This window comes from Nycticebus coucang, chromosome 3, assembly GCF_027406575.1.
Source record: "Nycticebus coucang isolate mNycCou1 chromosome 3, mNycCou1.pri, whole genome shotgun sequence".
NCBI classification, from domain to species: domain Eukaryota; kingdom Metazoa; phylum Chordata; class Mammalia; order Primates; family Lorisidae; genus Nycticebus; species Nycticebus coucang.
In genome coordinates this window covers 67907959-67965190 of record NC_069782.1, presented here as the reverse complement: position 1 = coordinate 67965190, position 57232 = coordinate 67907959, and the positions used below count along the sequence as shown (strand labels likewise).

At 42.2% G+C, this 57232-nt stretch overlaps 1 protein-coding gene across 8 annotated transcripts; it reads right to left on the bottom strand.

The window, feature by feature from the left end:
* Positions 1 to 10867: 10867 nt before the first annotated feature.
* On the bottom strand, positions 10868 to 56405 carry ZNF333 (zinc finger protein 333). Of its 8 annotated transcripts, none has more exons than XM_053584950.1 (11): positions 56338 to 56393; positions 54159 to 54201; positions 52967 to 53090; positions 50432 to 50514; positions 46141 to 46257; positions 44643 to 44730; positions 14463 to 14554; positions 13744 to 13870; positions 13220 to 13318; positions 12579 to 12655; positions 10868 to 11990 (listed from the first exon to the last, which is right to left on the bottom strand). In XM_053584950.1, exons 2-11 carry the CDS (start codon positions 54159 to 54161, stop codon positions 10974 to 10976), a joined length of 1827 nt encoding a protein of 608 aa, XP_053440925.1. In that variant the 5' UTR covers positions 54162 to 54201; positions 56338 to 56393; the 3' UTR covers positions 10868 to 10973. The 8 variants fall into 8 exon arrangements, with proteins under 8 accessions (XP_053440925.1, XP_053440926.1, XP_053440927.1 ...); XM_053584951.1 differs by lacking the exon at positions 56338 to 56393 and adding an exon at positions 56235 to 56255; XM_053584952.1 differs by lacking the exon at positions 56338 to 56393 and adding an exon at positions 56120 to 56166.
* Between the last annotated feature and the right edge of the window lie 827 nt (positions 56406 to 57232).

Sequence of the window (57232 nt, the reverse complement as noted above, 5' to 3'; positions counted from 1 at the left end):
GTTTAGACTTCTAATGATCTTTTAGCTGTATTTTCTCACATCTTCTTCCATCTTCCCTGGACTCTATGTATGATTACACTCCCCTTTGACAAATGAGGAAAGTAAGACTACTTGGGTTTCTGGGACATATACCAAGATGCTTTACCCAGCTTTTTGCTTTTTCTCCTCCTCCTCCTCCTCCTCCTCCTCCTCTCCCTCCTTCTCCTCCTCTTCTTTTTCTTTTTGAGATACGGTCTTTCTCTATCACGCAGATTAGAGTACCATGGCATGATCACAGCTTACTGCAGCATCCAACTCCTGGGCTCAAGCGATCCTCCCACCTCAACCTCCTGAGTAGTTGGAACAACAGGTGTCAGGCCCCACATCTGTCTATTTTTTCTATTTTTGGTACAAATGAGATTTCAGTGTGTTGCCCAGGCTGGTTGAACTCCTTGGCTCAAGTTATCCATCCACCTTGGCCTCCAAAAATGCCTAGATTATAGGCATAAGCCTCTGTGCTGGGCTAAATTTTTTTTATAATAATTATATTGTGTACATTTAAGGTTTATAACATGATGTCATGGGATATATATAGATAATAAAATGGCTATGTGTGTGTGTGTGAAGCAAATTATCATATCTATCCTTTCACATAATTATCTTTGTGGCACAGGCATCTAAATTCTACTTATTTAACAAATTTTTAATTTCTTTTTAAAATATAACTTGCAGGTTATCTTTCCACAGTCTTATATCATTTCTAAAAAATTATTGTTTCAGGTTAATTAGAAAGATCTTCTCAACTATATATCATCCTATTCTCATAGAAAATTTGAACTTCCATGAGGCATAAGTGGGGGGAAAAGACTGTTGTGTATGGCTCCAGAAATTCATCATGTCAGCAATGTGAAGGACATCGTGGAGGCCATGCGTGATATTTGATTCCTGCAGAAAATTGAATTTTTCTCTCCCCTACAGTGTTCTCTGCAAACTCTAGCAAATTCCCCACTGTGGCCCAACTTCTCAGTTACTTCCCAGCTAACCCAGTTACTTTGGGTTTAGCCCTTTCCTGTGTCCACTCCTTTCTATGAAACTTCCAGATCCTAAAATTCTATAAGCCTAAAAGGACTTTCAGGCCAACAAAATACAAAAAACCTGGAATGTTCACATGATGATCTGCATTTCTTTATTTCCTTGTTCTCTATTTCCATGAATTTAATTACTCACTCATTCAAAAATGTTGCTTATTCCCCATGTCCAAGGCATAGATCAAGACCAACACACAGGTCCTGCCTTCACAGAGCTTCTGGGGAGGTGGGGGAGACGAAGTGATCCCTGCAGCTAGAGTTGACTTAGAGACTGAAAGATTCCTATAAATCAAATCTCTACCATTAGGCAACTGAAATATAAACCATTTAATTAACATAAGCATCACCTTCTTTCATCTTCACATCAAGATGCAGATAGTTTCTAATCTCAGGCCAAGAATATACAAAAAAGTTGATATCAAAGAAAATGACCTGCAGAACTCCTAAATGGTCCACCCAAATTCCCTTCCCACTGTGTCTACACAGCTAATATACAGTGGGAGAAATTCTACACAACTACAAAACCTTAATGATGCACAAATAAAGGTGGATGAACTGTCAGCCTTAAAATAAAAATAAAATTATTAAGATAATAAACAGAAATATATGTGATGCCAGGAAATGCCTCCAACAAATGAAACCTCATATTAACCCATAATTTAAAAAAAGAACCAAAAAGCAAAAGCGATAAAATTTAAAAATGACATACTTTGCTTCAGAAAAATCTTTAAAGCCTCTAAGTGTCACACAACACCACAAACCAAAGTTTGAAGTCAATTAATTAAAATATTTACATTACCTTGCAAAGGTTTAAAACTAAGAGCATAAACTTAGAAGTTAAAAAGAACTCCAGCCAGGCATATTAGCTCATGTTTGAAATCCTTTGGGAGGCCAAAGCAGGAGGCCAGGAGTTCAAGAGCAGCCTGAGCAAGAGTGAGACTCCCCTTTCTACAAAAAAACAGAAAAAGTATCTGGGTGTGGTGATGCTCTCTTGTAGACCCAGCTACTCACTATGCTGAGGCAGGATTCCTTCAGTCCAGGAGTTCAAGGCTGATGTGAGCTATGATGACACTACTGCACACTAGCCTGGGTGATAGAGCAAGACCCTATCTCCAAAAAAAGAAAAAATAAATTTAAAAAAAAAGAAGTTAGAAAGAACTCCTAAAAATCACTAATTAAAAAAGCAAAAAACTAGAAAAAATATTCAAATGGGTGAATAAATAAATCCTAGGAAAAGAAAGACAAAAGACCAAAGGCCAATAAATACAGACGATGGCTATCCTTACCAGTAATCAAGCAAAGTAATAATACAAGAACAAAATTCCATCTAATTGTCAAAACCTAGGGTATATAGTTTTATAATATTAATATAGCCACTTACCAAAGCAATTTGGAAGCATAGCTGATTCTCTTTATACATAATAGATAGAAACCCTATAAAGAACTCTATATGTTTTTTTTTTTGAGATAGGGTCTCACTCTGTCACCCGGGCTGGAGTACAATGGCATGATCATAGCTTACTACAACCTCAAACTCTTGGGCTCAAGCAATCCTCCTGCCTCAGCATCCGAAGTAGTTGGGACTACAGGCATTACAGACATTTACCACCATGCCTGGCTAATTTTTCATTCTTTTTTTTTTTTTTTTTGAGACAGAGTCTCACTGTGTTGCCCTTGGTAGAGTGCCGTGGAATCACAGCTCACAGCAACCTCCAACTCCAGGGCTTAGACAATTCTCTTGCCTCAGCCTCCCAAGTAGCTGGGACAATAGGCGCCCACCACAACACCTGGCTAATTTTTCTATTTTTTTGTAGAGACGGGGTCTCGCCATTGTTCAGGCTGGTCTCAAACTGCTGGACTCAAGCAATCCTCCTACCTCGGACTCCCAGAGTGCTCGGATTACAGGCATGAGCCACAGCACCAAGCCAGAACTCTATTTTTTCAGTGGCTGGGAAGGGTAATGGGGAGGGGGAATAAAATAGGAATGATTAATGGATACAAAAATCTAGTTCAATAGAATGAACAGGATCTAATAATCAATAGCACAACAGGGCAATTACAGTCATTATGTTCTCACACAGTTTGAAATAACTAAAGGAGTTAGGAATGTTCCTAAACAAAAAAATGATAAATACTTGAGGTGATGAATACCCTAATTACCCTGATTTATTACACATTGTATGCCTGTTCAAAATACCACATGTACTCCACAACTATTATATGCCCATAATACTTTAAAAAATTTAAAAACTCTATTTTTTTTATTTTTATAAAATGTATGGGTACAAGTATAAGTTTCCATGCATAGATTCCATGGTGACAACGTCAGCCAAATAATATACATTGCACCTATTAAGTAATTTCTTATCATCCACCCCCCCAACCTCCAACCAAATCTCTATTGTCTGTCATTCTTCACTCTACATTCACGTGTACATTGTTTAGCTCCCACTTACAAGTGAGAACATATGATATTTTGTCTCTCTGACTTGTTTCACTTAAGATAATGGCCTCCAGTTCCATCAGTGTTGCTGCTGAAGACATAATTTCTTTTCCTTATATGGCTGAATAGTACTCCATGCATATAAACTATATATTCTTTCTCTAATCATCCACTGATGGACGCTTTGGGTAATTCCTTACCTTTGCTATTGAGAACAGTGCTGTGCTAAACACAAGAGTGCTGATGTCCTTTTGCTATAATGATTTCTCTTCTTTAGGTAGCTGCACATGAGAGGAATTGCTAGATCTGTAAAGTCACTGCAAATACTGAGTTAGCAAATCCTTAACCATTGCTCAAATGGGAAATATGTATATACATACATATCTCACATAGATTATCATTTTATGTCCTAAACACAACTCATTCTGGCAGATTTTCATTACAAGTGAGAAAATAAGGTTCTGAAGTGTTAAGTGACTTGCCTGAGGCCACCTTAGCCCACTGCACATAGTCTGCTGACTTGTGCATTCCGAAGCCAGAGTTGGGATTCAATCCTCCCTCCCCCAGGTTGCTTCCAGAGGCGCGCTTTCTGCACTACTCTACATGCTCCCTCCCATCTCCATCCTCTGGGCAGCTCTGCATGAGAACTGAAGCAGCACAGAGCAGGGCTATGTTGAGCTCAACTGAGAATATCTGCCAGTGCAATGCATATTTTTCACCACTCTGCATTGATTTGGGGGCTTCAGTGAACATTGGTTACTACCTCAAGTAACCATTGTTGACATCTTGGTATTTCCACTTTCAGCCCACTCCCCCTTCTCTATAGATAGCACACATGGGGTACCTTTGGCCTGAAGCTGCATCAGTAAGTCAGTACACTCAGGTCACTCCCGAGTCTCAACTCTAATGCCTGAGGCAGGTCCAAGAGACCACAAAACATCTTCCTTTTATTAAGTACATAATGGCTGCTTAGGACTGTGTGCACTCTCTGATCGTGACTGAGCCTGCTGAGGTGAAAACAGGGGATAATAGAGTCTCCGGCTTCAAGAAACAGACAGCATTCCTTAGAGACTTGGGACATCTGGGTCTCTGTAGATTCAAACCCCTTATCCCCATTGAGTCTTCCTAGGGCAAGGGTCAGCAAATGTTTTCTTAAAGAGCCTAACAATGTATCTTTTAGGCTTTGTGGGCCAGATATTTATAGCACCAACTCAATTCTATCATTGTGGCATGCAAACAGCTATAGACAATAATGAATAAATGAGCACAGCTGTTTTAATAAAACTTTACTTATTGATGCTGAATTTGAATTTTAAATATTACTGATGTGACACAAAATGTCATTTCTCTTTTGATATGTTTTTACACATTTAAAAATGTAAAAACTTAAGGGGAGGAGGTAAGATGTGAGAGACAATAGTCAGAATGAACAAAATAAAGCCGAAGGTCGGGAACCGAGCTGAGAGAGATTGATAAGTGCACGTCATCCCTGGGGAGGCAAGCTGTGACCCCAAGCAAGCAAATTTCAGGTACAAAACCCATCCCAAAGAGGATGAGAGTCTATCCCTTCCCCCCAAGAGAGTGGCTCACTGTGTGTTGCTTACAAACAAGCAGTGAACAGAAAACCTCCTGTTTCACCCCATAAGAGAGAGCCACTGAAGGCTGGGACTCCTTTTCCAGAGATCCTGCTATGAGCCTGGGCATTCTCTTGCCCAGCATAAAAGTTGAACAAATATTTTCCCTGCCATTCTGAACTCCCAGTCCAGCCTTCCCACCTCACCTGGTGGTCTGGAAGACTACCCCTGGCAAAGCCCAGATGTCTGGCAATTCCTTGCTGGAGCTGGACATCACATGGGCCATGGTGTAGCTGTGCTGAAACTGGACTCTAGTAGAAGTAGGGAGAAGCAGAGGGAGAGAGACTGGCTCAGCACCATGGAAGTGCATAGCAGTGGCGGGACAGTGGCAGCAGCATGGGTAGAGGCATGACAGTAGCAGCAGCACGGGGATCCAGAGGTGGCAGCAGTAGTAGTGCACTACCAACATAAGGGTCAAACTTTGGAGAGACACCTCCCCAATTCTGTGGACTGCTGGAGGGAGCCAGACCTCTCCCTGCAGAGAAGGAGTGCAGCTGGCACAGAGACGCGGACTCTGAGAGAGAGAAGCACACACTGCAGTGGTAACCTCTGGCTCAGAAAAGACTCAGGTGGAATACTCCCCAGTTCCCAATGAGCCCCAGGAGTCAGGCTTGAGTTCCTCCTGCCTAATGGTGGCAGAGTATGGTGGCCCGGCCTAGGAGGCATTGACTCCCCTTTGACTCTGGCAAGCACAAATCCCTGGTGCATTTGCTCATTGGAGAGAACTGGGCCACAGCCTAGCGGGGTTACCAGTGACTGGGTGTGGCTGAGATGTAAAGTGGGGAAGAAGGTGCCAACCCTCCTGGACTAACTAGACGGGCCTTTCTGACTCCACTGAGCACCAGAGGAGTCACAGTTGAGCTGCCAGTGGACCCCTGCTGTCTGGTTGCTAGAGTCCTTTTGAAATTCCCACTTGAACAGCAATTGTACTGCCTGAGACAGTTGGTTTGGAACTCTTGACCGGGGGTGGCCACCTAGGAACTCTACAATGTTGAGCTCTGGTTGTGTCATAGTGGGAGGAATTGATTCTCCTCTTCCAATTGTTACCCCTGGTGGGCAGGGTGTCTTACTTGCTTGTATCTCTCCCCAGCTGAGATTTCAGCTCAAAGCTGCCAATTCACTAGGATTGGATAGAGGCTGGCTGAATACAAAACAGAGTCGCCTAGCCCCATCACACCAATCAGGTCCTCAGAGTCTCTGGCTGCAGGACTGTAAGTAATCTTTGTAAAGCTGTAGGGAAAAAGCCACAGTCACCAGTCTCAGCTCTTTGGTAAAAGGCTGGTTAACTACAACTCGTGGAGCCCTCAGTCTAATTTCACCCTACCAGCTTCACTAGCCAAACTATGAAAAATAATCATGGGGTGGAACCAATGGAAAAACTCTGGCCACATGAATAATCAGAGTAGATCAACTCCCCCAAGGTACCTCAAAGGAGATATAACAGAAGATGCCATTCATAAACAAATGGCTGAAATGTCAGAAATAGAATTCAGAATATGGATGGCAAATAAGATTATTAGAATGGAAGTAAAGTTGGAATTAGAAATTCAAGGAGTAGTTCAAAAGTTGTCTCAAGAAATCAATGAATTCAAAGACAAAATCTCCAAGGATTTGGACATAATAAGAAAAAAAATAGCAGACCTCAAAGAAATAAGAAAGTTATTTCAGGAGCTTCATAATACAGTAGAATCCCTCAGTAATAGAGTGGAGCAGGCAGAAGAAAGGATCTCTGACATTGAAGACAAAGCTTTTGAACTTTCCCAAATGCTCAAAGAAGCAAAGAAATGGAGAGCAAAAATGGATCACTCCCTGAGAGAGTAGTGAGACCACTCCAAAAGAGCGAACATTCACCTTTATAGGAATTCCTGAAGGAAAAGAGGATGGTCCTAAAGGCACAGATGCTCTACCCCAAGAGATAATGGAGGAGAATTTCCCAAGCATGGCAAGAGATACAGAAATTCAGACAGTAGACAGTTTCAGAACCCCAGCTCAACTAATCCAAATAAAGCATCTCCTAGACACATTGTAATTAACTTCACCAAAATTAAGACAAAGGATAAAATTCTACAAGCAGCCAGACATAAGAAAAGTACAACCTACAAGGGGAAGAATATTAGAATGACTGCAGATCTCTCAGCTGAAACTTTTTTCAAGCCAGAAAAGGATGGTCATCGACCTTCAATCTCCTAAAATAAAACAACTTTCAGCCCAGGATCCTGTATCCAGCTAAATTGAGTTTTATTTGTGATGGAGAAATCAAATACTTTACCAATTTACACATGTTGAAGAAATTTGCCATAACTAAACTAACTCTCCAGGATATTCTCAGACCCATCCTCCACAATGATAAGCACAATGCTCTACCACCAAACTAAACTCACCCAGAAAGCCTTGAACAAAACCTAATATCCGCAATGGTAAAAGGAATAAAAATAACCACTGGACACTTGAAAAATATGACAACCAAAACACTACCATACTTATCAATACTCTCAATTAATATGAATGGCTTAAATTGTCCTCTAAAGAGGCACAGGTTGGCTAACTGGATATAAAAACTCAGGCCAGGGTGGCGCCCGTGGCTCAGTAAGTAGGGTGCTGGCCCCATATACCGAGGGTGGTGGGTTCAAACCCTGCCCCAGTCAAAATGCAACCAAAAAATAGCCAGGCATTGTGGCGGGCACCTGTAGTCCCAGCTGCTCGGGAGGCTGAGGCAAGAGAATCACATAAGCCCAAGAGCTAGAGGTTGCTGTGAATCCTATGACGTCATGGCACTCTACCAAGGGCAGTAAAGTGAGACTCTGTCTCTACAAAAAAAAAAAAAAAAAAACTCAGGCCAAGTATGTTTCATACAAGAATCTCATCTTACCTTAAAGGATAAAAATAGACTAAGGGTGAAGGGATGGACATCTATAATTCAGGCAAATGGAAATCAGAAAAAAGCAGGGGTTGCAATTTTATTTTCAGATACAATAGGCTTTAACCCAACAAAGGTAAGATAAGGATGCTCACTTTATATTTGTCAAGGGAAACCCTAAACATGAAGAGAATTCAATTATTAACATTTATGTGCCCTAACAGAATGCTCCTCAATTTATAAAATAAACCCTAACAGACATGAACAATTTGATATCTTCCTGCACTACAACAGTCAGAGATTTCAACACCCCTTTGGCAGTGTTGGATAGATCCTCTAAGAAAATTAAAAATGTAAAAATTGGCTAGGTGCAGTGGCTCACACCTGAATCCTAGCACCTTGGAAGGCCAAGGCAGGAGGATCACTCAAGCCAGGAATTTGCGAACAACCAGTCTGAATAAGAGCAAGACTCCTTCTCCATAAAACATAGAAAAAATAGCCAGGCATGGTGGTGGGTGGCTGTAGTCCCACCTACTCAGGAGGTTGAGGCAGGAGAATTACTTGAGCCCAGGAGTTTGAGGCTACAGTGAGCTATGACAATGCCACTGTACTCTAGCCCAGGCAACAGAGTGAGACTCTGTCTCAATCAATCAATCGATAAAGTAAGTAAAAACTATTTTTACCTTGTAGGCTGTACAAAAGCAGGTTATTCCCCATTTCCTATAGTCTGCTGACTCCTATATTCAGGAAAGCTCTTTACACCAGTTTATTCATCCACTCATCAAAGATTTGATAAACACAGACAGACATACTTCAGAGATATTATGCATTCAGTTCCAGACCACCACAATAAAGCAAATGTCACAGTAAAATGAGTCACACAAAATTTTTGATTTCTCTGTGTAGATAAAAGTTATCCTTATACTATACTACAGTCAAAACTGAAGGACACCTCCAACCAACAGCCAGCAAGAAACTGAAGCTTGCCAATAGCCTTTGTGAGTGTGCTTGAGGGTGAATCGTTCCCTTCTCAAGACTTAAGATGAGATCCTAGCCCCAGTAGATAACTTGATTGCAGCCTTGTGAGCAATAAAAAGCAGAGGCCCTAACTATGCCACCCCAGATTCCTGACATAGACAAAGTCATATAATAAATACGTGTTTTTTGGATAAATGAATAAAGGAAATGTGGCATATATAGTGGAATATTATTTATCCTTTAAAAAGAAGGAAATTTTGACTCAGTGCCTGTAGCTCAGTGGCTAGGGCACCAGCCACATATACCAGAGCTGGCGGGTTCAAACCCAACCTGGGCCTACCAAACAACAATGACAACTACAACCAAAAAATACCTGGGCATTGTGGCAGGCACCTGTAGTCACTATCTGTTAACAGTAAGCTCTACATAGGTATTTGAATCATTATCATGAATAGTTGAATGTTCATCATTAGGGAACAATATGGTCATTTTATAAGAAGAAAAGTAACAACTGACTGGAAATTTATCAAATGTCAAAATCTCATTTGACAATCCATATTCATGATGGGAAAGTTTAACAATAGGGGGAAGTGGGAAAGGGGGGGGTGGGTAGAGGGAGGGGAATCGGTGGGATCACACCTGTGGTGCATATTATAGGGGTATTTGCGAAACTTGGTAAATGTGGAATGTAAATGTTTTGGCACAGTAACTGAGATAACGCCGGAAAGGCTATGTTAACCACTGTGATAAAAATGTGTCAAATGGTTTATGAAGTGAGTGTATGATGCCCCATAATCATATCATTGTATACAGTTATGATTTAATAAAAAAATTAAAAAAAAAAGGATAGATAAGAGATCTATCATTATAAATGTGTAGATAGTTTCTAAACACAAACAATATGCTTGACCTGGTAGACATAGGTAGAATGCCATACACTTATTTCAACTACCCACAGGGCATTTATTAAAAATTGGTATGTGCTAAATACATCAGGGATTACACTCAACTGAAATAAACCCACCCCTCTGGAAAAAATAAAACAAAAAACAATGTCTAGTAAAAGTAAGAAAGAGTACTTTTTTCCATGTAATGGGATATCCAGAAATAAATAGTCTAGGGCTGATGTAGACACACAAAGACACCAACTCTGGAGATATTCTGTCTTTTACATTAGGGAAAGAGGATGGTTGTGATTTCCAGCCACACTCTTCTTAGCCTGTGGCTTTTACCCTAATAGTCACAGAATGGCTCCTCTGGCTCTGGACATCATGTCTGCTTGTCTAAAAGGCAAGAAAAGATCAGGCTAAATGAAACCATTTCTTTGCAAAATCTTTCCCTGGAGGCATATCCAGTGACTTCCCATATTAATGCTTGCCAGCAGGACAGGAAGACATGGCCTCCTGCCATTGCTTACTAGATGGGCTAGGAGATAGAGATTTTTTTAACAGTCCATACACCAACCTGAAGAAAAAACCCAGGTTCATTTCTAAGGGAGAAGGAGCAATGTGGATCTCCAACTAGCAGGATAATTAACACCAGACCTAACAGTAAATCTCAACAAATACCTAAGATATTATAACACAAAGGCATATACCCAACTCACCATATAGAAACCAAAAACAGAAATGCAACTAAAAAACAGCCATATAACAATACAGGACCCTTCCAGAATGACAGAAACATTCTACCTCTGGAATGAGGTGTCCATTGCATATAAGAATACATCTGTCAAACTCATCCAATGGTATACTTAAAATGTATGCCTTTCACTATAAGTCATTATACATCTCTGAAAATATATCCACATACTGTATTGAAAAATTTAATTCCAAATAATGCATGGGTCAATGAATAAATGATAATGGAAGTTAAGACAATACTTAGGATTAAACCAAAATGAAAACGTTATACATCAAAACATGGGGTGCTGCTAAAGGAGTATTATGAGGAACAGTAATAGCCCCAACTGTTTATACTTTACAAACTGTAGGTTAGTTATCAAGTGGCCCACCATAGGAATGAGATATGGATAAAGGCAATCTGCCATTCCTAATGTTCTCTCTCCCTATGTGGGTCCTTTTATGCACAGTGAGTGAAGAGCTGTGTCTGAAGGCTTTTTCACACTGATTACATTGATAAGGTCTCCCCACAGTGTGTGTTCTCACATGCACAAGGAGGTGTGAAGACTGACCAAATGCTCGCCCACATTCCTGGCATGTGTAGGGCTTCTGGCCACTGTGAGTCCTTGCATGCTTCCTCAGGGAGGAGGGCTCACTGAAGGCTCGCCCACATTCCTGGCACACATATGGCTTCTCCCCAGTGTGAGTTCGCATGTGAATCTTTAGGGTCGAGAGACGACTCAAGACCTGACCACAAGTCCCACACTCGTACAATTTCTCCCCTGTATGTATCCTCTTGTGTACATTCAGGTGAGTGCTTGTCCGGAAAGGCTTGCCGCACTGGCTGCATTCATATGGTTTCTCTCTGGTGTGGGTACGCAGATGGGTCTTCAGCGATGAGTGTTCTCTGAAGGCTTTCCCACAATGGCCACATTCAAAGGGCTTCTCTCCTGTGTGAGTTCTCACATGGCTCCTAAGGGATGATGGCTGATTAAATGCCTTCCCACAATCTTTACATTCATAGGGCCTCTCTCCTGTGTGGTTTCTCTGGTGCAAAATCAAGTTAAAGTTCCTTGTGAAGGTTTTCCCACACTGGCTGCATTCAAAGGGCTTCTCTCCAGTATGAGTTCTCAAGTGTCGCCGCAGATTTGAGGAATACTTGAAGGCTTGTCCACATTCCTGACATTCAAAACACTTCTCTGTAGTATGAGTCTTCTCATGCCTGATGAGGTCAGAGCTGTATCTGAATGACTTTTCACATTTGTTACATGCATAGATTTTATCCCCACTATGGATTTTCTCTGGCACAATTTGGTGAGCTCTCTGGAGGAAGGAATTTCCACTCTCTTGATATTCGTAGGGTGACTCTCCAACATGAAGGCTCTGGTACTGGAAAAGTGGTTCAATTCTGTTAAAACATTTCTCAAGTTCATTATATTTATACAGTTTTATCTAGGCTGAGGTTGCACCCATCAACCTCATTAAGGAAAATGTGAAGACCAAAGACTTTATTGCATTCAGAAATATTCTTCCCCATGTGAAATGAATATTAGAGACATTCATTACTAGATCTACCACTTTTATCATTTTAGTGAGTTTGTACCATTCTACCATAGTTTCCTCAAACAGATCAGGGTGGATGCTCTGATTTGACAGTTAGAGCCATCTTTTCATAGGACTTTTTAGAAGCAGAGTTTTTCTAAATTGCTTAAGGCTAAATTAAGTTTTAAATACTCTGTATCTGTGTCACTTTTGTGAAAATGGTTACTTGTGAGCACTCTATGAAAACACAAGACTTGATCTACATTTAGTTTTCTGCCAATGACATTCACAGACTCTCTCCCAAGAAATTGCTTTCTCCTGGGTGGGAAACACTTGTCTCAAATCTCTCTCAGCCATTATGCTACTTTTCTAACCTACAGCAACCCCATATGGTTTCTACCATAGAAGACCAGAATAATCCCTGGTGAATCTTACCATTTTCATGCCAAAAGATGGAATTTCCACAAAAATATCTTCACTAGGAATTGACTCTCTGAGTTGAAGTTGTGGGTCTGGAATGAATTAGGAGGAAAAACTTAAGGACACAGAGAAAGAAACTGTAAGATCAAGGTGAACAAAAATGTACACAAGCACATGTGGACTATTTCTTTTCAAATGCTGATCCTAAATATGGGAAGAAATTTCAAAGGGCAGGAATTATCAAAAAATGAAGGAAATTTTAAGGCATGTGGCTATGTGAAGAGTTATGTAATTACAGGAACAAAGGATGAAAATAGCAGGAAATTTATTCAAAAAGGATTCTATGAAGATTGTGACTAACTTTGAAGAAAAATATTTGCAAGAATGTACAGTGGAAAGGAAGTGGATAAAATACACATACAGAAATATTCAGGATAATGAGGAGGCAGGAAAAATATTTCTATGAAATCAGAGTAAAATATAAGAAATTAAAAGGAAAGGGAAAGAGGAAAGAAGATGGAATTGACTAAGGGAACTCTAGCAAAAAGCCCTCTGAGTCAAGGGCACTGAAAATGTTCCCCTAATTGATAATTTCCCAATCTAACTTTCCTCCCATTGGCCAAAGCTGGTGTTCTCCTGAGCCATCAGGCACTTACCTAGACAGGTGTCTGAGACAACTCCTCTCTGCTTGGTCCACAGCTCTTCTCTTTGCTCCAAATGGGACAACATACAGGGTTTGTAGAGTTGATCACCTGCTTGTGGGAATAGACACAGTGTGGGTGGGCTACATCCACCATGACACTGGGCAGATATTCTAAAGTCTTTAGGGTCTCTCAAGATAGGAGTAGCAAAATGAGAGTACCTAAGTTCTGAAAGACACAGCAAAGCTCTTTCACTGAGGAACTAAATACCAGTTTCCTCACTGGGTCCCAGAGGGTGTTAGGGCTTTCTTGTCTCAAAAACCCAGGGCCAGGGTTTTTGAGTAGCCTGGATGCTTTTACCATGGAGAGACAGCAGCAGACAAATCTTCACATCCATGCAAAGGCCACCAGAATACTGCCGGTATCATGAGGTCAGGACTTATCTGTCTTTTTACCTCTTGACTTCACAAACCCACACAGTTCCTGGGACCTATGGCTGCTGCATGAGTGTGTGGATGAAGCACTGACACCAGCCTTACCCACAGAGGACAAGTTCCTGTAGTTCTCCAGCATCACATCTCTGTACAGGCTTCTCTGAGTGGAGTCCAAAAATGCCCATTCTTCTGGGGTGAACACCACAGCCACATCTGCAAAGGTGACTGGTTCCTAAAACACATACCCATCCATACTCAAGAAGACAGGGGAGGCTGGAAAGCCTAGGGGAGGGAGGATTTTCAGACAAGCTTCCAAGCTCCTCCAGAATCTTCCCCTTCATGCAGGCCCCAGAAAGAAAATTCTTCTCTCTCTACTCTGCACCCGCTAAGTAATAGGTGCGAAAGGCTACAACTAATGTTGAAAAACCTTATCTAGTGATAACTAGCCAGAAAGTCCTTGCAGCTCCTTACCCCTTCTAGCTCCAGGGTCCAGAAGACCTGAGCACTTGGAGGGCAGGAGAGAACTATCTCATAAATGATTTAACTCTTTTCCTGGGGAGACCATGAAGACTACTAAACAAGGACAGCTCACACCCTTGCTTTGTTTTCCCTCCCAGGGTCAGCAGCCAGGAGAGAGGTCTGAATCAGAGAGTAGAGTTGTTGCCAAGGTTTTTCCCACCCACTGCATGAGGCCCAGCTCCTAGAAGCCTGAAGATCAGCCCTGTGTGGCTAAGAGAGTCCAGGTAGGTCATGGGAAGGTAGCAAGTGCAGCTGGGCTTCAAGCACAGCGGAAGCATTTTAGAGTAAGAGGATTTCTTACTTACCTGTGAACAAGTAGTTGGCAATCCAGGAGCCACCATGCCTTCTTCCTCTGTGCTGTCCTCCTGGAGCCAAACAGGGTCTACTGCAGGCAGAGCTAGTGGAGAAGAGAATTGGCAGGATAATCAGTGCCCAGCCCAATGAGCCACTTGCAAGCCCGGAGACTGCCCACCCTGTAAGTGACATGAGCGTGCACATATACAGTCACGGTGACATGCAGACTTTTGCACACACTAGCTCACAGGGACACATACACACACACACAGACCAGTGCCCATACAAACTCACATAAACAGACATGCACACAGACACGCACATGTCCCTCTGTATCCATATCCCAAGAGACTCCAGAGCTCCTGTGGTGTCCACCACTCCACCATGACTCAGCCTTGGGACAGCTCTTCCTCTCCAGCTGCCTGGCTCCTTCCTCTGTCTCCACTCTGCATGGCTAGCATGACCCAGGGACTCACCACAAGCAGGAGACAGATAAGCCAATTCCACCCCCATGAATCTACCTAAAAAGAAAATGTCCTTCCCACCTGCCTTCACATGGATGCCACCCCCACTCAGTAGCAGGTATCTGCCCTCTGGCCTAGGATAGACAAACATAGAACTCCCTAGTCATCCCTCATCCCCCTGCACCCTCACTTCTCCCTCCCATCTGGACCTTTCCTCTCAGTATTTAAGTCTGACCACGTCCAATCCCTCACCCTACATTGTGAGTTTCCTGGAGCTGCCATAACAAAGTACCACAAACTCTGTGGCTTCAAATCACAGAAACATACTCTCTCACAGCTCTAGAGACCAGGAGTCCAAACTCAAGGTGTAAGCAAGGAAACAGCTCCTGAGACTCTAGGTAGAAACTTTCCTTGCCTCTTCAGCTTCTGGTGATGCTGCTGACCCTTGGTATTCCTCAGCTTGAAGACTTACCACTCCAGCCTCAGCCTAGATCAACATGTCAAGTTCTTACCATCTGTCTCTGTCTTGGAGTGCCATTTTCCTCTTCAAATAAACACATGACTGTGTTGAATTAAGGCCTATTCTCATGACCTCATCTGACCTTGGTTACATCTATAAAGACCCTTTTCCAGATAAGATCACATTCACAGGGCTGAGACTCCAAAACATCTTCTCGGGTGGCATGATTATTTTCTTATATTATTAAATCATAGCTGTGTACATTAATGTGATCATGGGGCAACATACACTGGTTTTATAAACAGTTTAACACATTTTCATCACACTGGTTAACATAGCCTACCTGGCATTTTCTTAGTTATTGAGTTAAGACATCTATATTCTAAATTTACTAAGTTTCACATGTACCCTTGTAAGATGCACCATAGGTGTAATCCCACCAATCTCCCTCCCTCCACCCATTTTCCCCCTTCCCTACCCTCCCTCTCTCTCTTCCCCATATGCTTAGGTTATAACTGAGTTATAGCTTTCATATGAAAGCCATAAATTAGTTTCATAGTAGGGATGAGTATATTGGATACTTTTTCTTCCATTCTTGAGATACTTTACTATGAAAAATATGTTCCAGCTCCATGCATGTAAACATAAAAGAGGTAAAGTCTCCATCTTTCTGTAAGGCAGCATAATATTCCACGGTGTACATATATCACAATTTATTAATCCGTTCATGGATCCATGGGCACTTGGGCTTTTTCCATAACTTACCAATTATGAATTGGGCTGTAATAAACATTCTGGTACAAATATCTTTGTTATGTGATTTTTAGTCTTCCGGGTATAAACCTTCTAGAGGAATTATAGGATTGAATGGCAGATCTATTTTTAGATCTCAAAGTGTTCTCCAAACATCTTTACAAAAGGAATGTATTAATTTGCATTCCCACCAACAGTGCAGAAGTGATCCCTTTTCTCCACATCCATGCCAACATCTCTACTCCTGGGAATTTGTGATTTGGGCTAATCTTACTGGAGTTAGATGGTATCTCAAGGTAGTTTTGATTTGCATTTCTCTGATGATTGAAGATGATGAGCACTTTTTCACATGTCTGTAAGCACTGTGCCTGTCTTCTTCAGAGAAGTTTCTCTTCAAGTCCCTTGCCCAGCCTGCGATGGGATCACTTGTTCTTTTCTTGCTTATACGTTTCAGTACTCTGTGGATTCTGGTTATTAAACCTTTGTCAGAGACATAACCTGCAAATATCTTCTCCCATTCTGAGGGCTGTCTGCTTCCTTTATTTACTGTGTTCTTGGCTGCACAGAAGCTTTTTAGTCTGATCAGGTCCCAATAGTGTATTTTTGAAGCTGCTTCAATTGCCCAGGGGGTCCTCTTCATTAAATACTCACCCAGACCGATTTCTTCAAGGGATTTCCCTCCACTCTCTTCTAATATTTTTAAAGTTTCCTGTCTTAAGTTTAAATTCTTAATCCAGTGAGAGCCTATCTTAGTTAATGGTGAAAGGTGTGAGTCCAGTTTCAGTCTTCTACAGGTTGCCAGCCAGTTCACCCAGCACCATTTGTTAAATAGGGAATCTTTTCCCCATTGAATGTTTTTAATTAGCTTGTCAAAGATCAAATAATGGTAAGTATCTGGGCTCAACTCTTGGCTCTCTATTCTGTTCCAGACAACTACTTTCTCTGTTTTTGTGCCAATACCATGCTGTTTTGATCACTATTGATTTACAGTATAGTCTGAGGTCAGGTAGCGTGATTCCTCCTGCTTTGTTTTTATTTCTGAGTAATGTCTTGGTTATTCGAGGTTTTTTCTGATTCAATATAAAACGAAGTATTATTTTTTCAAGATCTTTAAAGTATGACAGTGTAGCTTTAATAGGAATTGCATTAAAATTGTATATTGCTTTGGGTAGTATGACATTTTAACAATATTGATTTTTCCCAGACATGAGGATGGCATGTTTTTCCATTTGTTAAAATTTTCAACTATTTCTTTTCTTAGAGTTTCATAGTTCTCTTTATAGAGATTTTTCACATCCTTTGTTAGATAAACTCCCAAACATTTCATCTTCTTTGGCACTACTGTGAATGGAATAGTGTCCTTAACTGTTTTTTCAGCTTGACTATTGTTAGTATACATAAAGGCTACCGATTTATGAATGTTGACTTTGTAACCTGAGACACTGCTATATTCCTTGATCACTTCTAAGAGTTTTGTAGTAGAATCCCTGGTGTTCTCCAGATATACAATCATATCATCTGCGAAAAGCAAAAGTTTGACCTCTTCTGACCCTACATGGATACCCTTTATCACCTTTTCTTCTCTAACTGCAATGGCTAAAACTTCCATCACAATGTTAAAGAGCAGTGGGGACAATAGGCAGCCTTGTCTGGTTCCTGATCTGAGTAGAAATGATTTCGATTTAACTCCATTCAATATGATATTGGCTGTGGGTTTGCTGTGGATGGCCTATATCAGTTTAAGAAATGTCCGTTCTATACCCATTTTCTGATCATGAAGAGATGCTGAATATTATCAAAAGCTTTTTCTGCATCAATTGAGAGAATCATATGATCTTTGTTTTTTAATTGGTTTATGTGCTGAATTATACTTGATTTACATATATTGAACCAGCCTTGAGACCCTGGGATAAAACTGACTTGGTCATGATGTATAATTTGTTTGATGTGTTGCTGGATTCTGTTTGTTAGGATCTTGTTGAATTATTTTTGCATCTATATTCATTAGTGATATTGGTCTGTAATTTTCTTTTCTTGTTGGGTCTTTTCCTGGTTTGGGGATCAGTGTGATGTTTGCTTCATAGAAGTGTTGGATAGTCTTCCTTCTTTTTCTACATTTTGGAACAGGTTGAGTAATATAGGTACTAGTTCCTCTTTAAAGGTTTGATAGAATTCTGACGTGAAGCCATCTGCTCCCAGGCTTTTCTTTTTAGGGAGATTTCGTATGGTTGATGGTATTTCAGAACTTGATATTGGCCTGTTCAAAATTTCTACTTGATTCTGGCTCAGTCTCAGAAGGTGACATGCTTCCAAGTATTGGTCAATTTCCTTCAGATTTTCATATTTCTGGGAATAAAGTTTCTTGTAATATTCATTAAGGACTTTTTGAATTTCTGAGGAGTCTGTTGTTATTTTATCTTTGTCATTTCTGATTGATGAAATTAGAGATTTTACTCTTTTTTTCCTAGTTAGGTTAGCCAAAGGTTTATCTATTTTATTGACATTTTCAAAACAACAACTTTTTGATTTATTGGTCTGTTGTATAATTCTTTTGTTTTCAATTTCATTTAATTCTGCTCTAATTTTGGTCTTTCTTTTCTTGTACAGGGTTTGGGGTTGGAATGTTCTTCCATTTCCAGTTGCTTGAGATGTCCCATTAAGATGTTAACTTCCTGTCTTTCCATTCTCTTGAGGAAGGCTTGCAGTGCTATAAATTTCCCTCTTAGGACTGCCTTTAAGGTATCCTGGAGGTTCTGATAATTTGTGTTTTCATTGTCGTTTTGTTCCAAAAATTTGGCAATTTCTGAGATGAGATTAAGCTATCATTCAGCATAAGGTTATTTAACTTCCATGTTTTTGTATGAGTATGCAGATTCCTGTTGTTACTCAGCTCAAGTTTCATTCCATGGTGGTCCAAGAAGATGCAAGGAATAATTTATATTCCTTTAAATTTACTGAGGTTAGACTGGTGACGTAAGATGTGATTGATTTTGGAGTATGTTCCGTGTGCTGATGAGAAGTATGTGTATTCAGTTTTGTTAGGATGAAATGTTCTGTAGATGTCTGCTAAATCCAAATGTTCAATGGTTAGGTTTAAATCTAAAATTTCTTTGCTCAGCTTCTTCTTGGAGGATCGATCCAACACTGCAAAAGGAGTGTTGAAATCTCTGATGATTATGGAGCTGGAGGAAATCAAGTTGCTCGTGTCTGTTAGAGTTTCTCTTATAAATTGAGGTGCATTCCGGTTGGGTGCAAAAATATTAATAATTGAAATATCATCATATTGGGTATTACCCTTAACAAATATGAAGTGACCATTCTTATCCTTCCTTACTTTTTTCGGTTTAAAGCCTATTGTGTCTGCAAATAGATTTGCAACACCTACTTATTTCTGATTACCATTTGCCTGAAATAAGGACGACCATCCTTTCACCCTGAGTCTATATTTATCTTTTAAGGTAAGATGTGACTCTTATATGCAGCAAATATCTGCCCTGAGTTTTTGTATCCAGTCAGCCAACCTGTGCCTCTTTAGAGGACAGTTTAAGCCATTCACATTAATGCAGAATATTGACAAGTCTGGTAAAATTTTGGGTATCAAGTTTTTCAAAAGTCCTGTGGACATTTTTAATCCTTTCACCATTGTGGAAGTTGGAGTTTGATCAAAAGTTTCTGAGTGAGTTTACTTTTGTGGTAGAGGATTGGGGTGGCCATTATGGAGGATAGGTCTGAAAATATCCTGAAGAGCTGGTTTGGTTATGGAAAATTTCTTCAACATATGAACGTCATTAAAGTATTTAATTTCTCCATCATAAATGAAACTCAGTTTAGCTGGATACAGGATCCGGGGTTGAAAGTTATTTTGTTTTAGGAGATTAAAAGTCAATGACCACCCTCTTCTGGCTTTAAAAGTTTCAGCAGAGAGATCTTCAGTCATTCTAATATTCTTCCCTTTCTAGGTAATGGATTTCTTACCATCTGGCTGCTTTCAGAATTTTCTCCCTCATATTAACTTTAGTGAATTATGATATGCCTGGGGGGATGTCCTATTTGGATTGAGTTACGCTGGGATTCTGAAACTGTCTGCTATCTGAATTTCAGACTCTCTTGGCATGTCTGGAAAATTCTCTTTCATAATTTCATGGAGAAGGGCCTCTGTGCCTTGCAAGGCAATGTCGTTACTTTCAGGGATTCCAATGAGGCAGACATTAGCCTTCTTCGAATTATCCCAGAGCTCTCTAAAAGAATGATCCGTTTTTGTTCTCCATTTCTCTTCTTCTTGGAGAGTTTGAGAGTGTTCAAAAGCTTTGTCTTCAAGGTTAGAGATCCTTTCATCTGCTTGCTCCACTCTATTACTGAGGGATTCTACTATACTTTTCAGATCTTTGAGGGCTGCAAATTCTGCTTCAATGCATCAAAATCTTTGGTGGTTTTGTCTTTAAATTCATTAAATTCTTGAGACAACTTTTGAATTTCTCCTCAAATTTCTAATTCTGACTTTTGAACTGCTCTTCAAATTTCTAATTCCAAATTTTCCTACATTCTATTAATCTTGTTTGTGATCCAAATTCTGAATTTGATTTCTGACATCTCGGCCAGCTATTTATGAATGGGATCTTCAGTTACATCTGCCATATCTTTCCTTGGAGGTTGATCTATTCTGGTTATTCATGTTACCAGAGTTTTTCCGCTGATTCTGCCCTATGTTTATTTTACACCATTTGACTTTTCCCCTGGGGCTTTGTCAAGGACCCGTACAGTGCTATAGCCTGAGAAACTGGGGACCTGTTTGGTGTGGTAGGGCTAAGTGGTTCTGTCTTGTTTTCAGTTGGTCTCTGTCTAACCCTAGTGAAACAGTTACTCTGGGTTGAAGTCTCAGCTGTGGAGAAATACCAGCAATTATGTCACTCCGCCCCCCATAGGCAACAATTGGAAACGGAAAATCAAACCTTCCTACAACCACACACCCAGGGCACCACTTGAATTGTCCTCGGGCGATTGGCTCAGTTCAAAAGGTCCAAATCAATTGTCTCAGTCAGCACCTGTCTCAGGTGGGAGAGTTTAAAAGGTCTCTGGCAACTGGATCGCAGGGGTCTGTTGACAACTCAAATATGACTTGCTCTGGTGCTCTGTGAAGTCAGGAGGACCCACCCAGCAAATAGATTAGTGTGGGAAGGTTGATGCCTCCTTCACCACCTTGCACCTCTGTCACACCCAGTCACTGATAGCCCCACAGGGCTGTGACCCAGTTGCCTCCAGTGGGCAGATACTCCAGGGGTTTGCACCTGCCTGAATCACAAGGAAATCTCAGCCAGGCTGCTGCTCTCTGTCTCTATCGAACAGGAAGAAGTGAGGCCTGACAACCTCAGGTGCTTGATGGAGGGTGTGGGGTGTTCACTCAGTTCCAGCCCCACCCCTGATTGATGTTACTGACAGAACAGAACAACTTTGTGGAAATTTGTTTCTGTCCCTGCTAAATTCCCCTGCAGCAGAGACGCTGTTTTGAGTTCCCAGAACCTGTGCCTCAGGCCCTGTCTTTACTCCTGCAGGTTTGTATTCGCAACACAGTTAGCTGTCAGCTCTGGCCTCCTGCTTGTTCTTGTTGAATGTGAAAATTGGAGTTAGGGAAAATAGCCAACCCGAGGATTTAGCAAAACACCAAACTCATTGAGGCCAAATGAGCAAATACACAGATAAAAAGGCTACCAGACACACGAGCCCACAGATGCACAAACAATCAGAAACACATAGACATACAGACAACAACAAAAAAAACAACTACAATAAAAACAATGATAATCGTAAGATAATTGAAAAAAAGGTAAAAAACAAACTAAACGAACAAAGAAAAAAACCTCTAAAAATCTGATGTAAGCACTCTCAGAAACCATAAGAAGGGAAGAAAATGAAGATAGAAGGGAAAAAGGAGGAAAAAAAGTGGTGTTCATAAAAAAGTTAAAAAAGAAGAAAGAAAAAATTAAAAATAGAAAAAATTAAAAATATATATATAATAATAAAAAAATTAACAAAAGCTCCTCCAAGAAAGTGATGAGGAAAAGAAAAGAAAAAAAGGCACCAACCACAAAAGATATTATTCTTGTATATATGTAGAAATATACATCTATATGTATGACATAGGGATCAACTTTCGCAGGAATACATTTATAATGCAATATACTTTCTGGACACCAAGTGGTGCTGTGAGTGGTTCCCAGACTTATACCTGGTTCATTCACAGTTTACATTGTTACCATGGTAACCACCCTACCTGGACTATTGCCATTTTGGCGTTTCTGTAAAAGTTTATTACCTAATTATTGTTCAACCTCAGCTCCTCTGTTCGAGACAGTACTCCTATTGGACCTCCCAACTCGGTTCAGGAATCCACACTTCACATATCTTTACACTCTGCTCCCACGTTCTCCTGTAAACTGGCAACTGCAATCAGCTGTGGGGGAAGGTGCTGGCTGCCGGCGGCTTTAGCTGCTGCCAGCTCCTGTGGCTGCAGCCCACAGAGACCTTATCCTCAGGTTTTGTTGCTCAGAGTCTCGCTTTTGAATCTGGACTTTTGAGTCCAGCCACCCGCCAGTTCACCGCACAGCCTGAACTGCCAGCCCACACCAATATTCCCCACCAGGAATGGTCCAGTCTATTTAATCACTCCTGTTGTTCCGGGGGAAGGTGTCCGCCATTTCGGACAATTCAAAATGTCTGTTTCCCGGGCAGGATCCCTTCCCTTCAATTTTCCATCACATTGCCTAGCCCCTTGTGGCTCTGAGTGGGACCCCTTTCGGGTCGGTAAACTCGGCTCAGGAATAAATTTTCATCAATTGGGTTTTGCCAGGAATTGGAAACTGCTGTCCTCCAGGAGGGAGGGGCCTGCCGGCCAGCACAGCCAAACAGGGAAAATCTCTACAACAGAGTCCGTGGTTTTAAATTACACCTCATATACAGCAATCTGCCAATTCACTGCGCATCTCCAGCTGTCTGTCCACACCAATAATCCACACAGGAAAAAGGTCCAGACCCCTCTTCCTCTCACGTGATGACCTGGGAGAGGTGGGCTGCACGTCCGTCCCATCCGCCATCATGCTCCACCTCTTAGGGTGGCATGATTCAAGCCATTACACCTTTCTCCCTCTAGCTACTGTCCTATCTTTTCATAATCCACCATATGCTGTCAATTCCCTAAAACATTTTCTCCCCTCCAATTCACTTTCCATTTCCACCACTTCAAGGGCTGACATTGCACTGAGATTCCCAGTGAATCCCACCTATAGTGGGAAATCCAGTTGATGTGTCTGTCATCCAATTTCTCTTCTTTGTTTTGAGATAGGGTCTCACCCTATCTCCTAGGCTAGAGTGCAGTGGAGTCATCAAAATTCACTGTAACCTCCAACCCTGGGCTAAACTAATCCTCCTTCTTCAGACTTCCAAGAAGCTAAGATTACAGGGATAAGCCACCACACCTGGCTAATTTTTAGATTTTTTATAGAGATGTGGTCACACTTTTCCTCAGGCTGGTCTCAATCCATCCTTCTTGAAACCCACTGCTCTAGGTGACCACACCTCCACCTCCTCCTCATTTATCTGTACAAACTTCTCCTCCCAATGCTGCAGACTCCCCTTCTCACCTTGGTCCTCTCTACTTTGGTGGGAAACCCCACCCACTATCTACATGCAAATTCCCAAATCTACCTGACAAGGCACAGATCTCCAGGCTGAGTCTCACATCTGAACACCAGACTCAGGTATCCAACCACCAGCTGAAATCTCTCCGCTCATCTGAGGGAACAGAACTTCAAATCAGAGGATTAGTCTCACGCCTGGAAATCTCATGGACTTTTCCCTGCTGGATTTTGAATTTGCTTGGGACCAGTGACTATTTTTTCCTTATTTTCCCCATTTGGGAACAGGGAAGTCTATCCTATGCTTGCTAGATCATTGAATTTGGGAAGCCGACAACTTATTTTCTGATTTCACAGGTTCACAGATGGAGAGGAATTTGACCCCACAATGCACCACACTTGAGTCTCTCCCAAACCTGACTTAGATGATCTACAAGAGATGTGCAATTTTTTGAGTCTCTCACAAACCTGACTTAGATAATCTACAAGAGATGTGGAATTTTTTGAGTTGACAATGATTAGATGAGATTTTGGATTAAGAGTTGATGCAGAAATGGGTTAAAACTTTGAGGATGTTAGGAACCCTCCAATGTATTTTGCATGTGAGAAGGGCATGAATTTGGGGGAGGTCAGAGAGCAAAATGACAGATTGAACTGTGACACACACACACACAAAGAAATATGAAGTCCTAATCTCTAGTACTTCAGAAAGTGACCTTATTTGGAAACAATAAGGCTTGTTTCTGATATAACTAATTAGATCAGACTGGACCCTTAATTCAGCATGACTGTCCCTATAAAAAAAGGAGAAGTGACAGACACAGACCCATAGAGGGAAGAAGTCCATGTAACAATACAGACAGAGATGGCAGTAACGTGTCCAGGATGCTAGAAAGCCAAATGCTAGAAAACAAGAAAAATTTCTCCCCCAGAGCTTTCAGAGGTAGCATGGCCCTGCCAACACCTTAATTTCAGATGCATGGTACCCAAAACTGTAACAGAGAAATTTCCGTTATTTTAATATAAAAATTAAAAAAAAAAACAACCTTATCACCTTCTTCCCAAAGCCAGGTCTGTCTACCATGTCCTTCATCTCAGGAAGTGCCATCTCTTTGTCTCTGATCAGAAATATCACCCCTCTCTGAGACTCTACAGACCCCCAAAATTAATCAAAATAAACCAGGGCTGACATCTCTACACAGGGACTCACCCATTGATCCTTCCTCCCATGCTGTCCCCACTACAGGTAACACCTACATCACACCTTTTCTTTCTGGATCTGCTGAAATGTCCCCAGAGTGCCACTTCCTGAGGTCTCCACCCAATATGAAGAGCCCCTTATTTCCTTTTATTCTAAGAGGGCCCTCCTCCTTTTTTCACAGCCCTTACCAACTATAACCAGACATATATTTTCTTCTACAGGTATTTATTTTCTGTCACCCTCACTAGATTGTAAGCTGCATGACAAGAAGCCTGGGTGTCTTCTCCTTCTACCGCCCTGTCCTTCATACCATGCATAGCATATAAATGCTTTGTGTCATCTGGTAAATGAATAAACACATGAACCACCACATTATCTCAACTCAACTTCCTGCATATGTCTGAAATCAACCCAAGTTTCTCTATATGCAGAAAAAAGTTAACACAGCGGCCCTCACTGCTCACCTTAGCAAGACATGCTTACAAGATTGGCCCTTGGCTGGCTACTCTCTGGAAATATGGATTTCAAGAAGGTTACGGGGGCAGAGCATGATGGCGGACAGGACAGACGTGTAGCCCACCTCTCCCAAGCCACCAGGTGAGAGGAAAGGCGGTCTGGACCTTCCCTGTGTGTGGATTATTGGAGTGGACAGACACCTGGAGATGCCCAGCGAACTGGCAGTTTGCTATATATGAGGGGTAATTTAAAAATCACAGACTCTGTTGTAGAGATTCATCCCTGCTCAGCAGTGCCGGCCAGCAGGCCCCTCCCCCACGGAGGTCAGCAGCTTGTAAATGCTGACAAAATCCAATTGACAAGTAATTAATTCTGAACTGAGGGAGGCATCCGAAAGGAGAGCCACTCAAAACCACAGGGAGCTGGGCAAACCGTTGGACGATTGAAGGGAAGGGATCCTGCCTGGGAAACAGACATTTTGAACTACCCAAAAGGGCGGGCACCTTTCCCCCAGGTGTTGGAGGGGGCTGGCGGTTCAGGCTGCGCAGCAAACTGGCGGACGCCCATCCAAAACTCTGAACCATAAAACTCAGAATAAATCCCCCGAGCGCTCCAACCACGGAAATGGCTTGAAGCCTAGGACCCGGCTTTGGCTTCTGGAGCCACGGAGCAACTGAAGCTGCAGACCGCCTTTGGCTGCTGAAGCCCCGGGAACCAGCTACAGGAGATACGGCACGAACTCAGCACCACTCCCCTTATGGCTGATTGCAGTCACCAGTTTGCGGGGGAACCTGGGAGCAGAGCGGAGGGACTTAGGAAGCGTGGACACCTGCACTGAGTGGGAGGGTCGGTTGCAAGTGCTGTCAGGGTCGGTTGCAAGTGCTATCCGGAGGAGAACAGCCGAGGTTGCACAATTCTTAGGCGACAAACTTTTACAGAAACTCCAAAATGGCGATCGGCCATGGAAGGTGGTTACCATGGTAACGGTATAAACTGTAAACCACGTATTAAGTCTCGAAACCACTCACAGTGCCACCTGGTGTCCATAAAGTATATTGCAGTATGAATATATTCCTACAAAAGTTGATCCCTACAGCAGACATATAGACGTTTATAGGTATATTTCTACCACAAGAATATTTTTGCAGTTGGTGCCTTTTTTTTTGTTTTGTTTTCTTTTGGTTTTCATGGAGGTTATTTTGTTGTTGTTTTTTTTTTGCTGTTGTTTTCTTTTTGTCTGATTTTTCCTCACCATTTTCTTACAGGAGATTTCGATAATTTTTTATTATTACATTTTATATAGATATATTTTTATTTCTATGTCTTCTAATTTTAATTTCTTAATTCTTCTCACTTAACATTCCTTCTAACACCACTTTTTTCTCTCTTTTTTTTCCTTTCTTTCAATTATTTTACGATTATCATATTTTTATTGCAGTTGTTCTTATATTGCTGTTGTCGTGGCTATTGCTTGTATGTTTATGTGTTTCCGTCTGTCTCTTTATCTATGGGCCCATGTGCCTGGTAACCTTTGTATCTGTTTATTTGTTCATTTGGTCTCAATGAGATTGGTGTTACGACCTGTAACCCGGAGCTCCTAACACCCCCCTCCACTCTCACTCCGTGATCTGGAGACATGCCCCCTCAGGAGTCCAGATTCTTCGGTGAACTCTCAAGAGGTGTAGACAGGACCTGGACTGCAGCTGGCCAGTGCTGACTCTGTAGCAAAGGAGCGAGAAGACAACACTCGGCTGAGAGGGAATTACACTGGAGCGGTGGTGCCCCAAGGTGCAGAGCAACAGCCATCTTCAGCAATAACAAGGCCCACCCCCAGATATCCCATAGCCTCTCCTCCTGTCTTCCTGGGCAACCAGATGACGCCGAGCATCTTCTCAGATGGCAACCACTGTGGAACAGACCTGGGACTGAAACACAGGCCCCGTGAGTAAAGGGTTTTCCTGAGACGATACCGACCTGGGTGGAACACCGGGACTAGAAAACATACCCGCAGAGCCGGGAAACTCCTAGGGTGGGGCTGATCCAGAGAACCGCTCTACTCAGCCTAAGACGCACCTGGCCCTTCGGGGATCACCAGCCTATAGACAAAGGAGGCCAAGAGGCTACAGCCAACAACTGATCGTGCTGCAAATACAAACCCGCAGGACTAAAGACAAGGCCTGAGACACAGGTTCTGGGAACTCAAATCAGCCTCTCCTCTGCAGAGGAATCTGGCAAGGTCAGAAACAAACTCCCACAGGGTTTTTTCCTTCACCCAGTAACATAAACTAAGGGTGGGGCTGGAACTGAGTGAACACCTCCAGCCTCCATCAAGTGCCCGAGGTTGACAGGCCACACCACTCCCTACTGGAAAAAGACAGAGAACAGCGGCCTAGTCGAGCAGATACAGACTACCCTGTGACTTAGGCAGGTGCAAACCCCTGGAGTATCTGCTTATTGCAGACAACTGACTGGGTCACAGCCCTGTGGGGCTAGCAGAGACTGGGTGTGACAGAGCTGCAAGGTGGGGAAGGAGGCATCAATCTTCCCAGACTGATTTATTTACTGGTGGCTCTTCCTGACTCCATGCAGCACTGGAGCAAGCCATTTTAGAGCAGTCACCAGACCCCTATGACCCAGTTCCCAGGGACCTCTTGAACTCTCCTACCCGAGGCAGCTGCTGACTGAGACATTTGACTTAGACCTTTTGAACTGAGTCACTCACCTGGGAACTATCCAGGTGGTGCCCTGGGTGTGTGGTTGTAGGAAGGTTTGATTTTCCTTTTCCATTTGTTGCCTGTGGTGGGTGGGGTGACTTAATTGCTGGTATTTCTCAACAGCTGAGACTTCAACCCAGAGTAACTGTTTCACTAGGGTCACATAGAAACCAGCTGAAAACAAGTCAAAACCACTTAGCCCCTCTACACCAAACAGGGCCTCAGTTTCTCAGGCCACAGCACTGTACAGGTCCTCGACAAAACACCAGAGGAAAATCAAAGGGAGCAAAACAATCATGGGGCAGAATCAGCGGAAAAACTATGGTAACATGAATAACCAGAATAGATGAACCCCCCCCCAAAGAAAGATACGGCAGATGTAATTGAAGATCCCATTCACAAACAACTGGCTGAGATGTCAGAAATCGAATTCAGAATTTGGATGGCAAACAAGATTAACAAAATGGAATTAGGAATTCGCAGAGAAATTCAAAAGCTGTCTCAAGAATTTAACGAATTTAAAGACAAAACCACGAAAGACTTAGACACACTGGAACAAGAATGTGCAGCCCTCAAAGATATGAAAAATACAGTGGAATCCCTTAGCAACAGAATGGACCGAGCAGAAGAAAGGATCTCTGACATCGAAGATAAAGCCTTTGGACGCTCCCAAACTCTCAAAGAGGAAGAGAAATGGAGAGCAAAAATGGATCACTCACTCAGAGAGCTCTGGGATAACTCGAAGAAGGCAAATATCTGTCTCATAGGAATTCCTGAAACAGATGAAGTGGCCTCACTGGGCGCAGAGGCCCTTCTGCATGAAATTATGAAAGAGAATTTTCCAGACATGCCTAGAGAACCTGAAATTCAGATAGCAGATAGCTTCAGAACCCCAGCACGACTCAACCCAAATAAGACATCCCCTAGGCATATCATAATTAACTTCACTAAAGTTAATATGAAGGAGAAAATTCTCAAAGCAGCCAGGTGAAAGAAATCTATTACCTTCAAAGGGAAGAACATTAGAATGACTGCAGATCTCTCTGCTGAAACTTTTCAAGCCAGAAGAGGGTGGTCATCGACGTTTAATCTCCTCAAGCAAAATAACTTTCAACCCCAGATCTTGTACCCAGCTAAACTGAGTTTCATTTACGATGGAGAAATTAAATACTTTAATGACATACATATGCTAAAGAAATTTGCCATAACTAAACCAGCTCTTCAGGATATTCTCAGACCTATCCTCCATAATAAGCAACCCAATCCTCTACTAAAAAAGTAAACTCACTCAGAAACTTCTCATCAAACTCTTAATTTCCACAATGGCAAAAGGATTAAAAATGCCCACTGGACTTTCAAAAAACTCAATACCCCAAATTTCACCAAACTTACCAATGCTCTCCATTAATGTGAATGGCTTACACTGCCCTCTAAAGGGACATAGGTTAGCTGACTGGATACAAAAACTCAGGCCAGACATTTGTTGCATACAAGAGTCACATCTTAACTTAAAAGACAAATACAGACTCAGGGTGAAAGGATGGTCATCCATATTTCAGGCAAATGGTAACCAGAAAAAAGCAGGAGTTGCAATTTTATTTGCGGACACAATAGGCTTTACACCAACAAAAGTAAGGAAGGACAAAAATGGTCACTTCATATTTGTTAAGGGTAAGACACAATATGATGAGATTTCAATTATTAATATCTATGTACCCAACCAGAATGCACTTCAATTTATAAGAGAAACTCTAACAGACATGAGCAACTTGATTTCCTCCAACTCTATAATAGTCAGAGATTTTAACACTCCTTTGGCAGTGCTGGATCGATCCTCCAACAAAAAGCTGAGTAAAGAAATTCTAGATTTAAATCTAACCATCCAGCATTTAGATTTAGTTGACATCTACAGAACATTTCATCCCAACAAAACTGAATACACATACTTCTCATCAGCCCGTGGAACTTACTCCAGAATCGATCACATCTTAGGTCACAAGTCTAACCTCAGCAAATTTAAAGGAATAGAAATTATTCCATGCATCTTTTCGGACCATCATGGAATAAAACTTGAGATGAGTAACAACGGGAATCTGCATACACATACAAAAACATGGAAGTTAAGGGCGGCGCCTATGGCTCAGTGAGTAGGGCGCCAACCCCATATGCCAAGGGTGGCAGGTTCAAACCCGGCCCCGGCCAAACTGCAACAAAAAAATAGCTGGGCGTTGCGGCAGGCGCCTGTAGTCCCAGCTACTCGGGAGGCTGAGGTAAGAGAATCGCATAAGCCCAGGAATTGGAGGTTGCTGTGAGCCGTGTGACGCCACGGCACTCTACCGAGGGCGGTACAGTGAGACTCTGTCTCTACAAAAAATAAAATAAAATAAAAATAAAAATAAATAGAAAAAAAAAAACATGGAAGTTAAATAACCTTATGCTGAATGATAGCTGGGTCAGAGATGAGATCAAGAAGGAAATTGCCAAATTTCTGGAACAAAACAACAATGAAGACACGAACTATCAGAACCTCTGGGACACAGCAAAGGCAGTTCTAAGAGGGAAATTTATAGCACTGCAATCCTTCCTCAGGAGAACGGAAAAAGAGGAAGTAAGCAACTTAATGAGACATCTCAAGAGACTGGAAATGGAAGAACAATCCAACCCCAAATCCAGTAAAAGAAAAGAAATAACCAAAATCAGAGCAGAACTAAATGAAATTGAAAACAAAAGAATAATACAACAGATCAATAAATCAAAAAGCTGGTTTTTTGAAAAGGTCAACAAAATAGATAAACCTTTGGCCAACCTAATCAGGAAAAAAAGAGTAAAATCTCTAATCTCATCAATCAGAAATAACAAAGACGAAATAACAACAGACTCCTCAGAAATCCAAAAAATCCTTAATGAATATTACAAGAAACTTTATCTCAGAAATACGAAAATCTGAAGGAAATCGACCATTACTTGGAAGCACATCACCTTCCAAGACTTAATCAAAAACAAGTGGAAATGGTGAACAGGCCTGTATCAAGTTCAGAAATATCATCAACCATACAAAATCTCCCCAAAAAGAAAAGCCCGGGACCAGATGGTTTCACGTCAGAATTCTACCAAACCTTTAAAGAGGAATTAGTACCTATACTACTCAACCTGTTCCAAAAGGTAGAAAAAGAAGGAAGACTACCCAACACGTTCTACGAAGCAAACATCACCCTGATCCCCAAACCAGGAAAAGACTCAACAAGAAAAGAAAATTATAGACCAATATCACTAATGAATATAGATGCAAAAATATTCAACAAGATTCTAACAAACAGAATCCAGCAACATATCAAACAAATCATACATCATGACCAAGTCAGTTTTATCCCAGGGTCTCAAGGCTGGTTCAATATACGCAAATCTATAAATGTAATACAGCACATAAACAAATTAAAAAACAAAGACCATATGATTCTCTCAATCGATGCAGAAAAAGCTTTTGATAACATCCAACATCCATTCATCATTAGAACACTTAAGAAAATTGGTATAGAAGGGACATTTCTTAAACTGATAGAGGCCATCTACAGCAAACCCACAGCCAATATCATATTGAATGGAGTTAAGTTGGAATCATTTCCACTTAGATCTGGAACCAGACAAGGCTGCCCATTGTCTCCATTGCTCTTTAACATTGTAATGGAAGTTTTAGCCACCGGAATTAGGGAAGAAAAGGCGATCAAGGGTATCCACATAGAGTCAGAAGAGATCAAACTTTCGCTCTTCGCAGATGATATGATTGTATATCTGGAAAATACTAGGGACTCTACTACAAAACTCTTAGAAGTGATTAAGGAATACAGCAGTGTCTCAGGTTACAAAATCAACATTCATAAATCGGTAGCCTTTATATATACCAACAATAGTCAAGTTGAAAAAACAATTAAGGACTCTATCCCATTCACAGTAGTGCCAAAGAAGATGAAATACTTGGGAGTTTATCTAACAAAGGACGTGAAAGATCTATATAAAGAGAACTATGAAACTCTAAGAAAAGAGATAGCTGAGAATGTTAACAAATGGAAAAATATACCATGCTCATGGTTGGGAAGAATCAACATTGTTAAAATGTCCATACTACCCAAAGCACTATATAATTTCAACGCAATCCCCATTAAGGCTCCACTGTCATACTTTAAAGATCTTGAAAAAATAATACTTCATTTTATATGGAATCAGAAAAAACCTCAAATAGCCAAGACATTACTCAAAAATAAAAACAAAGCAGGAGGAATCACGCTACCAGACTATACTACAAATCGATAGTGATCAAAACAGCATGGTACTGGCACAAAAACAGAGAAGTAGATGTCTGGAACAGAATAGAGAACCAAGAGATGAATCCAGCTACTTACCATTATTTAATCTTTGACAAGTCAATTAAAAACATTCAGTGGGGAAAAGATTCCCTATTTAACAAATGGTGCTGGGTGAACTGGCTGGCAACCTGTAGAAGACTGAAACTGGACCCACACCTCTCACCATTAACCAAGATAGACTCTCACTGGATTAAAGATTTAAACCTAAGACATGAAACTATAAAAATACTAGAAGAGAGTGTAGGGAAAACCCTTGAAGAAATTGGGTTGGGCGAGTTTTTTATGAGAAGGACCCCCCGGGGAATGGAAGCTGCTTCAAAAATACACTATTGGGACTTGATCAAACTAAAAAGCTTCTGCACAGCCAAGAATACAGTAAGTAAAGCAAGCAAACAGCCCTCAGAATGGGAGAAGATATTTGCAGGTTATGTCTCCGACAAAGGTTTAATAACCAGAATCCACAGAGAACTCAAACGCATTAGCAAGAAAAGAACAAGGGATCCCATTGCAGGCTGGGCAAGGGACTTGAAGAGAAACTTTCTGAAGAAGACAGGCACATGGCCTTCAGACATATGAAAAAATGCTCATCATCTTTAATCATCAGAGAAATGCAAATCAAAACTACTTTGAGATATCATCTAACACCAGTGAGACTAGCCTATATCACAAAATCCCAAGACCAGAGATGTTGGCGTGGATGTGGAGAAAAGGGAACACTTTTACACTGCTGGTGGGAATGCAAATGAATACATTCCTTTTGGAAAGAGATACGGAGAACACTTAGAGATGTAAAAATAGATCTGCCATTCAATCCTGTAATCCCCCTACTGGGCATATACCCAGAAGACCAAAAATCACACCATAACAAAGATATTTGTATCAGAATATTTATTGCAGCCCTATTCATAATTGCTAAGTCATGGAAAAAGCCCAAGTGCCCATCGATCCACGAATGGATCAATAAATTGTGGTATATGTACACCATGGAATATTATGCAGCCTTAAAGAAAGATGGAGACTTTACCTCTTTCATGTTTACATGGATGGAGGTGGAACATATTCTTCTTAGTAAAGTGTCTCAAGAATGGAAGAAAAAGTACCCAATGTACTCACCCTTGTTATGAAACTAATGTAGGACCTTCACATGAAAGCTATAACCCAGTTATAACCTAAGAATAGGGAGAAAGGGGAAAGTGAGGGGAGGGGGGAGGGAGGGGGAAGGAGGGGGATTAATGGGATTACACCTGCGGTGCATCTTACAAGGGTATATGTGAATCCTAGTAAATGTGGAATGTAAAGGTCTTAGCAAAATAACTAAGAAAATGCTACAAAAGCTATGTTAACTAATGTGATGAAAATGTGTCAAATGATCTATGAACCAAGTGTATGGTGCCCCACGATCATACTAATGTACACAGCTATGGTTTAATAAAAATAAATAAAAATAAAAAGAAGGTTACCACCCACCCTAAAACAGCAAGATCTGCTTAAGCTGCCTGTATGAACAAAGTAGTTTACATCAAACATCTCCTTCCTGGGAGTTCCCTTTGAGGATGCCAAATGGGACCCTGAGAAACAAGGTGACTGGTGTTGTAAACATTTTCTAACATGCATCCTAAAAGATTTAGGTCAATCCAAGAAAACAAACCTATGAACTATTCTAAGTTGTCTATTTACCAAGAGCAAAATGAGAGTCCCTTAGCCTTTCTTGAGTGGCTTAGGGAGGTGATGGGAAAACATACCCAGTTAACACTCAACTCCTTAGAGGGCCAAATTATTTTAAAAGATAAATTTATCACTCAGGCAGCCCCAGACATTCAAAGAAAATGCCAAAAATTGGCTCTAGGCCCAGATCATAACCTGGAGAATCTTATTAAAATGGCCATTATGGTCTTTTATAATCGAGATCAGGAGGAAAAGAAGGAAAAAGAAAAGGGATTAAAAAAAAGAATGATAGCTCTAGTAATGGCACTCCAACAGGCACCATTCAGGGGCAGAGGAAAGCCAAAGGATCTACACACAAGTGCTCCCAATGTGGTCAGACTGGCGACTTCAGGAAAGACTGCTTCCGGCAGAACCGCCTGTCAGGCAAGCCCCAGGGCCCCTGTCCAAAGTATAAGGGTGATCAATGGAGGGTAGCCTGCCCCCAGAGGGGAAGGCCTCCTGGGACAGTGATCCCATCAGTGCCCAAACTGGGGTGAGAGTGACCGGGGCAGATTCTCATGGCTCCAACTTGTGTCATCACCCCTCAAGAGCCCTGGGTTTGCCTCATAGTTGAGGGCCAGGAAACAGAATTTCTTCTGGACACTGGAGCAACCTTTTCTGTACTCCTCTCTAACCCTGATCTTTTATCCCCCAAACCTGTAACTATATAGGGGCTGTCTGGATAGCCGGTTACCAGATTTTTCTCTCAGCCTTTAAGCTGCAATTGGGATGACGACTGGCTGTTCTCTAACGCCTTCCTAATCATGCCTGAAAGTCCTGCTCCCCTTTTGGGAAGGGACATACTAACTAAAATGGGAATAACCATTTATATGAATATGGGATAGGAACCTATACTATGCCTTCCCTTATTAGAGACAAAAATTAACCCAAAGAGTGGGCTACCAAGGGACAGGTGGGAAGATCAAAATAAAATTCCCAATGCCTTTTTGCTTTTGAAAACCCCTCTGACTCTAACATCCAGCACACATGGACTGTGTTATCCCAGGGATTTAGGGACTGCCCTGACTTATTTAGACAAGCCCTAGCCAAAGACTTGAGTTCATTTTTCATATCCTACAACGACTCTTACTTACATAGATGACATTCTTTTGGTAGCACCATATGCAGAGGAATGCCACAAAGCTACCCAAGCTCTATTAAACTTTCTAGCTGATTGTGGGTACAAAGTTTCCAAGACTAAAGCACAATTATGTATACCTGAAGTTCACCATTCAGGTCTTCAGTTTTCACAGAGGAAGAGAGCCTTGGGCAAAGAAAGAATAAGACAAATATTGGTTCACCTAAACTTCAAACTCTCAAACAACTTCAAGTCTTCTTAGGAATTACAGGCTTATACAGACTCTGGAAAGCTGCCGTGGTGCAATGAAGGTGAAGGCTGGCGCTCTCACCAGCTGAGGGGAGATCCTGAGGCCTCTCCAGTCCGCTGAGGGCACACCACCGGCTCGTCTTGCCCCTCATGCCCGGGAGGTGGAGCCTCAGCACATGTTTAGAAGTCTAACCCGTGCGCGAGTCTGGGGCTAGCACGACTCTTCCCTCCAATTCACCTTCCCTAACCCCAACTTGAGAAGGTGCCTTTTCTGTTATCTTGTCTTCTTCTACAGCTGTTAAGTTATAACAATAGACTCCTGGATACTCATTCATGAGTAAAATCCTGAAACCCACCACCTCCTACAAAAGCAGACCACAAAGAGAATCAATTACAGTCCATCCACCTACACTTGTGAGCCTAAAGAAGATTTGAGAAGACAGCAAGAAAAGTACTAATACAGTTTTCTCTCAAAATCAAGCCCCTCCTCTCACTGTTCTAACCTTGCCTTATAATGTACTAATCAGATTTATGTCTTCAGGGATAATATCATCAAACCACAAACAGTGAAAAGGGTTCCAGCCCAGACCTAACTCTATTGTGGATCCCTGCATCACCACTCATCTGAAGAGACCCTAACTGTCCCCTTCTATTAATATAGGGATCCCTCATTAGAGCCTGGACAAGGGACCCCAATTTTCTGGACCTGGGCAATTTCATAAGAGAATACACTGATTTTTTTTTTTTTTTTTTTTTTTGTGGTTTTTGGCCGGGGCTAGGTTTGAACCCGCCACCTCCGGCATATGGGACTGGTGCCCTACTCCTTGAGCCACAGGCGCCACCCGAGAATACACTAATATTTTACTGCAAGCTAGAAGAATCAACCTAAATTTCCATTTACTGTAAACCCTGGATCAACCTCCTCTGAGGAACCTCGAACTGATTCCCATATCACCATCCATTTTCAGCACAAAGCAGTTTGGAGCAGTCAGCGCCCTTTTTCCTAATAGCAGTTAGACCTTCTATTCGGAGAGGGAGGATTGATACAGGATTCCACCACTCAGGGCTAGACAGGGAGCCCCCCATTCTCTAGGCCCAGGTGAGCTCAGAGGTCAGACCCCCATTCCCAGGCACAAGCAGACTGCCTTCTTTGGGACATACCCTATGGGCTCTGATAAGATCATGAACAAAGCAGCCTGTGATGGTTTTTCGGGTAGTTCCGCCTTGGGTAAGAGCACACACCCTAATCCCTTCTCAGGGACGAAGACTGTAAAGGACCAACTGTCAGCAATGTGTAATCCTCTAGACTTAAGACCCCCTAGATAAAAGAGCCCATGTGGAGACTCATGAGGGAGTTCTTCACTTCTTTCCCCCTTCTGGAAGCTCTGGTGCTTTTTATTTTTTCTGTATTCCTTTCTAACTTCTAATAAAAGTCCTACCTTACCACTGGAAAAAAAAAATCTGCTTCCTTCTGGAAGTCTGAAATTTACTCTCCAAACCTCACATTGAAATTTTAATCCCCTATGTTGGAGAAGGGCCCAAGCAGGAAGCTTTTGGGTCATGGGGGCAAAAATTTCATGAATAGATTAATGCCCTCCCTTAGGGTTAAGTGAGTTCTCATACTTTCAGTTCTGAGACAGCTGGTTGTTAAAAAGAGCCTGGCACTTCCCCCTTCTCTCTCTCTTGCTTCCTCTCTTGCCACATAATCTCTGCACAAACCAGGTCCCCTTCTCTTTATATCATGAGTGGAAGCAACCTGAGGCTCTCACCAAAAACTGAGGAGATGCTAGCACCATGCTTCTTGTACAGACTGCAGATCCAAAAGCCAAATAAACCTCTTTCGTTTATATGTAAATACCCAGCCTCATGTATTCCTTTTCAGCAACACAAAATAGAAGATAAATGCTAGACAGTACCTAAATCCAGCCCACTGGCCAGCCCCCAATGAAAACCATAGTTTCAACCTTTTTTTATCTCACAGCACACTTGAATCTATAGTTAAGCTTCCATAGCACACTTAAATAATGCTGATCAAAGAAAAGAGTAAAAGAAGAATATACTTAATGTGCTTTGAACTTCTTTTTTTCTTTTTTTATTGTTTGGGATTCATTGAGGGTACAAAGAATTAGGTTACACTGATTGCAGTTGTTAGGTAAAGTCCCTCTTGTAATTGTGTCCCACCCCTAAGAGGTGTGCCATACACTGTGTGGCACAGTGACCCACCCATTGCCCCACCTCCCCTCTCCCCAATCCCTCATTCCCCTCCCCTACCCTTTGTATTAGATCATCTATTGCCTTCATATTAGAATTAAGTACAATGGATTCTTGCTTCTCCATTCTTGTGATGCTTTACTAAGAAAAATGTGCTCCACCTCCATCCAGATTAATACAAAAGATGTAAAGTCTCCATATTTTTTAATGGCTGAATAGTATTCCAGGGTATACACATACCACAGCTTATTAATCCATTCCTGGATCAGTGGGCATTTAGGTTGTTTCCACGTTTTGGTAATTGTAAATTGAACTGCAATAAATAATCTAATGCAAATGTCCTTATCATAAAAGAATTTTTTTTTCTTCTGGGTAGATGACCAGTAATGGGATTGCAGGATCAAATGGGAGGTCTAATTTGAGTTCTTTAAGGGTTCTCCATACTTCCTTCCAAAAAGGTTGTATTAGTTTGCAGTCCCACCAGCAGTGTAAAAGTATTCCCTTCTCTCCACATCCACACCAGCATCTGCAGCTTTGAGACTTTGTGATGCAGGCTCTTCTCACTGGAGTTAGGTGGTATCTCAGGGTGACTTTTTTTTTTTTTGAGACAGAGTCTCACTATGTCACCCTTGGTAGAGTGCCATGGTGTCACAGCTCACATCAACCTTAAACTCTTGGACTCAAATAATTGTCTTGCCTCAGCCTCCCGAGTAGCTAGGACAACAGGTACCCACCACAATGCCTGGCTACTTTTTTTGGTTGCAGTTGTCATCGTTGTTTAGCAGGCCTAGGCTGGGCTCAACCCCACCACCTGGGTGTATGTTTCTGGCACCCTACCCACTGAGGTATGGGTGCCAAGCCTTTCAGGATGATTTTGATTTGCATTTCTCTGATGATCAGAGACAATGAGCATTTTTTTCTTTTCTTTTTTTCTTTTTTGCTGAAATACTTGTTACTTTCTCTCTTTCCACTTTCTTTTTTCTTTTCTTTTAATGATTTTTTTATTAAATCATAACTGTGTACATTAATGCATTTATGAGGTACAATGTACTGATTTTATATACAATTTTGAATGCTTACATCAAACTGGTTAACATAGCCTTCACTTCACTTACTTAATTATTGTGTTAAGACATTTATACACTACTCTACATAGATTTAACATGTACCCTTGCAATATGTACCATAGGTGAGGTCCCACTGATTACCCTCCCTCTACCCAGCCTCCCCATTCTCCTCCCCTCACCCTTCTCTTCTCGCCCTCATTCTGGGCTATAGTTGTGTTTTATCTTTCATATGAAAGGGTGGATGATTATATATTGGTTTCATAATAGTACTGAGTACATTGGATACTTTTTCTTACTAAGAAGAATATGTTCCAGCTCCAACCATAAAAGAGGTAAAGTCTCTCTTTCTAAAAGAGGTAAACATAAAAGAAGTCTCCATCTTTTTTAAGGCTGCACAATATTCCATGGTATACATATACCATAGTTTATTAATCCATTCATGGGCTGATGGGCACTTGGGCTTCTTCCATGACTTGGCAATTATGAACTGGGCTGTAATATCTGGTGCAAATACCTTTGTTGCAAAATGATTTTTGGTCTTCTGGATAGATATCCAGTAGAGGAATTGAAGGATTGAATTTTAGTTCCCTTGGTGTTCTCAAACTTCTTTCCAAAAGGAAGGTATCAGCCTGCATTCCCACCAGCAGTGCAGAAGTGTTCCCTTTTCTCCACATCCATGCCAACACCTGTAGTTTTAGGATTTTGTTATGTGGGTTACTCTTACTGGAGTTAGATGATATCTCAAAGTGGTTTTGATTTGCATTTCTCTGATGATTAAAGATGTTGAGCATTTTGTCATATGTCTGTGGGCCATGTGCCTGTCTTCTTGTCTGTCTTCATCACAGAAGATTCTGTTCATATCTCTTTACTCTTTTCTGTTGATTAATTTGAGTTCTCTGTAGATTCTAGTTATCAACCCTTTGTCAGATTGATACCCTGCAAATATCTTTTCCCATTTTGAAGTTTGCCTTTTTGTTTTACTTGTGTCTTTGGCTGTACTTTTTAGCTTAATACACCATATCAATAGAAGCAAAAAGAAAGACAATATGATCCTTTCAATAGATGCAGAAAAAGCATTTGACAAAATTCCGCATCCTTTTCTGATAAGAATACTTAAGAAATTAGGCATAGGTGGCACATTTCCCAAGCTGATTGAAGCTATCTATGACAAACCCACAGCTAACATCACACTAAATGGTATAAAACTAAAAGTTTTTCCACTTAAAACCAGAGCCAGACAAGGATGTCCACTATTGCCACTATATTCAACATAGCTCTGGAAGTTCTAACCAATGAAATCAGGCAAGAGAGGGCTATAAAGGACATCCAAATGGAGGCAGAGGAGGTCAAACTCTCCCTTTTTGCTGGTGATATGATCTTATACCCAGAAAACTCCAGAGACTCAACCACAAAACTCCTAGAACACATCAGGAAACACAGTAATGTCTCAGGGTATAAAACCAATGTTCACAAATCAGTAGCCTTTGTATACACCAATAACAACCAAGTTGAGAATCAAACAAGGATGTAATTCCCTTCACAGTTACTTCAAAGAAAATGAAATACTTAGGAATATTCCTAACAAAAGAGGTGATAGATCTTTTCAAAGAGAATTATGAAACCCTAAGAAAAGAAATTGAAGAAGGCACTAACACATGGAAGAACATACCATGCTCTTGACTGTGAAGAATCAACATTGCCAAAATGTCTATCCTACTCAAAGCAATCTACAGATTAAATGCAATCCCCATTAAAATACCAACATCATATATTGAAGAACTGGAAAAAACAGTATTTCGTTTTGTATGGAACCAGAAGAAAACCCATATAGCTAAAGCTATTCTTAATAATAAAAACAAAGCTGGACGCATCACCCTACCAGACTTTAGGCCATATTACAAATCCACAGTAATCAAACAGCATGGTATTGGCACAAAAATAGAGACATAGACATATGGAACAGAATAGAAAACCAAGAGATGAAACCAGTCTCTACTTGCCATCTGATTTTTGATAAACCAAACAAAAGCATACAGTGGGGAAAAGAATCCCTATTCAACAAATGGTGCTGGGAGAACTAGAGAACTAAAGACTGAAACTTGACCCACACCTTTCACCCCTTATCAAAGGGGTAGGGGAAGGGGAGAGCAGAGAGAGGAAAGGAGGGAGGGGATTGGAAGAAGAGAAGAGCAGAGAGAGGGAAGGAGGGAGGGGGTGAGGAAAGAAAAGAGCAGAGAGAGGGAAGGAGGGGTGGGGGTCACAGTGTGTGACACACCTTTTGGAGGTGAGACACAATTATAAGAGGGACTTTACCTAACAAATGCAATCAATGTAACCTGGTTCTTTGTACCCCCAATGAATTCCCAACAATAAAAATAAATAAATAAAAATTGACTCAAGATGGATAAGAGACTTAAATCTAAGACATAAAACAATAAAAATCTTAGAAGAAAGTGTGAGGAAAACTCTTGACGATGTTGAACAAGGGAAAGATTTTATGGCAAAGACTTTGGTGGCCATCACAGCAACAATAAAAATTAACAAATGCTTTGAACTTCTTTTGAAAATAATTTAGGGCTGGGTACAGTAGCTTACATCTGTAATCCTAGCACTCTGGGAGGCCAAAATGGGTGAATAGACTGAGCTCATAGGTTCGAGACCAGCCTGACCCAGAATGAGACGAGACCCCCGTCTCTAAAAACAGCCGGGCACTGTGGCGAATGCCTGTAGTCCCAGCTACTTGGGAGGCTGAGGCAAGACAATCCAAGAGTTTGAGGTAGCTGTGTGCTATGATGCCACAGCACTCTACCAAGGGAAATAAAGTGAGACTCTGTCTCAAATTTAAAAAAAGAAAGAAAAGAATTTAATTAATGATCTTTAAAATTTTTTGCAGTACACCTAAGATACTCTCACGGCACATTAGTGTACCGCAGCACACCAGTTGAAAATCACTGCCGTAAGCACTAAGTCTCAAGCTGCCCTAGTAGATAACATTGCATGTATCTGCCCTAGTAGATACCATTGCATAACAATGTGGCAATGGAGGAATTGAGCTGCCCTATGTGATTCCATGGAGAGAGGACTATGGAAGCCTATATCTGGTTTCCTCTAGACTTTACCCAGGAGGCTTTTCATTGCTGATTTGGCTTTGTATCCCTTCCCAATAATAAGTCAGAGCCATGAGGATGACTGTATGCTGAGATCTGTGAGTCCTCATAGAACCTGGGGTGGTCTTAGGGAATCCTAGCCACCTACACCACACTCACCCCCAAGTTTAGACTACCACCTTTCTATCCATAACTGCCTTCACCCACCACTGGTATCCTCACTGAGGTCCATCCTCCTCTCACGTGCTAGAGGGTTCTTTTAAAATCACCGGGTCATTGTAATTCTCACCTAAAAGCACCACTGGCTCCCAGTGGCCTCAGAACATGGGCCACTGTTCTCTGCCCATGCTTCTAAGCTCTGAATGATCTGTAGCCTGCTCCTTCTCCAGTCAGCTCACACTACTCTCTACTTCCCTTTGCTTCCTTCACATAGCCTTTCGTGGGCCCTGGACACACTAGGCTCTCTGTTTCTGAGGGATTTTACCAGTATTATTTCTAGGCCTGAAATCTTCTCTCCAAACCTCCCAACAGCCCAACACCAGGCCAAACTAAATGAAACCAAAATCGTTATGGTCTAAGCCAGTGCTTGTCACGCAGGAAAGACAATTGGCAATGTCTGGTGTTAGATTGCCATTACAAAGTATCATAGACTGGGTATATTAGAAACTTATTTTCCTCATGGTTCTGGAAGCTGCAAGTCTGAGACCAGAGCATCAGCATCATTAGGTTCTGGACAAGACTCCCTTCCTCACTTGCAAACGGCTGCCTTCTAGTTGTGTACCTCATGTGGTAGACACATTTCAGGCCTCTTCCTCTTCTTGTAAGGACATCAGTTCTATCATATCAGGGCCCCATCCATATAACCTCATTTAACCTTAGACACCTAAAAGGGCCAGTCTCCAATACAGTCACCAGGAGGGTCCAACGCTTCAACATGAATTTGGGAGGAGGGGAGCATAATTCAGTCCATTGCATCTATAAATATTTTTGCTTATCATGACTAGAGATGTGTTATGAGCGAAACTGTACTGCAAAAAAACATGTTGAATCACCAAGTGCAGTGGCTCACACCTGTAATCCTAGCACTCTGGCAGGCTGAGGCAGGAGGACTGCCTGAAGCCAAGAGTTTGAGACCAGCCTGAGCAAGCATGACATGCTGTCTCTGTAAAAACTGGAAAACTTATCCAAGCATGGTAGCATGAACCTGTAGTTCTAGCTACTTGGGAGGTTAAAGTGAGAAGATCACTTGAACCCAGAAGCTTGAGGCTGCAGTATGGTCGGATGAGACCACAGCACTCCAGCCTGGGCAACAGAGCAAGACTGTCTCAAAAAAAAATTATATCTTGAAGTGTCTTAGAATGTAACCATATTTTGACATAAGAGTCCTTTAGAGAAGTCAAAATTAAAATGAGGTCAGTAGGGTGGGCCCTAATTCAATATGACTGGAGTCCTTATAAGAGGAAATGTAGACACACATTTGTACAGAAGAAAGATGATGTGAAAACACATGAGGAAGACACCCATCAACAAACCAAGGACAGAGGCCTCAAAAGGAACCAAACCTGCTGACACCTTGATTTGAGCTTCTGGCCTCCAGAACTGTGGGGCAATATAGTTCTACTATTTAATCCACCCAGTCTGTGGTACTTTGATATGGCATCTCTAATTAGCAAACTAATACAGGGAAAGTGCTACTGGCATCTAATGAATTAAGGGTAGTGATGCACATTCACCATGCAGGGGATAGCCCCCACCACAGAGATTAATCAAGCCCCAACGTCAGTAGTGTTATGGCTGAGAAACCCAGTCTAAGCTTAAATATCCATTCTTCCCCAGAATTCTTCCTCATCCCCCAAGATGAAAGCCTCCATTTATTCTGGTCTTCATTTCAAAATCTGACCATCCAGTCAGACTTTGAGCTCCACTGGGAGCAGTCAGTGTTTTCTTTGCACCTGCTTCCTGATGTCCATCTCACTAAGGGACAATAGTCATACCCCCTTTAAGAAGTGACAAAAGTCCAGCACAGAATATACCAAAACTACACCAAAGAACAATATGTAACCTAAATCTAAAAACTACTTCCTGTCACTATTATAACACTTTCAATTTCAAACTCCAGAGTGGGTGACATTTTAAAGAAACAGTTTATTAGTATTACTAGAAGGCAAACTGGAAGAATAAAAACAGCTTGCCATTAAAGCTAAAATGTTAGCTGTCTTTGAGAATTAACTTTTTCCCCCACTTCTCAGAAGAAGTAGCTCTGAAAAGCTTAGTTAAACCCCGTCTTAGCAAAAGAACTAAGAAAATGCCAGGAAGGCTATGTTAACTAGTGTGATGAAAATGTGTCAAATGTTCTATGAACCAAGTGTATGGTGCCCCATGATCATACTAATGTACACAGCTATGATTTAATTAAAAAAAAAACATCCATTTATAGTGAATTCAATTGTAATTTTCAAACTCAACATAATTGTGTACTCAAAAATTTCACATAGCCTAAAGAGAAGTCTGGCCTTTGCTGCAGCTGTATAGGTCTCCTCTTTCTTAACAGAAAGATCTGAGACCAAAAGTACCTTTCCTCTTAAATACAAAACTAATGAGAGATGGCGTTAGGAATTTTCTCCTATGGTACCATGGTAGTGACTGCAGTCAGAGGAAATGTAAGTGGGATGGGATACAAGTTTCCAGATGGAACACAGGACAGCAGAGCCACATGTTACACGTGGCATGGTACTCACCAAAAGCCCCATCCATCCACTGGTCCCGGTGGCCCAACATGGGGACCAATGTCACCATCCTTTGAAACTGCCCAGCTGCCTTTTGTCCCTGAACAAGAGCAACAAGGATCACAGATTAGTGTAAAACACCCAACGGGATCCGTTCACCCTGTTCACCCTAACTGAATTTACATGATTGGTGCTGCTTTGAGGAACATATTAGTAAAAGAAGGAATACACCCTGTTCACCTTGTTGAGATTTACCTAACCTCAAATATAGTGATAGAAGTTCACTATGATAGAAGTTCCACTCCAAAAGGAGATGAAGAGAGGGTCCCCCCATGGGAGATGGGGAGGAGGCATACTCTGAGGAGGCTCTAGCAGTGGAAGGAGGGCAGGGTGAATGGCCAGGAGGCTGGAGTGGTAGAAGGAAGATGCAGCTTGGAGGTGGACTTGGGCAAATGAGAGGCTGATAATAAAGATATGGACTCTCCTCTGACTTGGTTTGGTTTGGTTCAGTTTGGTTCTGTTTGGTTTGGTTTGGTTTTGGAGATAGAGTCTCACTCTGTTGCCCAAGCAAGAGTGCAGCGGCCTCATCACAGCTCACTGTAACCTCAAATTCCTGGGCTCAAGTGATCCTCCTACTTTAGCCTCTCAAGTAGCTGGGACTACAGGTATGTACCACCATGCCCAGCTAATGTTTCTATTTCTTGTAGAGATGTCATCTCACTCTTGCTTAGGCTGGTTTTAAACTCTGGAATTCAAGCAATCCTCCTGCCCAGCCTCCCATAGTGCTAGGATAATAGGTGTGAGCCACTGCACTGGGCCTGATTTGCATTTCTAAGGGATCCCTCTGGCCTCTATGACCAAGGTGAGGCCTAGGATCCTATCGGGAATAGTCCTTGAGGCCAGGAGAAATAACAGTGGCTCTAGGAAGGGTGACAGTGGCAACAGGGATGGGACAAACCGAGGTGGGTTGAATTTTGGAGGTGACACTAGCAGGAATTGGTAACAGGTATGAAGTATAAGCAGCAGGTACCTCAGGTGAAATGAAGGGCAGGGGCAGGTAGGAGGAGGTCTCTCCTCAAGGCAGGACTCAAGATGTGCCTTCAAGTGTTCCTGTCCCATTCTCTCCCCATCTAGGTAAGGAAACCCAGGGTCCTGAGTCAAGAGGTCTTCTCCAGCTGTTCATCGCCCAGCCTCCAGGTCACAGGACCTACTGGTTCCTGTCAGTTTCAAAGTCATGGAAGGGGTGGGCTAGGAGAACAGAAGTAAGGCTGGAGGAAGAAAGGCTAGAGTAGGAAAAGCAGGGCCCAGGGGCCAGGGGCCAGCCCCTGCCCCAGAACTCACTCCAGGGCCTTCCCCTACCCTAGTGACAACTGCTTTCAATGCAGAAAGACAATTGGAGCCCACAGCCTGGGCATCCTGCACACTCCCCATTCCCAAATGTAGGCCAAATTGCCTATCTCCCTCCCCAAATCGGCTGGCACCCTCACAGCACACCACCTCCCAGGCTTACCATCCATTTCAGAGACCAAGGAGACTCCTGGAGAGCTGGCCAGACTTCTTGAGGTAATAGTGTCCCCCTCACTCCCCTTGAGGGTTCAACCTGCATCTTTGGGAACAGCCTCAGGCCCTAAGAAAAGGCAAAGAGGGTGCTGAGCAGGACAGAGGTGGCATAACAGCTATTCTTGGCCTGACAGATCTTCTGTTGGTGGGTTAGTGCCATCAGAAGTGCAGGCACACAGGATAGGTCTGGCATCTGGTAGTTGCAGACCTGGTGATTCCCCCCCAGTCCACTGCAGGCACCAGCCACCAACCGAGGAAGGTCTCCAGAGAATGAACATGCTACAGAAGCAGAGAAGAATTAACCCCTTTCTGGTTCAGGGGGCCCTGGACAGAGGTTAGGTCAAGAGCCTACAGAGCTACTGTAGAACATGTTACTACAGGAAATTAGGGTGTGTGCACAGGGAGGGGGCAACCACATGAATAAGCAGCGAGAGGGTGGCTATCTGCAAGCCAAGGAGAGAGGCCTCAGGAGGCAACCCAAGCCTGAAGCACCTTGATCTTGGGCTTCCAGCCTCTAAAACTGTAAGAAAATAAATTTCTGTTGTTTAAACCACCCAAAAACAAGCAAGAAAGAAAGGTCAGGAGCCCTTGGTTCTGAATGTGAATGTTGTTCTGTGTTTTCTTAGAGTCTACATTGGTCTATTTGGCATCAGTCCTTCTCAGATGGCCAGACTAATAGCCAAGATGTTTTACTTCATTGAGAGGTAAGCCCATACTCTGCACCTCCTCTTCATCTAACTCTCACACACACCCCCACCGGTATTTCTCCTACCCTAACACACCCAGGATCAGGAATTTAACAATCAGGGGCAGCGCTATACCCCAGGGCACACCCCAGTGATTACTCAAACTGCCCAATCCTAAGCTGTTTCCTCCATCCAGCCTCATCTTTCCTGTGGAAACTTCAGTAAAGGCTCAGTCCTGGGCTTCCTGCTCACTCCTTTTTGCCTCTAGGCTGATCCTGGTTCTTCCCCATGTGGCCCCGCGTGACACAGCCTGCTTTTTCCACCAAGTAAGTAATAAAATCTCCTTCCAGATGGGCACAGTGGCTCATACTTACAACCCAAGCAATTTGGGAAGCCAAGGTAAGAGGATCACTTGAGGCCAGGAGTTTGAGACCAGCCTGGGCAACACAGCGAGACCTTGTTTCTATAAAAAAGTTTAAAATTTTTCTGGCATAGTGGTGCACATCTATAGCTCTGAGGCAGGAGAACTGCTTGAGGCCAAGAGTTCAAGGCTGCAGTGAGCTGTGATTATGCCACTGCATTCTAGCCTGCCTGACAGAGCAAGACCTTACCTCTAAAAACAAACAAACAAACAAACAAAAACAAAAACTTCTCCTTCCAATGACGCTGACCTCTCAGTATTATAAATCAAAACCCACACATACATTTTGAGACAAATGTTTGCATCAGATTAATTTTCACACAAATCACTATTTTTAGGCATTTAGCCTATTTGTTGAAAAAATATGTGCTGGGCCCTGCCAGTGTGGGCACTGAGGATCTAGAAGAGAACAAAAGTAACCTGGGGACAGGAGCAACGCTGAACCTGGAGAAGCCACTTCCTCAGCCTTCCCTGGAGCTGTTCCAAGAGAAATTCCCTGAGCTCTCCTCTCTGGCCCTCCGCTAGACAAGCTGACCCCAGGGAGGCCACTGGGCTTTGGTCTGTCTCTGGCCAACAGTAATTTTTCCCACATGCCGGAGAGTTGCCACATGGGGCCTCAATGATTGTTATATGGCCCAGTGACACCCAGCATGGCCCAGAAGGACTACCTGAAGGGCCAGCACCTTCGATCCAGGTGCAGGCTGGGTGACCCTCAGGTGACAGAACTGGCAATGAGTCTGTAGTTTCTGGGGTTAGGCCAGCTCCAATCTACCCCTACTGCTCACGGGCTGTACGTCTTCAGGGTGCACTGTTCAGTTCCCCTAAATATGTGTCCCTGAGTAAACCGCTCTGCCTGCTCAAACATTCTGTGACTGCTTGTTTTCCTGAGGCTCTGATATAAGGAAGTCCTGCCCCTGCCACACTCGGTACGTGTGACTGACGAACCTGCCAGGCTGGATGTGGAGGTCTGGGGAAGGAGCTGGATCCCTGTAGTGAGAGGAGAAAACCCACAGAAATTAAGGGAACACCTGACCCTCGTGGCTCATTCCCTCTCCCCTTCCTCCTGGAGTCCATCCACTAATCAAGAAAGATGTAGGGGAGGATGGGCGGAGGGAGGGTGATCGGTGGGATTATACCTGCGGTGCATCTTACAAGGGTACATGTGAAACTTACTAAATGTAGAATATAAATGTCTTAATACAATAACTAAGAAAATGCCAAGAAGGCTACTTTTTTTTAATTTATTTATTTTTATTGTTAAATCATAGCTGTGTACATTAGTGCAATCAAGGGGTACAATGTGTGGGTTTCATATACAATCTGAAATATTCTCATCAAACTGTCAACGTAGCCTTCATGGCATTTTCTTAGTTACTGTATGTAGGCATTTGTATTCTGCATTTAGTAAGTTTCGCCTGTACCCATTCTAAGATGCACCGTAGATGTGGCCCCACCCATTACCCTCCCTCCACCGAAACCTCCACCCTCCCTTCCTCTTCCTTGGCCCTTTCCCCATAGTCTTGTGCTATAGTTGGGTTATAGCCTTCATGTGAAAGCTATAATTTAGTTTCATAGTAGAGCTGAGTACATTGGATACTTTTTCCAGGAAGACTATTTTAACCAGGGTGATGAAAATATGTCAAATGGTATATAAAACCAGTGTATGGTGCCCCATGATCACATTAATGTACATAGCCATGGTTTAATGAAAAAAAAAAAAGAAAGAAAGATGTAAGAGTGGGATATGAAGGGTGGAGATGCCTTCCCCAACACCTTGTGCGTTCATTCCTTCATTCAACAAGTCATAAATGAGGGCTATGTGATGGTGCACAGAATGCTCTGTAATGGGGTTCACTGCAACTACCACACCAGATGACATCCTGCCACCAGGCAGCTCCAATAAGACATTTTCAGACCTCAAGGTTTCAAAAACCATGCACCCTTTCCCAAGCACTACTAGAGGATATTCTCCACCTAAACAAGAATGTAAACCAAAGATGAGGAAGACATGGGGAGTGATGAGAGGTCTCAGCTTCCCAGGAGTCTGCTGTGGCCTGGGAGAGGCAGCCTACACCAGGCTGGGCATAGTTGAGGCTTTTCTATGCTCTGGAAGCTTCCCCAGCAAAAGAATGAGGCATGTGCCTCTGACACACGCCACTCCACTCCACCTGCTGGGTGAAGCATCTCTGACTCCCTGATGCTAAAACTAAATCACACATAGGCGCTGAATGAGGGATCTAGAGATCTCACTGGCTCTGTGCCTCCTTCTCGCCAACCCCTAACTCTAACTTCCAAGAATGGGAACCCAAATTCTGGAAGGTCTTATAGTTCAAGTAAAAGGGAATTCAGGGCCAAAGGAAAGACGATGGGAGTTGAGCTCGGTGTGGGTTTTTTTGTGCACTGCTAATATGCAAGCTGGTTCTGAAGGTTCTCTCACACCAAAAAGGGTTTTCTCCCACTGTGGGGTCTAGAATGAAAAGTTTTCCATATTCTATACAATCAAAGAGGCCTCTTGTCAGTTCTCTCGTTCAGACCCAGGATATAATTCCTCCAGACTTTCCTACTCCAATTAAATTCACTGGGCACTCTACCAAGGATGACAAAATGAGACTCTGTTAATCAATCAGTCAATCAATTCACTGGGTGCCTTCTCTCTGGGTAGAATTTGCCTCTGACCAGAAGTGAGCAATGGTGGGAAGCTTACCGACATCTGTGCCAGTGCCCAGGGATCCTACCCCAACCCCTGGAACACGTTCTCAGCATTGTTCAAGATGTGCCTTGTAGGAGTTATTAAAGTTGAGTACTGTTTGTACTCTAGGCCCTTCTCTTATTCATAATTTTCCCGGGGATTCTCTACCAGAAGGCATTTTTCTGATAATTGTTGAGGAATAAATTGCATTTCACACACTCAATATCTGGCTCACATTTGCAAAAATGTTTATGTGGGGGAATTTGCTAGAAAAAAAAAAAGAATCATGAGAACAGTAGGGGTTTGCTCGAATTCAGGAGCCACAGATGGTCCCATGAAACGCTTCACCCTGCATCAAACATCTTCCTAGCTCTATTGATTCCCAATTCATGTATACCTCAACTTCTACTGCAATAGGGAACCTGGGATGTCCCATTAATCTTACCATTTGCATGTCACTGGATGGTGTTTCTTCCAAAATATTCTGCACAGAAGTCAACTCTTTGTGTTTCAGTTGAGATTCCCAGTCTAAAATGAATTTGGAAAAAAAATTAACCCCTTGCATAAAGAAATAGTGGGATGAAATTAAAAATAACATGTGGGCGGGGTGTACGTAGGCTTTTTTCTTTTAATATTGACCCTAAACTTGGGAAGATACTGAAAGGGAAGAAGGCATCCATGAGTATGCATGTGTGTGAAATATGGCAGTCATATAGGAATGAGATAGAAATGAGAGGCCATTTCCTTGCTAAAGAGTTGCTGAGGATTAAGACTGATATTTCCAGAAAGGGAGTGTTGTTAGCAGAACAAGTAAGAAGTAACTAGATGAATAACACACATAGAAATGTTAAATTTAACATATTAACTGTCATGCAAGTTATGTTTAGCTTACACTAGTTTTGAGCCCTGGACCTTGTGAAGCATATATAACTTAAATGTTTCTTTACCGTGGGAGCTTCATGGTGCACAGGCAACTCACACTGTCATGCTATAGCATACATGTTACATGATAGGTGGGCAAAACTCTACAGTTATAATAAAACTTCATGGTGTCAAGGAAAAAAAAAATTTTTTTTTTTTACCATGACATTTATTCTAGAGTTATCACTAACCAAGGGGGGAACATGGGAGTTTGGTCTGCAAACTAATAAATATGGGAAGGGATGGGAAAAAAATTTTTTTTCTAGCATGGCAATCACTGTGTTAAAGAAGAATTAGACAATAAATATGGGAAAGGATGTGGAGAAATCAGAACCCACATCCACCACTGGAGGGAATGTACCTACTTTGGAAAGCAGCTTGAAGATTGCTCAAAAAGTTAAGCATAAGAGTTACCACACGACCCACCAATTCCACTCCTAAGTATATACACAAGAGAATCATAACCATGTCCATATAAAACCTTGTACATAAATGTTCATAGCAGCATTATTCACAATAGCTAAAAAGCAGAAACAATCCAACTGTCCATCAGCTGATGAATGGATAGACAAAATGTGGCATATCCATACAATGAAATATTAATTATTCAGCCTTAAAAAGGAAGTAATGTGGTTCTGATTCAGGCTACAACAGGAATGGACCTTAACGACCTTGTGCTAAATGAAAGAATACAGATAACTGCTATACTTTGGATGTGTTCCCCCAAGTTCACCTGCTGGGAACTCAATCCCCAATGCAACAGTGTTGACAGGTGGGACCTTTAAGAAGTGATTAGGTCGTGAGAGATATGTTCTCATGAATGGATTAAGCTTAGTTATCATGAGAGTGGGCTTTTTATAGAAGCCAGTTCAATCCTTTCTTGCTTTCCACCATGTGATGTGTTCTGCCATGTCATAGCAGGAAGGTCCTTAACAGATGCAGCCCCCCAATCTTAGATTTCCCAACCTCCAGAACCATAAGCCAAATAAACAACTTCTATGTTTATAAATTACCCAGAACTGTGGCATTCTGTTATGGCAACACAGAATGGACGAAGCCAGATACCAAAGGCTATGTAGTATATAATTCTATTATAGAAAATGTCTAGAATGGGCAAATCCATAGAGACAGAAAGCAGATTGGTGGCTGCCAGGGGCTGAGGGTAGGGAATGAGGAGTGATTGCTAAGGGGGATGTGGTTTCTTCTGGGGATAATAACAATGTCATGGAATTAGATAGTGACAATGGCCATACAACACTGTGACCCACCAAACTGTAATACTTTAAAGGGGTGAATTTCATGGTGGGTGAGTTATATCTCAATTTTTTAAAAACAGAAAAACTTTAACAGATCTTTTTTCTGAGACTAAAGGAAAGTATGAAAGGAAAGCTAGAAAGTTACAACAAAGAGAAGCTAAGGGAACTTTAGAAACCGTACCCCAAATAGACTCAGATAACCCCTCAGGATAAAGGACCTTTTAAAATGCTCTCAGCCTGACACTTAACTTCCTAGAGCATAGCTCCTAATCGAGTGTAGGAAATCTGCAGACAGCCTAAGACTCGCCTACACCTGTGGCTTGGAGAATCCCTCATTTTTCTGCCCTTGGCTCTGCTCTAGGCCCCAATTGTGGGACCAGACTGGGTTTACACGGTGGAGTTCCTGCTCACAGAGAAAGACTGCTTGTTCTGACAGAGGGAAGGAGGCCACAAACTCTGATCCAGGACTAGCTTCCACATGAGCTTCAGATTGTGAGGCTGAGCAAGTACTACAGATAGTAAGGTGATCTCACCCTAATGCTAATAAACAGTAGAGCTCTTTCACAAAGATCAGACCACAAATACCCTCTCCTCCCTGGTTCAAGAGCTAAGCCTCTTTAACCCCTGATGCCCAAGCTGGGAAGGATAGGTGGTGCTGTCATGTTCAGTAAGACCCACACAGGGCATTACTACAGACAGAATGAAATCAATGTAACTGATAGTTTTATAACTCTACGGAAGCCAGTGTCTGTCTTAGAATTTAGTACCTTTGTATACAAAGAATCGTGTAATGCCAACCTTACTGCTGGAGGCTAGGATCTTGTAGTTATCCAGCATCATGTATCTACACAGGTCCCTCCGCACACCATCCAGCAACGCCCACTCCTGAAGGAGCCCCACGGCCACATCCTCAAAGGTGACTGATTCCTAAAATAGCACACATGTTCCAGCTTAATAAGACCACCCCCACCCACTGTGTGGGACATCCTTCTCTTATCACTAGAGAAGGATGTTCAGAAACAGAACTCTCTCTATAGTGAGAGGGCACTCCTCCTTCTATGCTAGGAGGGCAGAAAATCCAGTGCACCACCTGTTTTTGTAAATAAAGTTTTATTGGCACACAGCCACATCCATTTGTTTACATAGGGCTGTCCTTATGCTATATTATATAGGGTGGCTATAATATTCGTGTACAATTTAAAAAATTGCACATGAACATTATGATCCCCCTATACTTGACTGAGTAGTTGCAATAGAGATCATATGGCCCACCAAGCTGAAAATGTTTTATTTTTCTCTTAATACTTGAACAAATCCTAAAGTGTAAGTTTAGCCTCCCTGCATACTACTGACTCATGACAGCACCACCTATCCTTCCCAGCTTGGAGTTTTTCCTAAACTCCTTATCACAAATTCAGGATTGACCTCTTAATTTTTGTGAAGTCCCTAGGACTCCTCCCAACGCCTACATAAGTATTGGATAATCCTTTATACCTGTGAAAGTAGAACTTCCATTGTATCTGAGAAACTGATGGCCTTTTAATTTTAGTATTCTCCATAGCAACACTATCTCTCTGCAATGATGGGAATGTTTCATGCCTGCATTTTCCAAAAAGGGGACAACCAGCACATGTGCCTGTTGAGTACATGAGTAATGTGGCTGGGACAACTGAGAAATTGAGTCTTTAACTTTACTGAATCTTAATCAATTTCAATTTATACAGCCACATGTGTTTTCACTAGGTCTCACCAGGGATGGTTAAGATGGCCCTGGGGCAGCCCCATTCTGCAGCCAGACTCCAGAATTAAACATAGAGCCCCAAGGTCTGCTGTTGAGACCTGCCTCCCATACCAGTTTCTAGAGGTCATGCACAGAAGGAAAGATGTCCTCCCCTTTCTTCCTCAGTTGGAGAGGGGTGGTCTAGGGATAAGGGCCAGGGTCTAGAGAACATAGTTATCTACTTCCTAAACCATTAGATCCCCCAATTTCCTCACCATAACACCAGTGCCAGGTTTAAGGTCTCAGTAGGTGTCTTCCCTGCAATAAAAGAAAGATGGAGGTAAGTAAAGGGTAGAGAATGAAAGCAGAAAACCAAGCAAGGGCTTGGCCCAAATAACTCCATTTTTGTAGGTCTCCAACAGAACAGCCAAGCTAAAAACTCTTACATGGAATTTAATAAATTCTTACAGGGAATTTATCTCAATATGCAACATATTGGACCCTGAGCCACCTTTCAGACAATAGCAGGTGGTGATTTCTACTGGCTCCTCCCACCTCAAAAAAGGATCTTTCTCCTCTAATATTTCCTCAAAATATCTCTATCTACTTTTCCTCCATTGCCCTTATCAGTTGTGATTTTATATTTAAGTGATTTTTGCCTCCTTCTCTCTCCAACTATGACACAAACTTTATAAGTATAAACCTGTGTCCACTTCTTTGAGTATTCCATATGTAGCCACCATCACAGCACTTGAATATTAAGTACTTTATATATTAGGGGGTGGCAAACTTTTTCTGCAAAGGGCCAAATAGTAAATGTCTTAAGATCTGTGGGCCATATGGTCTGTGTCACAAATACTCAACTATATGGCTATGATGCAAAAACAACCATAGACAACACATGGACGAATGTGTTCCAATAAAACTTTATTTATATGAGCCAGTACTGGACCAGATTTGGCCCACAAGCCATAGTTTGCAGACCCCTGCTCATGCTGTAGAGAGAATATACCAATCATCGAATTCTCTCTATTCTACTTCCTTCAGGCATCTCAAATACTCCAACTTTTCCTTTTCTGAGTTTCCATATCGCCTTTGCCATTATTAATTTAAAATCTGTCTTCTCAGCTAGAATGAAAACTCCACAAGAGCAAGCATTATAACTACTTCAGTCGCACTATTTCCTCATATACTGGGTCCTGTTCTTTGAGGGCATCCCAGTGAAGATGCGCCAAACAACACTCCACAAGAATAATTCAGTAGAGCTAGCCTAAGACACACGCCTATGAGTACTCACATACGTACACACAGAACAACAATATATCACAAAAATAAAATATAAGAATCACTTAAATGCCTTTTCATCATACCATATAAATCACAACACTCAATTTCAGGTGTTTCTATGAAATAGTACTGGTTCTTTCCAAAAAGGCGAGGCAGAGCTTATACTCCTTTTGGAAATAAACACCTTACTCATAAAACAGAAATCTGATGCTTAATTCTCCTCAAGTTCATTTTTTTCTCATCTCTCAGTATAAGTGACCTCTAGCCCTAAATATTAAAAAATATTTTCTATTTATGGCCAACTTAATTTGAATTTCCAATACTAATAAGGGTTATAGCATCTTTTCCTGAAGTCCCATAGGTTTTGAAGCTTACCGATTTGAAAAGAAACTCTTACTTTCCTTGATAATAACATCTGTGACATAACTGAGAAATAGCTTTTCTTAAAATACCCCCACCTTCCAGTGAAAAAACTGATGCCCACAGCCAAAGTAAAAGTCACAATTTAAAACCTCTCTTAAGAGAAAGGAAAAGGAACAGAACGTATGCTAACAGATCTTAACCTAAGAACTGCAAAAGAATTACCAAAAAAAAAAAAACCCTCCTATCATGTAATTCATCCCTTTCCTATTATTGAATTCATCCCTTGATGAATGGTACATTCAATTTCTTAAATAAATTTGACAAGTCATTCGACACAATTTGCACATGTGGACCCAGACCTTACTTTCCACTTGCAAAGCAAGATACTAAATACAATGTAAAATAAAACATGAATTACTGATCCGCAATATTTTGCGTACAAAAGGTAGGGCAAGACCCTCTTAAAGAACACACTTTCGCTTCAAATTGGGTAGGACAGGTGAAGACCGGGGTCGGTGTCACCATACTCCTGAGCTGCGGAAGGTGGATTGTACTTCAGGAATTTCCTTTGGATAGGATGACAGACCTATCTTCCCAGACTGGAGGATAACCGAAAGCGAGGAAGGAGCAGTGGGTGCCATGTGAGGTCCTAGTTGTGCGGCCCTCACGCCGGGCCCTCGACTACCGCAAGGAGGAAGCACCTTAGCTGGGCTGCAGTTCTTGACCCGTCGGCCCCTACGGGCGCCCGCCAAGTCCTCCACTCCCTCCCCGCCCTCCTCGCCCTCCGGAGGGGCCAGGCCACACCTGCAGACCCGCAGGAGACACTCCCACCGCAGCGCGCAGCAAAGCTTGCACTGCCGCCACCACCCACCGCCACGCGTACTTCCGCTTCCGTTCTCGGGGCCGCTGGGAGCGGAAATGGCTGGGGCTCCAGTTCTTGGGGCCAGAGGGACGTAGGCGGCGGTAGAAAGACTAACCCCTCCTTCACGCAGCCTCAGAGGACAGATTCTAGTTTTCTTACCCCGGGGGCTCTGAGGCTAGGCTCTAGAAGAGGGTACGACCAGACCTCGAGCCCATGGACAGGGCTGGGGCGGAGCTTAGGTCCGTCAAACAGAGATGGGGCGGAGAATGGGGAGGGGCTTGCACCTAGTGGGCGGGGCCTGAGCTTGAGTGGTGGTGTACTTCCACCCACAGGGCTCTTTAGAGCTATTAAGTATTTCACTTAACCTTTTCTCCTGCCTTATCCACCCCCTTTCACCTTTATCAATAGGTTAATCCAATTCAGTGCCCTACTTAAGGGGGGTTTGTCTATATTTTTTATATAGTTGAAACTTGAAGGGGGGAGAGTTTTGGGAGTGCAACGGGGAGGTATTTGGGGGTGCTACCCTCCTGTAGTGGAAAATTCACGTGTAACTTTTGATTCCCCCAAAACGTAACTACTGATAGCCTACTGTTGCCAGAGGGCTTACTGATAAAACAAGTAGCCGATTAACACATATTTTGAATGTTATATGTATATTACACTGTTATTTTACAAAGAGTTGGCTAACACGTAGAAAATATTTTGTAAAATTTTGTAATGAATATTCTGTAAATAAAGGTACATTTAAGTACAATTTCCCACTTTCCCTATGTAGGCAACTATATGGGCGACTTTTGGGACACCCTCTACTGTATCTCTAGCTTAGTTTATTGTAAG

Bases quoted from the DNA above. Each gene is read 5' to 3' on its own strand.
- ZNF333 (XM_053584950.1), bottom strand. The intron at 50,515-52,966 runs GTAAGGTTGGCA...AATTCATTTTAG, and splicing joins CAAGATCCTAGCCTCCAGCA to ACTGGGAATCTCAACTGAAA. The intron at 11,991-12,578 runs GTAAGATTCACC...CCACTTTTCCAG, and splicing joins CATCTTTTGGCATGAAAATG to TACCAGAGCCTTCATGTTGG.